This window comes from Phoenix dactylifera, chromosome 12 (genome assembly GCF_051530095.1).
Source record: "Phoenix dactylifera cultivar Ajwa chromosome 12, Ajwa_hap1_PhDact_Kaust_v1.1, whole genome shotgun sequence".
NCBI classification, from domain to species: Eukaryota; Viridiplantae; Streptophyta; class Magnoliopsida; order Arecales; family Arecaceae; genus Phoenix; species Phoenix dactylifera.
The window spans coordinates 10,592,387-10,664,475 of record NC_143201.1 but is presented as its reverse complement, the minus strand read 5'-3'; the positions used below and the strand labels follow the sequence as shown (position 1 = coordinate 10,664,475).

Sequence of the window (72,089 nt, the reverse complement as noted above, 5' to 3'; positions counted from 1 at the left end):
ATAAGGAGGTTCATCAAAATCAATCCATAAAATTCAAAGTATGCATCAAAATAAAGTGTCTTTGGGATAGGATACTGAATATCTAAAGCTCCCCCTCAAAAGATGCATTCTTCTTTAATCATTTTAAATTGTTGAATTTCAGATTTTAGTAATAAACGTGAATAACACTGAAATTCTGTAATATCGAGAATGTAGAGTGATCTAGAATTATTCAGAATTTATAGTAATCACTCTTTCTAATCCTTTAAGAACAAATTATGCTTTCTCCTAATCTTAGAGAAAATGTATAAAAGTATTAATCATAAAATGATTCAATTGAAGCTCAGTTTCTTTCAAACGCATTTACATTTTCTTTCTTTTAGAGTTATTTGAGTGAGGTGAAATGTTTCTAGCTTTAAGATCATTCACTCTATTGATGGAAGTCTTCAATAATGTAGAAGAGAAAAATATATAGATGATCATTGAGGTATATATATTTATAGAACTCAATTTCTTAATCATAGTTTTTCAGCAATGTATACATGAAGCACAATAAATATATTTTTTTTTTATATCAAAATAGAATCATATATTTAGAAATTTTTGTTTGCAATCAAGATCATCGAAAGACACATCATTTGAACCAATATTAGTATACTTTGAAGATAAGAAATGATATGTTTCGGATGCGTATCGGAGCAATCATCAAAGGCATCAAAATTAATTCTGTTTTTCTTAAAGTAAGACTTTATTTTAAAAATCACATTTAGTTTAAGCTTTTATACAAATCAGATTCGGAATTACATAGGATTTTCAATCATACTTTGAGATATGTATCTTCCACATTATAGCTCATCTTAAATGATTACGATTGAAAATACATATTTCAAACATATAAGAGCATATTCAGAATCTTTGTATTAAATGTTGAGTTTTGGTACGAATTTGAACATTATATACCAAATTTAGGCAAGTTGAAGGATAAAACAAAATCAATTTATTTTTCCTAAATAGAGATGTTCTTCTCTTCTCCTTTCTACAATTTTATTTAGCTTTCAGATTTTAACAATGATTGTGAATGACAAATCTGAAATTTCTTTTCAATAAAACTAGACAAAAGATGTTATGTAGCAATTCAAACATTCAATCAAATTGTCCAAGTATGAAACATTACAAAATATTGAGAATCCATAAATCAAGACATCATACCATATGCAAAATATACCATGTGTTAAGTCATGCATTAAAATACTAAGTACAAGAATGTCAAGGATCAAAATCAATTCTTTTCAAATAAACTCCCCCTATTTAAATATAATCTTGCAATGATTTCATCCTTAAAGTGTGTTTTCAAGTGATTAAAAATTTGACTTAATTCTACTTTCATTTACTTTGTTTTTCATTTATAACTTTCTTATGCTCTATACTCTATTTGCTCCCTATCCGGTGGAGTTGGGAAGGGGCACGAGGTACTACCACTAGCCTCCCTCTTGTGCCGTCCCTAATATGCCCTACACCGAATAGTTGGGTCAAATAGTGCCGGGTACTACCACTAGCCTCTCCATTGGCACCATCCCTATGATGAGCAATATAGAAAGGTTAAAATGTTTACTTCAAAACCTCCCTGTTTAAGTGTAATTAATTATGGATTTTATCCCTTCCAAAAGAATGCTCACACAAGTCTCACAAATGTGTCGAATATATTAAGTTTGTTTTGCTTTTCCTTAAGGTTGAAGTGTTTGCCTCTACTTGGATTTTACTTCTCTTGAATAATATCCATTTTCTTTTCTTTATCTCTCTCTCTTTTTGTTATTCTCAAGTAATTTTCATGAGAGAGCAGAATAGAGAATTAATCTTACGTATCATATATATGTATATCATGCAAACAATATTTTCATTATGCTCAAGGTTTCATAACTTCTCACAAGTTATTTTACATCAACATTTTAAGCATATACTTGTGTATTTCATGGTTATGACATAGGCAAAGATATATTTTAGTTTGGGCAAACCATGAAATAATTTCTAAAGTATAAGTCAGTCAATACACATATAGACATGATATCAAAAATTAATAATTAAAGAATTTAATCATGCCATAATAAGATTTAAGTTACTGACTTTGCTCAACTAATTTGTGAGAAAGGTATCTAAATTACCTATTCATTATATGTTCTTCAAGCCAAACTAGATTTCTTATGTGTGAACTTTTGGCTGAAGAAGATCCTCTCTCTTATTTGCATGTGAATGTTTAGTGTATCTTACATGAAGATATCCTTCAAGTTGAAATCTCTCATTTTTCTTTCTTGAAGGAAGGTCATTAGTTTCTTTAAGATACAAAGCATTCATCCAACATATATATTTTTTAACTAGATGACTCAATATAAGATATGACAATAGTTGCATGTTGAGTCACTTTACTCAAGAGATTGCCTAAATATAAGCAAGCACATATCATTTGAACTAAAGAGATAGATTCATTAACCAAGATAGTTTAAGTCAATTTAGTTTAGATTCTATTTGCTTAAGATAATTATCAATAAGATATGTTAACTATGTTTTAATCAATTTATCTTAAACATTTGTTTCTATCAAAATTCAGATTATGATTTATTTGTTATCAATAAAATATGATTAATTAAAGTTAGATTGAAGTCTTGCACAAGGTCACATAATGAGCATACAATCTGGTCTACTAGCTGTAAAATAATTATTCTATCATGCTTCAATACAGCTTTAACACAATAGATCTACTTTGCTCATCCTTTTCAAATTTTACAAGATGGGGTCATAGATATACCTTCTTCATGCCAATCTTCTATAAGAGTTTTCTTGTGGACTAACGTTGGTCAATGAAGATCCCCTTTTCTGTTTGTCTTAATTTGGAGTTTGAGAGAAGATGTTAATTCATTCATCATATTTCAAACTCACTTTGCAATATAACTCTTCATTAGTAGAACCAAAAATGATGTCATCAATGCATACTTTGAGCAAATAAGATATCACAAATTCATCTTTTTGATGCATAGATTTATCACTATTACTTTCTATCAAAAAGGTTGCTTAAGCTTTTATATATCATGCTTTTGATGCTTGTTCTAAATCACATATTGCTTTATCATATATGCAATGTGTATTTTTAAATATGGTGGTTATTTTTCATAGATCTCCTTTTTAATGAAGTAACCACATAGGAGTGACTTCTACACATTCATTTGACAGAATATAAAGCTCATGAAGCAAGCACATGATAATGATGATCTTTACTTCTAATCATGCAAGAATCTTTATCAAGATCTATTTCCTCTTTTCTTGATTTAGTCTTTTAGTAGTCATCAATTTTTCTTCATTAAGTGCATATGTAAAAGATTAACCATATAATTTGATTTTAGTATTTTGATAATAAATCATTAGTCTCATAAAGAATAAAATGAATTGATACTTCTACAACTAGAATTTTTCATGAATGTTCTATATGCATTGCTTGATGAATGATATCCAAGGATAGAAGTATCTTTATCAGATTTGGCATTATTTTCATAATAACATGTACAACTGAAAAATATGAAAGATATGCAATGGTTCATTTTCCATTTTTCAGAAGATCAAAATTTTCATCAAAAATAGAAATCATATGTATGACAAGCAGTGATGATAGTCTTTTAAAAATTTATTTAAGTAGATGACTATGATACATAATTGTCTTTTTCATTTCTTCAAGAATTCTATTAATCCTATTTTGCTTATGGTGTCCTTGGTGCTGAAATCATTGGATTTAATATTATTTTCTGTATAACCTTTATCAGGATTTTGGTTTTCAACACTGTGCCATGATACTCTTTATCTTCACAGTTTGGAAACCTTTATCATTTGAACCACTTTTACAAGATTTAGTAAATACAGAAAAATACTTCAGTTTTATTTTTCAAGAATAAATCCAATGTAAGCTTTTGAAAAACTTGGAGATGGAAACAACATCTTAAGATTTAGAAATGATTTTTGTTTGTTTCCTTAGTTAGCATGCATAGCAAAACTTTGACCTTTAAGTAGATAATCTAAGTAGGCCTATGGCAAGGTCTTTTGAGATTAAGTACATACTAGCATGAGTTGATTTTATATGCCAAGGATGGTTTCTTGGTATTCATAGTGCATATATTCAAAAGCATACCAAGTACACATTATCATATCTATGATCAATAAACAATAATGCCATGGATAATAACTCTCAATCAAGCATATAGAGAATTCATAGAGTTATTCTTAATAAATTGATTAATCATTTAGCAACTTATCCAATAGTGAGTAAAGTATACTAAAAAATGAAGAGATTTGATTATATTTCCAAAAGTATTTTCTATATCACAAAATTGATCACTACTAGCAAATCATATCAAATACTAAAGCACAAATAATGATGAGATGCAAGAATTACTGATTTCATTATTTTTTTTGTTAATAACTTTTTAAGTTTCTTTATGTTCCATAGGTACCTTGGTACACCTATGTGTACATCCTCATTTTCTCATTTTGGGTACCCAAGCTTGCTTGAGTCCTTGAGAGTTAGGACATATGGTTCCTTTTGGAACCCATATCTGTTTAATAATAATAACTTTACCATTTGATTTAATTATACTAGAACGATAGGTAAAGTTGTTATTCCCATCCTTTTCATTTTTGAAATAAGTTATCTTATTTAATGGTTTGCTTGGTAAATTGATAACCTTTTTCTCTAGAGATTTATGGCTAAGTGAAGGAGTCAAGCTAAATTTTGATTTATCAAAATCAGCATATTGGCTTTCAAACATCATTTTTAATCTTTCTGAACTTACAGTGAATTTGTTAATAAAACATTTTAATTGGTTAATTTCTTTACTTAAGTTTTGATTTTCTTTAATTAAGCTATGATTTTTCTGAATCAATTCTTCTGAAAATGACCTTAAGCTTTCATTTTCAGAATTTAGTTTCTTAAGATTTTTATTCTTTACAGATAATTTTCTACAATCACTATACAACTCATGAAAAGCATTTAAAAGTTCATCATAAGAAAATTCTTCATGAGATTCGTTTGGTTTAAAATTAGATTCAGATTTTACTTTTTCTTCTAATGCCATAAAACATAAATTAGTTACCTTTTGTAGTTCACTGTTGCTCCTAACTTTCAATTCCTTGTCTGAATTTCTCTTGGTCAAGGCTTTCTTGCGTTTTACCTCTTTCTTCCTTTCTTCTTGCTTCCTCTTCTTCTTTGTCTTTAGGAAGCTGATTTGCCTTGGAGTCGACTCGGACCTTATTGGAGTCGACTCGGTTAACTTGAGGGTCGACTCTGAAATACTTGGGGTCGACTCGACTGAGATGGAAGTTTCAACACCTTTTTCTGCAGTCTCATTGTTAGTATGCAATTGAAGTACATGTGAGCTACTCTGAGATTTCTCATAAATATTTTCTAAAGTATCCCAGATCTCCTTTGCAGATAAGCATGCAGAAATTTCATTAAACATTGTTTCTTGAATCGCACAATATAATATGTTCATAGCTTTAGCATTTAATTGTGCTAAGTCCTTTTCATTAAAAGTTTGAGAGAGTGTGTGAGGGTCATTTATTATGATTTTCCAATAGTAATAGTTTTGTGATTGAATAAAGATGCGCATGCGTATTTTCCAATGTGCATAGTTTATGCCATTAAATAGGGGAGGTGTGTCAATTGCTTGTCCTTCTCCTAGAAAACTATCTATTTGAGTTGTCATGATCTTTGGCTCTAGTCGGTTAAGACTACAAATAATATTTGAGCACCTGCTCTGATACCACATGTTGCCCAGTAGATACAACCCAAGAGGGGGGGGTGAATTGGGTCTTTTAAAACTTTTATGCTACTTCTAAAACTTTATGATTAACTATGCTAAGTTGTATAGATGCACAGTGAAAGTTAAACTTAGCAAGGGTTTGATGTATAGACTTCGACTTGATTAAATATGCTTGCAACTAAAGGATGTGCGGATAAGAATTAAGCAACCAATTTATCTAAGTAAGTAAGTGTGTTAGTTAGACAATAACTAGAGGCATTACAAACACAAAGGACATATAGTGGTTCGGTGCACCCCAGCACCTACATCCACTCCCCAAGACCTCTTGGGAATTTCACTATAATCCTACCGATTACAGCCGGTTGTTTTACAAGCTCACAACCCAACTTGTTGTTTTTACGAGCGCACAACGAACTCGGTCGGTTTTCCCAGGCTCACCGACTAGAACCAACCCCGATTGTTTTCTCGGGCTCACAATCAAACCCTTACACGTTGGTTTTACCCTCGGCTCACCAACAAACCTATCTCCGTTGGTTTTCCCCTTTGGCTCACCAACAAACCTATCTCCGTTGGTTTTCCCTTTGGCTCACCAACAAACCTTACACCGTTGGTTTTCCCTTTGGCTCACCAACAAACCTTTAACCCCTTGATTCAATCCCTTGATTGAATCAAGTTACAAGATATTAAAACAAAGAATAAAAACAAATCAAAGCTTCTTAAACAAGCAGATATGACAATATAAACAAATAGAGTAAAGAGAAGCCCTCAAACGAGTTTTGAAGATGGAGGAGCTCGGCTTCTTCTTTACTTGATCCTCCTCTGATTTGGCATGAAGTAGAGGATCCCCGAGGCAGCACGCGGATGGAGAGGAAGCTTTCGGATTCACTTGGATGCTCTTCTTCTCTCTATTTCGTTTTGGATGGCCCTTTTGTGCTTGTGGGAGATTTCCTTTGTAATCTCTTTGAGATCTCTTTCCTAGATGATCTCTCCCACTTCCATGCCTTCTCCCCTAGCTCTCCTCTTGTTTTTTATAGCTTTAGATGGCGTGGAAACAAGAATCTAGCCGTTAGAGACAAAAATAGAGCCGTTGGACACAGTCTGCACTTCCTGACAATATTACCGTTGGGATCGGAGTCGACTCGCACGATCAGGAGTCGACTCGCCTGTTGCAGGAGTCGACTCGTGCTTTACTGGAGACGACTCGGCCACTGTTCCAAATTTGAATTATGGTGCATCCTTGACTGGGAGTCGACTCGTCTTAACCCGGAGTCGACTCGCCAACTTCTGGAGCTAACTTGGCAATTTCGGAGTCGGCTCATCCACTGAAGTCCGTGGATCCAATTTTGAATTTTGTCCTCTCGAGTCGACTCGACTGTCCTGGGAGTCGACTCGAATCTCAGAGCCCGAACTCCCGATCCTCTGTCTTTTGGCTCGTCCAGTCTTGGAGTCGACTCGAACTTCCTTGGAGTCGACTCGGCTCTCAGTTTGCGAAACACAACCTTCTGCCATCTTGGTGTAGCGCTGCCTTGGAGTCGACTCGAGCTGTCTGGGAGTCGACTCGAATCTCAGAGGCAGTAACTTGGTTTTCTGTCTGTTGATGGTCGCGGAGTCTCGGAGTCGACTCGTGCAATGCGGGAGTCGACTCGAATCTCAGAGTCCCAAAAATGCTCTCTGACTTTTTCCTTGTGTTCCGCTGAGAGTCGACTCTTGCTTTCTTTGGAGTCGACCTACCAACCATCGGAGTCGACTCGCGTTCCACTGGAGTCGACTCGAATCTCAGACCCGAAAACTGCTCTCTAACTTTTCTGCCTGTGACTCCTAGGAGTCGACTCATACTTCTCCGGAGTCGACTCATACTTCTCTGGAGTCGACTCGAATTCCACTGGAGTCGACTCGAAGACTGTTCTTTTGAATTTTTCTTTTGATTTTACTCCTCCAATTTGAATCCTTTGAACTTTAAGCTTGGGCCAATAAATTGTAGCTTTCTTCCAACTTGAGAGCTTTGGAGGCCTTCTTGTGTTCTTCCAACTTGCTATGTTCCTTGCAAAATAAATATCTTTCTCCTTGCAACATAAACATTAGTATCTATACTTCAAGGTTTTGTGATCATCAAAATCAATCTATGAATCAATCTTTGGGTCATCAGCCTGGCATCCGAGGGCCGAGCCTCGAGGAATTCCGCTCGTTGGTCGGCCAAGGCTGGCGCAAGCCGAGGCGACCGGTCGGGGCTTCAGGCTAGTCTGCTCCCGGGATGATCATCGAGTTAGCCTGGCATCCGAGGGCCGAGCCTCGGAGAATTCCGCTCGTTGGTCGGCCAAGGCTGGCGCAAGCCGAGGCGACCGGTCGGGGCTTCAGGCTAGTCTGCTCCCGGGATGATCATCGGGTTAGCCTGGCATCCGAGGGCCGAGCCTCGGAGAATTCCGCTCGTTGGTCGGCCAAGGCTGGCGCAAGCCGAGGCGACCGGTCGGGGCTTCAAGCTAGTCTGCTCCCGGAATGATCATCGGGTTAGCCTGGCATCCGAGGGCCGAGCCTCGGAGAATTCCGCTCGTTGGTCGGCCAAGGCTGGCGCAAGCCGAGGCGACCGGTCGGGGCTTCAGGCTAGTCTGCTCCCGGGATGATCATCGGGTTAGCCTGGCATCCGAGGGCCGAGCCTCGGGGAATTCCGCTCGTTGGTCGGCCAAGACTGGCGCAAGCCGAGAAGACCGGTCGGGGCTTCAGGCTAGTCTGCTCCCGGGATGATCATCGGGTTAGCCTGGCATCCGAGGGCCGAGCCTCGGGGAATTCCGCTCGTTGGTCGTGCGCCTATCACTTGCCGCTCGATGGGGTTTCTCCGTGGCCAGCTGCGATCGTGTTTCTCCTCCTCTCGAAGTGTCACCTGGGGAACACCAGAAGGCCATTAAATGCTACTTGAGGCGTTACTTGGGAAATCGGACCGGCCAGTTGCTGCTTGCGAGGAGTGCCAGTTAAGCGGCCGCGATACGCGCGTTCTTCGAGGCGGATGCGGCCTGGGCGCATGCGGGGATACGTGGGCCGCGGGATACACGCCGTCCGGAGTGTCCTGCACGAAGAATGCAATTAAGGAGAATGATGCCTAGGAGATCGTGGGGGGATAAACCTCGAGAGCCGGAACGGCTCCGGATTCGATGTGCCCGCATTTATTGGAGCCACCCGCATCGGAACGACCGGGGGGCCACAGTTTGGCTATAAATGTAAGTGCAGGTGCGGTGGAGCCTGCCAAGCCGGAGCTGTTCAGGTTGCCATGGATCGTGGACCTCCTCTCCGGCGCGTGGCTGGGAAATCCCAGCCGGAGGAACGGGAGGCGCGCCCCTCGCGACTTCCACCAACTAGCCGTTTCATCTGGGATCAACGGGAGGATTCTCCCCGGTGGAACTCCGCTCTAGGCGTTTCATCCGGGATCACGCCTCCTCGCGCTCTTCTCCCTTGTATTCCTTTCCTCCCCTTCTCCTGGGGAGGACCGGAATATCCCTTGGAGGTGGCGTTCCTCTAGAAGCAGTGTGAACCTCTTCTTCGTCCGTGTCGGCTCTTCGTCTTTTGCGTGAGGCGTCGATGGCGCCTCTGGGGGGAAGCACCCACGGCCAGTGGGATTGGAGCTGCTCCGGGCGGAGGGTTCGGGATCCCAGATCTTCAGCTCCACGGAGTCCCCACCTCTTCCTTAGTTTCTTTACTCCCCAATCCCCCTCTGGGAATTCTTTGTAATCACACGAACACGCCGTTGTAACCAGAAATTATTGAAATGAAAAGAACTATATATTTTTTTGAGCTGTCTTTCTGGCTTTGTCTTTCTACTGGTAATATACCCGCAGGTTAGCGGAATTCCAGCTCCTTGGAATTTCTCGACCATCTAGTGCCTCCAACTGGTAGGAGCCAGGTCGGTTTACCCAGCGAACCCTATACGGGCCTTCCCAATTTGGCGCCAGCTTCCCACCTTCCGCGGGCTGAGATGCTTTGGCCCGCCTTAGCACCAGATCTCCGATTCTGAAAAGTTTTGGTCGGACCTTGGAGTTATAATACCGGGCCACCCTCCGCTGATACATCGCCATCCGGACCTGCGCCATTTTCCTCGCTTCTTCCAAGAGGTCCAGGTTCCCTCGGAGCTGCTCTGAATTGGCCTCGGGTCGGTGCGCGGCCACCCGGGGCGAGGGGAGTCCGAGCTCCACGGGGACGACCGCTTCCGTGCCATAGGTTAGGCCGAAAGGCGTCTCCCCGGTAGGGGTCCGATGCGTGGTCCGATACGCCCAAAGGACGTTCTCGAGTTTTTCGACCCAAGCTTGCCTCGTCCGACCGATTCGCGCCTTAATTCCTTGGAGGATTGTCCGATTTGTCACCTCGGCCTCGCCGTTGGTTTGGGGATGCGACACAGATGTGAACCGATGCTCGATCCCGAACTCCTCGCCGAAGTCACGGAAATGCTTGTTGTCGAACTGTCGACCATTATCCGAGATGAGGACCCGGGGTACCCCAAATCGGACAATGATGTTTTTCTTCACGAACTTCCGGACTTGCGCCTCCGTGATAGTGGCCAGCGGCTCTGCCTCCACCCACTTGGTGAAGTAGTCGATTGCAACAATCAAGAATTTTCGCTGGGCGGAAGCGACGGGGAATGGTCCGAGGATATCCATTCCCCACTGTGCGAAGGGCCAGGGTGCGGTGATTGGTGCCAAGGGGACAGAAGGGACTCTCTGGACGTTGGCGTGGCGCTGGCAGGCGTCGCATTTCCGTACGTGATCCTTTGAGTCCTCCAACAAGGTAGGCCAATAATAGCCTTGCCTCATGATCTTGTGCGCCAAGGACCTAGCCCCCGAGTGCGATCCGCAGACGCCCTCGTGGACTTCGCCGAGGACGTAGGCCGCCTCCGAGGGGCGGAGGCACATTAAGAGGGGGGCGGTAAACGAGGTCCGATACAGCCTCCTTTCATAGAGTACGTAGTGGGCGGACTTCCTGACAAGTCGCCGAGCTTGATCTTCGTCTTCAGGGAGGATCCCTTCGGCGAGGTAGGCGACGAGCGGGTCCATCCAAGACGGCTCCGGATCAATCGCCATCACCGCTCCAGCCTCGCCGATGCTTGGGGCATCCAGGGTCTCCAGGTAGATTGCCCTCGACAAGTTGTGCGCCTCTGCGCCCACCAAGCGGGACAACCTGTCGGCCCTGGCATTTTCGCTTCTGGGGACCTGCTGGAGGTCGACGCTGCCGAGGTCGGGAATGAGTGCTTGCACCTTCCGGATGTAGTTCCGCATGGTCGGGCTCCGGGTCTCTAACTCCCCACGGACCTGCCCGACCACCAGCTGGGAGTCGGTGAAGACCTTCAAACGCCGGATGCTGAGCTCCCCGGCGAGTTTGAGTCCCGCGACTAGGGCCTCGTACTCCGCCTCGTTGTTGGTCACTGGAAACCCAAACCTCAAGGCATACTCGGCTATCACTCCATCAGGATTGGTAAGGACCAGCCCGGCCCCTCCACCCTCGGGGTTCGACGACCCATCGATGTGAAGCGTCCAGGTCGGGAGGTCGAGGCTGGGCGTTTCCGGCGGTCTAGGTTCCGCCACCTGCACCGTGCACTTAGCGAGGAAGTCCGCAAGCACCTGGGCCTTGATGGCGGGCCGAGGCTGGTAGCGGATGTCGAACTCACCGAGTTCTATTGCCCACTTCACCAGCCGTCCCGCATTCTCGGGGTTGCTGAGGATCTGTCGTAGTGGTTGATCAGTTAAGAGGGTGACAGAATGGGCCTGGAAATAGGGGCGGAGCCTCCTGGTCGCGGTCAGCAGCGCGAAGGCGATCTTTTCAGCCTTCGTATACCGTGCCTCGGCATCCCGTAGGACCCGGCTGATGTAGTACACGGGCTTCTGGAGCTTTGCCTCTTCCCGAACCAGCACCGCACTGACCGCGGTTGGGGAGACCGCCAGATAGAGGTAGAGCATCTCCCCTTCTTGCGGCTTGGACAGCAGGGGAGGAGACGCCAGGTATTCCTTGAGCTGGTCGAATGCTGCCTGACATTCGGCCGTCCAGAGGAAGTCTTTCGGGCGTTTTAACACCTTGAAGAATGGTTGGCAGCGTTCGGCCGATTTTGCCACAATCGTCCGAGCGCGGCGACCCTTCCAGCGAGCTCCTGAACCTCCTTCACTTTGGTCGGAGGGGACATACCTTGGATGGCCTTGATTTTGTCCGGGTTAGCTTCGATACCCCGCTGGTTGACAATGAAACCGAGGAACCTCCCTGCCGAAGCGCCAAAGGCGCACTTCGCTGGGTTCAGCTTCATGCGAAACTTCCGCAAGGTGGTGAAAGTCTCCTCCAGATCCACGATGTGCTGGTCTGCCTGGCGGCTCTTCACCAGCATATCGTCCACTACACCTCCATATTCCGGCCGATTTGCTCTTTGAAGATTTTGTTGACGAGGCGCTGGTAAGTGGCGCCAGCATTCTTCAGACCGAAGGGCATTACCTTGTAGCAGTACAGCCCCCGGTCTGTTATAAAGGCAGTTTTCTCCTCGTCCTGTGGGGCCATCTTTATCTGGTTGTAACCGGAGAAGGCGTCCATGAAAGACAGCAGCTGATATCCGGAAGTCGCGTCGACCAGTTGGTCTATCCGCGGAAGCGGAAAGCTATCCTTAGGGCATGCCTTGTTCAGGTCGGTATAGTCGACGCACATCCTCCACTTCCCGCTCGCCTTCCGGACAAGTACGACATTTGCCAGCCACTCGGGATAACTCACCTGCCTTATGAATCCTGCCTCCAAGAGCTTGTCTACCTCCTGGTCGACCACCCGGATCCGATCCGGGGCACAGTGTCTCTTCTTCTGCTTCACTGGCCGGTGGGTCGGGTCGACGTTGAGGGCGTGAGAAATGACCTCCGGGTCGATCCCAGGTACATCGGCCGCCGACCAGGCAAATACATCGGCATTGGCTCGGAGGAATTCCACCAACCGGGCCCGAGCTCCCGGGTCGAGATTGGCGCCGACCCGGACCGCCCGGTCCCGGCGGCCTTCCTCGAGGGGAACTTCGATCACTCCCTCGGCCGGCTCCCCCTGCCGCAAGGCCACCTCGTCTCTGGCATCAAGGGACTCGACGCTTAGGGCTTCTGCGGGCTTCTTCCCTTTGAGGGTCGCTAGGAAACATTGCCGTGCGGTCGGTTGGTCACCTCGGACCTCCCCGATCCCGACCGTCGTGGGGAACCGCATGAGCAAGTGGTACGTGGAGACCACCGCGCGAAGGGCGTTCAGCCCGGGTCGTCCGAGGATAGCGTTGTAGGCCGAGGGAACACGGACGACCAAGAACCCGAGTCGCACCGTGGCTTCTGCGGGTGCGACGCCCGCAATCACAGGCAGCTCAACGACACCTTCCACCGGGACAGCGTCGCCGGTGAATCCTATGAGGGGGGTGGATATTTTGCGCAACGATTGTCTGGACAAGCCCAGCTTTTGGAAGGCCTCGTAAAACAAGATATCAGCTGAGCTTCCACTATCCACAAGAATACGCCTTATATCATAGTTTGCCATAGTGAGGGAGATTACCATGGCGTCATCGTGGGGGGTCTGAACCCCCTTTACGTCCTCATCACAAAAGGTGATTACATTGCCGACCCTCTGCCTCTTTGCGACGGCCACACCTGACGCCTCCGTCGAGCCCCCTGCGTTCCTCACGGGCCGGGGGCAGCCCCCAGTGATAGTGTGGATCACACCCGCGACGGGTCGATTCTGCTCCCGAGGCTCCGGAGGAGCCGGGTCGGCCGGACGCGGGTCTGCGGGGGGACGTCGGTCGCTCACATATCGACCGAGACGCCCCCGGCGGATGAGAGCCTCGATCTCGTCCCGAAGCTGGAAGCAGTCTTCTGTGTCGTGGCCGTGGTCTCGGTGGTACTCACAGTACGCCCGGAAGGGCCTCTTCCCAGGGATCTTCCGCATCTGTCTAGGGGCCGGGAGGTCCTCCCGCCCCTTGATCTCCATAAGGATCTGGGCCCGAGGAGTCAGGAGAGGGGTGTACCGGTTGAAACGTCGGGGCGGAGAACGAGGGCGTGGGGCGCCGTGGTTCTTCGCCGGCGACGGGCTTCTGCGCCGACGCTAGGGCGTCGGGCTCCTCCTCTGGCGTGCCTCTTTCCGCCTTTTCTTCCCAAGCTTTGGAGGGATCTCGGCGGCCTCCTTGCTCCGGTGGGCGGCCGCCTCCTCGGCGTCCGCATACTGGTTCGCCCGGGACAACAGCTCTGGAAAGCTCCGCGGCAGGCGTTTGTCCAGGGAGAAGGTGAGTCTGCCCTTCCGGAAGCCACGCTTCAGGGCTGAAAGAGCTATTTCCTGACTCAGGTTCCGGACCTCCAGCGTAGCCCTGTTGAAGCGGGTAAGATAATCCCGCAGGCTTTCTCCCTCGTTTTGCCGGACATCAAAGAGGGAGTCGGAGACCAGTCGCCGCCGGCTACTGACGGCGAAATGAGTGACGAAGAGGCGAGTGAACTGGTCGAAGGACCGGATTGAGTCAGCCTCCAGCCCGGCGAACCACGCCCTCGCCAGGCCACGGAGGGTTGCCGGGAAAGCCTTGCAGAGAAGGGGATCTGATGCTCCGTGGAGGAGCATAAGGGTCCTGAAACTCTCGACGTGATCCCGCGGGTTCGCCGCCCCGTCATAGGGTTCGATCGCCGGCATTTTGAACCCCGGCGGATTCGGGGTCCGCAGGATCCTCGAGGCAAGCACCGGCTGGGAGGAGATCTCTAAGTCGGCGAAGGGATCTTTGGAATGGCCCTTCAGGACCTGGAGTTGTCGGTGGAGATCGTCCACCCGCCGGTCCAGGGAGCGCGACCGGTGGGTGGGAGACAAGGGGCGGCGAGAGGGGGACCGACTGGAGCGCGGGTTCCTCGAGGACTGGGGGGTCTGGGAACGCGCCCGGGCCCGCCTCTCGGACCCCGCGCAGCTCCGGCGGGAAGGTCCCGGCAGAATGGAGCTGCTCGAGAATCCTCCTCGCGCCGGCGCTCTTCCCCATGAGAGAGGAAGGAGCGCGGGTTGAGGAGGATAGGCGAACGCTCAGGCAGCGGCGGCTCCTGAACCCGCTGCGGAGCCCGGGACATCGCACCCTGCAGATTCTGCACCGCCTCCGCGAGGGTGCGAACCTGCTGGGTTAGCTGGTCGAACTGGGCGGCTTCGACCGTCTGAACGGGCGGTGGGGAGGTGGAGTGTTGCTGAGAGTGTGTTGGAGATGCAGCGGCCCTCCGGCCAGAGGCGCGAGAGGCCCCGCGACCGGAAGCATTGGAAGCTCCACGACCACCTCGCCGTGCCATTACGATCGCTCTGAGATCCGGTCCCTTCCTCTAGCGCCAACTGTTGCTGGGGGTTCAAACCGAGAACGATTGGCACAGCGGTGTGAACGGGGTTCCCTTGGAATTGCTTCGGTTGCGCTCTACTTTCCGCCGGAAAACCTGCAAGCAAGCCTCGCACCACCACCGGGGTAGTGGGGGCCCTCCGACGATCAAGTTAGGGAAGATCGAAGGAGAAGGAGAGGTAGCAGGTAAGATGATACTCTGGAAAATCTTGCTTACCCTCCCCCTTCCCCCCCAGCCGCATATATATCAGGCTGGAGGGTTTTTCCGGGGATTGGTCATCGTGTGGCGCGATGGGGTTGCCTCTGACATGGTCGTTACAGGGCGTCGTGGGGCAGCGCTGGGTACCGCTATGGCAGGGCGTAGTGGAGCTCCGCTTTGTACGGCTGTTACAGGGGATCGTGGGACAGCGCCGGATACGGCCGTTGCAGGGAGTAGTGGAGTAGGGGGCCGCGGCGTGCCTCAGGAGAACAGTCTGTTGTTGTCAAGAGTTTGCCGACTCGGGGTCGGATCGCTGGATCAAGGAGCAGCCATAGTCTTTCTGGGCGCGCGTGCCGGTCACGTGGGGCATGGTGGCTAAGTTCCCCCGTAACACTACCCATGGAACAAATGAAACTTTCATACAAATGGGTGCGTTGACACATAATTAAAAATAAGTCTCAATTTATTCATTAAATCTAGTATAAGGTTTAACATTCTACATCGTGTATCAAAATTATCTTTTTATGAAATTACGATACTCTCTGCATCAAAGTTCTTAAATGCCTCATATGTTGAATTTTTATCTCAACGATCTTAGCATAAAATTTTTCTAGTGCTTGCATGATAATAAGAAAACAATGAATGAATATGTATAACCTTCTCCTTTAAGTTTTTCAAAATCTAAATTTCTTCTCTAATATAAATGGTTGATGCTGATTTCATGCTAAAACTTTATTGAGCATAATACTTATGAAATCTTAGGTTATCCTTCGTGAAGGTATGAATGTAATTCATCATGTTATTATACCATTCATTCCTTATATGATTATCTGAAATGTATTATGATTTGCTTTATAAGTCTCATATATGCATCATAGGTTAAATCATAATCATTTCAAATTGGTTCAATCATAAATGATTAATGTGTTATGATCATAATAAGAAACTTACTTAAAAGTTTCTATAATAACAAATCGTCTTCCCTCTTACAAGTAATGCTCAAGACTATTCTAAAATTCAAAATCAATAAATCTGATCATTAAAATATTTCATTGAGCATAATCATTGTATCCATGATAAATATCTTTTCCTAAAATGATCTCAAATTCCACTGATTAATTTTAACTCATCATATTTAATCTGAGCATAAAAATCTGTTAAAGCATGAATATTAATTTTCTTGAGCTATCTCTCATAAATCAAAAATATTTCTTATTTTTTTCTAAAAGAAGATTGCTTGTCTTCCTGAAACAAGAGTATCTGTGTTGAAAGCTAAATCATAATCAGAATTTTGATAGAAACAACTACTTAAGATAATCTGATTAAAATTCAACTTGTATATTTTATTGATAATTATCTTATGCAAATTGAATCTAAGTTAAATTGATTCTGAAAACAAAAAAATTGATTTAACTTTAATGAATCTTTCTATTGCCTCACATGCTTGTCCTTGAACCATTTTACTTAATGAAGTTATCTCTTTAGTTCAAGTGACTTGTGCTTGCTTATATTTAGGCAATCTCTTGAGTAAAGTGACTCAAATTCAATTATTGTCATGTCTCATGTTGAGTCATCTTGTTAAGAAATATGTTGTATGAATGTTTTTGTATCCTAGAGAACCTAATGAATTGCCTTCAAGAAAAGAAAAAGATTTTGCTAATGATACAGGATTTATGAGCAAGAAATTTCAACTTGAAGGACACCTCGATGAAAGATACAATAAACATTCCCTTGCAAACAAAAAAAAGAGAGATTTTCTTCAGCCAAGGGTGTAAAGAATCTAAAAGGTATTTGGCTTGAAGAATGCTAAATGCACTGGTAATCTAAACTCTTCTCTTGTGAGTTAGTTGAGCAAAATCAATAGTCTGAAATTATATGGTAGCATGATTAAACCTTTAATTGCTGATCATCTTGATATCATGCTTCATTCTCATGCTAGTGATAATTGTTTCATGGTGTGATTAAATTGAAGTTCACTTTTTCCTATATAATGCATAACCATGAAATACACAAGTTTATGCCTCAAATCTCTAATTCAAAATAACTTGTGATAAGCTATGAATCATTGGGCATAATGAAAATGCTGTTTGCATGATATACATTTATATGCAGCATATTAGATTAATTTTTTTTTATTCTGCTCTTTCATGTAATTACTTGAGAATAACAAAAAGAGAGAGAGATAAAGAAAAGAAAATAGATCTTATTCAAGAGAAGTAAAATCTAAGTAAAGGCAAAAACTTCAATCTTAAGGAAAAGAAAAACAAGCATAATACATTCGGCATATTTGTGAGACTTGTGAAAGGGATAAAATCCGTAATTAATTACACTTAAACAGGGAGAGTTTGAAGTGAACATTTTAACATTTCTATTTTGCTCATCATAGGGATGGTGCCAATGGGGAGGCTAGTGGTAGTACCTCGTGCCCCTTCCAACTCCACCGGATAGGGAGCAAATAGAGTATAGAGCATAAGAAGGTAAAAATGAAAGACAAAGTAAATGAAAGTATATAAGAAGAATCAAGTCAAATTTTTTAATCACTTGAAAACACACTTTAAGGATGAAATCAGTACAAGATTATATTTAAATAGGGGGAGTTTATTTGAAAAGAATTGATTTTGATCCTTGACATGCTTGTTCTTAATATTTTAATGCATAACATATTTTGTATGTCACATGATGTTTTGAATTATATGTTTTCAATATTCAAATAACAAAGATCTTTCCTAAATATAAATTGTAATGCTTCATGCCTATAAAATTTGATTGAAACATGTTATTACCAACAACAACATCATTTTGTTTTAATGAATATATTTTGAAAAATAAAAGAAAAGAATAATTTGAATTTGCAAATTAGGCAAAATGAATTGATTCCGATTTATCTTTTATCTTGCCTAACATTAGTACATAATGTCCTCCAATTTGTACCAAAATTCAATATGAATTACAAAGATTCTGGATGTGCTCTAATGTTCTTGAAATATGTGTTTTCAATCTTAATAATTTAAGATAAGCTACAATGTAGAAGATGCATATCTCAAATTATAATCCTGAAAGCCTCCTTGAAAATTTTTATGAAATTCAGAATCTGATTTTGTATAAAAGCTTAAACTTAATTTAAAAATGCTTCTATCATTGCATTTTTGTAACTTTCATTATATGCTTCAATGATTACATCATTTTGGAAAATAACTCAATATGATTTCTAGATAAAAACTACGGTTTAAGAAAAATAGAATTACTTTTGATGCCTTGATTGTTTGCTCCGATACGCATCTGAAACATATCATTTTCTATCTTATAAGTGTTGGGAATTGTGTCCCAAAGCCAATTTTTTAATTGTAAGAAATTGAATTATGTATATGTTTTATTAAAATAAATAAAAATTTATTCTGGCAATTTTCTATTCATCACAAGTGTTGCATCTTCAAATTGAACTCCTGTGTATTGTGATGAAGTCCTTAGGACTAATTTAGTGGATAAAAGAGGTTTTATCATTTAGTCCTTAAACCAGTTCGCGACCAAATGACGAGCTGTCAATTGGACGATAGCTATGTCAAGTATAGGTCGTTGTGTGCCATTTAGTTGGTTGTCCTCTTAAACCAAGGAATGTGGAGACACTGTATGGCATACAGGTGAGATGTAGGAGTACATCGTCACTGAATAGTGAATCACCTGCGCAGCACTCCACTGTCGGGAGTTAGCTCGTAAAACGTATGGGCATAAGTACCCCTTAGACCTGAGACTGTCACGGTGACTTGCAAGCAACTCACTGTACTTAAGCACTGGATGACCTGAATTTCTAATTCAGGGATCGGAAGGATGCTGGGTGCAGTCAAGTACTCGCGAAGTCTGTGTATGAGTCAAGATGGGATTGACCGCTCCAGATTTTAGGAGTTGATGTCTCACTGTATTTCAATTCAGTAAAACCTTGGCCAGGGTAAACCAAGTGATAGGTCACTTGATTTGATTATTTGAAATACACTATGGATGACCGGACCCAGAGGTCGACAGTCCACTCTGAGGTCATCTTGAGCATCGAAGGTCATAGGGATGAATTATGCAACAACCATACGTCTAGGTTCTTGAATGTTGCTTTGCATATTCGACCTATCCGGACGTCGGGTATCATTGCTAGATGGTCACCTCGATTAGTGTATGGAGTAGTTCATGTACTACCGGCTTAGTGTTCGAACCTATCGGAGTCACGCACATAAGTCAAGTTAAGTAGGAAGGACTTGATCCAATTTAATTGAGAATTAAATTGTGGATCATTTGAGATTTGATTTTGTCTATGTTCAGCTAGCACTGAACATGAGGTACATACTGAATTTCATGGATGTGTATTTAATTATGTCTGTATTCTGGCTTAATCAAGTTTCAATTAATGTAATTGAAATTGATTTGGACTCATTTGTTGAGTTTGTTTTTGAATTGGATTCAAATGAATGTAATTGGGCTTCATGATGATTTTATTAGAATTTATTCCATATTTATTCTAGTCCAAGTGTGACTTGGATTGATCCGAAAATTGAACTAATTGGAGTTCACATGAATCAGATTCATGTGGAATTTTTCCGGATCCAAAATCTTTCAAATTGGTCTTCAATTTGGTTTAGAACCAATAATGGACCCAAGCCCATTTGATTCAGCCCATTTGAATTAACCCATTTAAATCAAGTCTGGAAATTTACGTTTTTGCCCCTCAAATTGAATGACACGGTTTGTTCTGGTTTCTTCCTCGGTCCATGGACCGATTTCTCTGCAAAACATCTCCCGTGGACCGCGTTTTTCCTTCTTCTTCCGAGCACATCGGAGGGCGCTTGATCTTCCCTCTTTCGGCTACCATTTGAAGATCCGAAGAGACGTGTCTCTTCGGTTTTGAAACCTCTTTAACATAGGACTGATTTAATTGAAATCAAACGGTTCAAAAAAATTCAATAAAATCATGAAACGTTTGGCGTTCACTCTTCCCTTTTGCCGTTTTCTCTTCCCTGGTTCAGCCTTGTCTTTGCCTATAAATAGGCTAGCTTTCTCTTCATTCTGAGCGAGAAATTTGATGTGGGGAGAGGGGAGATTCATGTTCTTTTGAGTAGCCTTAAAAAGGGAAAAAGGAAACGGGAAGAAAGAGGAAAAGAAAAGAAAAGAAGAAAAAAAAAAGGAAGAAAGAATTTTTGAAATTCTTTTCTTCCAGGGGCTTATTTGCAAAAGGGTTTTTGCACTATACAGACATCATCCTACCTTCCTGCATTTCTTGGCGTGCGTGTGAAGTAGAGGTCCGTACATCTGGGCCTTGCATAGCACCAGATCCATCAGTACCAGATCCGGCACCAGATCCAGTTCCAGATCCAGTTTCCGATCCAGTACCAGATCTAGCATCTGATCCAGTATCTGATCCAGCACTTGGCCCTGTACCAGATTCTGTTCCTGAGTACCTTGACCATCTTCCGCTGCGGGATCGAGGTATGGTAAACATAATATAGTTATGTTATTTATTTATACCTGTTATAAATAAATAGATAAAATTTTAAAACTGATTTTCTGACCTGGCATCCGATTTTATCGGATTTTGCGGGATATTTTCCCTTCAACTGGTATCAGAGCCAGGTTGGCCGATGGAATTGGCCTATAATATCTAGAATTATGCATGATTTAATTTTTAAATTTTGATTAGATCTAGATTTATTGATAAAATATCAATCTTGTGCTGAATTATAAGGTTGTCCTGCTATAAGGTTAACCCCTTATAGTGAAAAGGTTGTCCTAGCACAAAATTGAGATTAATTTGTATCATAAAATAAATAGTTTATTTTTGTGAAATTATGCATAATTGATGTTTATGAATTTTCAGTTTTAAATTTATTATGACCACAAAGTTTAAATATAAATTGTTTATATTTGGAATAAATTGACACCTTGAATCCATGATCATAATACATTTAATAAAGAATTAAATGTTGAATTTAAAATTTAAAATTTGAATTTCAAATAAAGATTTAAAATTCAAAATTTGAAATTTGAATTAAAATTTAAATTTGAACATGGGATTTGGGGATGGGTTAGCACAATCAGATTAGTTGACTAGGTTAGACCTAATCATGAAATCAAATTGAAATGGACTAACTTAAGAAACATGATTTAATCTAATCAATAGTTGAACTAGACTAAATCAAGGTTTATAAAATGATCAAACTCAATAGTTGTAGTTTATCATATCCAAACATTTCAATTGGATCTGATTGTGGCTTAGTGGTCGAGCCCGAGTTCCCAAGGATAACCTAAATCAACTTGATAAACCAATTGGTGTCTAAGGTAAGTCGGCATTTGATCATGGTTTTTAATTGGGGCTACCTCTTTTCTGGCCAACTCTGTTGGTGTCTAGGAAAGACGGTTAATGGCGGAACCCTCCCGTGATCTCTCTTACCTGGCCAATGTGGTCATTCAAGCTTTGATTTAGATATCTTGAGACTTGGTACTCACCCATGTCAATAAGGAAATCAGTATGACTGATTTAGATGTCCATAGACCAATGAAATTCTATGTCCTCTATATGACTCAGTGCAGTCAGTGGGAGGATATAGAATTATCGGTCTCTCTAAAATCCTCTAAATTATTAGGTCCTTAAAATGATATAGTTATATAGATAACTAGGTCATAGCCTCCCATTAAAATGGATGATAATTGGTCCAGTATTTCAGTTGGACATGCAGGACGCTTCCGTCTGGTGTTCATCTGAATATTGAAATTATCCTTCATTATATGATAGCTCTTTGAGCTATCTGATTGTGATTAGGTTGGCCGAGCTTTCCTCGGGCCTGATCATACATTAGGTAGTGTCATCGAGTTAGTTCATTAATGGTTGGATCTGACCAGGATTTTCAGTGGAGGCCTCCGCCTACTGATTACCACCTGGGGCAAAATAAAATACTAGAAATTATTTAGAGAAATAATTGGTAATGTACCTACCCTTAGATGCATATGGGTTGGCCGAGCTTTCCTCGGGCCTGTATACAGTCCATGTGGATTCTAGTACCCGCTAAGGAATTAAAGTAATTCCTCGAATTAAAGGTAGAGGCTATTAATTCGATTAAAATAGTGGGAGAAAACTTTAGACTAAAGTCCAAGTCTTTAGGATTAAATAAATCATATACTGATTAGTTGGGTTTTTCCTTTATTTTTCAGATATGGCTAACTCATTGTCCCTCCGAACACTATTAGACAATGATAAGCTTAATGGACCTAACTTCGATAGCTGGTATCGAAATATGAAAATAGTATTGGAGCATGAGCGGATCCTGTATGTGATATCGGATCCTGCACCTGAGGAACCTGCAGCCAATGCACCACGTGCAATCAGAGACGCTTATCAGAAGTGGCTCAACGATCGCACTACAGTGCGTTGCATCATGAGGGCCTCGATGAATGATGAGTTTAGTCATAAATTCGAGGAAGCGCAGCCAGTGGAAATCCTTCAAATGTTGAAGGAGTCTTTCGGTACACCTGATGATGTTGAACGACATAAGACCTCCTGCGCTATATTCAATGCCCGCATGAGGGAAGGGGCATCGGTCACCGATCATGTATTGTACATGGTCGAACAAATTGATCGCCTAAGTAAACTTGGCTTTCCTTTGCATGAGCAATTGGGCAAGGATGCCATTTTGAATTCACTTCCTAAGTCCTACCTGACCTTCCTTAGTCATTATAGAATGACTAAACCTGAAGTATCCTATCATGGTTTGCTAGGATTACTGCAGACCTATGAGAAGGATCACCAACTCAAAAAGGAGTCGGTGAATGTGGTAGGTGGGACTTCTGCAGGACTTTCTTCCTTTAAGAAAGGAAAGAAGAAGAAGGTGCAGAAAGCTCGTGCTGGGGTCTCTAAGCCCAGCCAGACTAAGAAGCGTAAAGCCGATAAGAGCAATGCAGAGTGCTTCTTCTGTAAGAAGATGGGTCATTGGAAGCGGAACTGTCCGGCTTACATAGCGTCCCTTGATCCAAACAGGCCTAAGAAGAAAAAGCAGCAAACAGTTGCTACACAAGATAATTATATGATAACACCTTGTAATTTTTCAATTTATGATTCTACCACTTGGGTATTGGATACCGGAAGTCCAATTAATATTTGCAATTCGTTGCAGGGACTTCAAGTTAGTAGAAGATTCAAGAATGACGAGAGATTCCTGAACGTTGGAGATGGAAGATCAGTTCCAGTCCTAGCTTTAGGAGTCATTCAGCTTGTTTTTGAATCTAGAGTAGTCATATTAGATGATTGTCATTATTGTCCAACATTTTTAATGAATGTCATCTCTGTAGGCCTTTTGGCCAAAAATGGTTATTGTTTATCAATAAAAGAAAATTTTTGTGATATCATTTTGAATGGTATTAAAATTTTTCGTGGACAATTGAAATATGGCATTTATACTCTATCACTGCCTGTGAATGTAATGTACGCCTCTAATAAACGCCCTAAGTTAGATAATGTCAATGAAGCCTATTTATGGCATTGCCGGTTAGGTCACATAAATAAAAACAGGATAAACAGGTTAGCCCAACAGGGCATTTTAGAAATCAATGATTGTGAATCATTGCCAACTTGTGAATCCTGTCTTCTGGGTAAAATGACCAAGTCACCTTTTTCTGGAAAGGGTGAACGAGCCAGCGATGTTCTTGGCCTCATACATACTGATGTATGTGGACCTATGAACGTAAGTGCCAAAGGTGATTATGCCTACTTCATAACCTTCACAGATGACCTATCCAGGTATGGGTATGTCTATCTGATGAAGCATAAGTCGGAATCATTTGAAATGTTCAAACGATTTCGTAATGAAGTAGAAAAACAGACTGGAAAGAGTATTAAGATCCTTCGGTCAGACCGAGGAGGAGAATACCTTTCCGGTGATTTCTTGACTTATCTAGAGGAGAATGGGATTCTCTCACAATGGACCCCTCCAGGAACACCTCAGCATAATGGTGTATCCGAAAGGAGGAATCGAACTTTGTTAGACATGGTTCGATCCATGATGGGGTTTACTAGTCTACCTCTATCTTTTTGGGGTTATGCTTTAGAGTCTGCGTGTATAATACTAAATAAGGTTCCAAGTAACTCTGTTGAGAAGACTCCATATGAGATATGGACTGGGCGTAAGCCGACACTTTCATACCTTAGGGTTTGGGGATGTCCGGCTTATGTTAAACGTTCTCAAACTGACAAACTTGGTCCTAGGTCCGATAAGTGTTATTTTGTAGGGTACCCCAAGCAAACTAGGGGTTATTACTTTTACCTTCCTAATGAACAAAAGGTGTTCGTAGGACTTAAGGCAACATTTTTGGAAAAGGAATTCCTTGGTGAAGGAATTGTTGCCTCTAAGGTTGAACTTAGTGAAGTTCAGCAGGTGGAAGATTTAACACAATCTACTGAACCCACAGAATCGGTTTTGATTAGATCAAACCCGGAGCCCAATGCAGAAGCACCATTAAGGCGATCCGGTAGAGTGCCGCGTCAAGTGGATAGATACTACGGTTTCTTGGTCCATGACACGGATCCTATTGAGCTCGATGAGAACAATGAGGATCCGATCACCTATATGGATGCTATGCAGAGGTCTGACTCCGAGTTGTGGCTTAATGCCATGAAATCCGAAATGGAGTCCATGGAAATCAATAGTGTATGGACACTAGTTGATCCACCCAAAGGGATAAAACCCATAGGGTGCAAATGGATCTTCAAAAGAAAGAGAGGCGCAGACGGAAAGGTGGAGACCTATAAAGCCCGTCTGGTTGCCAAGGGGTATCGTCAACGTTATGGTATCGATTATGACGAGACTTTTTCCCCTGTGGCAATGCTAAAATCTATTCGGATCATGCTAGCTATAGCAGCATATATGGATTATGAAATCTGGCAAATGGATGTGAAAACAGCTTTTCTAAATGGAGAGCTAGAAGAAGAGGTGTATATGATACAACCTGAGGGTTTCATATCCACAGACGAGTCCAAAGTATGCAAGCTACAAAAGTCCATTTATGGACTTAAGCAAGCTTCTCGAAGTTGGAACATACGTTTCGATAAAACTATCAAAACGTATGGCTTCGTTAAGAACGAAGAAGAACCTTGTGTTTACAAGTGGGTTAATGGTTCAGTGATCACATTCCTTGTCTTATATGTGGATGACATTCTCTTAATTGGGAATGACATTCCTGCATTACAAAATGTGAAACTCTGGCTGTCATCACAGTTCTCCATGAAGGATCTGGGAGAAGCATCCTACATCCTAGGGATGAAAATCTATAGAGATAGATCTAAGAGGTTGCTTGGATTATCCCAATCCACGTACATCGACACTATGTTGAAGCGGTTCAACATGGAGAATTCCAAGAAGGGCTATCTTCCGATAGGCCAAGGAATTTCTCTCTCTAAGAAAGATTGTCCGACAACTTCCGAAGAGAGAGAGCGTATGAGTAGAATCCCATATGCTTCTGCAGTAGGTTCTATTATGTATGCCATGACATGTACAAGACCGGATGTTGCTTACTCACTAGCAGTAGCAAGTAGGTATCAGTCTGATCCGGGTGAGAACCATTGGAAGGTGGTGAAAACCATCCTTAAGTATTTAAGAAATACTAAGGACCAATGGTTAATCTATGGAGAATCTGACTTAAAACTTGTGGGATTTACAGACTCTAGTTTTCAGTCAGACCATGATGACAGTAAGAGTATGTCAGGATTTGTGTTTACCCTGAATGGAGGAGCAGTCTGCTGGAAAAGTTCCAAGCAGCATTCAGTAGCCGATTCCGTATGCGAAGCAGAGTATGTTGCTGCATCAGATGCGGCAAAGGAAGCTGTTTGGATCAAGAAGTTTGTAAATCAACTTGGTGTTGCTCCCTCAATCAATGGTCCAGTTCTTTTGTATTGTGACAATACTGGAGCCATTGCACAAGCAAAGGAGCCAAAGTCCCACCATAGAACCAAGCACATTCTGCGTCGCTACCACCTTGTACGAGAGATCGTGGAACGAGGTGACGTCAATCTTCAAAAGATCGATGCAAAGGAGAACCTAGCTGACCCATTCACTAAAGCCCTTTCTGTAAAGGAGTTCGATTATCACAAATCGAAGATGGGTATTAGATACTGTACAAATTGGCTTTAGTTCAAGTGGGAGTTGTTGGGAATTGTGTCCCAAAGCCAATTTTTTAATTGTAAGAAATTGAATTATGTATATGTTTTATTAAAATGAATAAAAATTTATTCTGGCAATTTTCTATTCATCACAAGTGTTGCATCTTCAAATTGAACTCCTGTGTATTGTGATGAAGTCCTTTGGACTAATTTAGTGGATAAAAGAGGTTTTATCATTTAGTCCTTAAACCAGTTCGCGACCAAATGACGAGCTGTCAATTGGACGATAGCTATGTCAAGTATAGGTCGTTGTGTGCCATTTAGTTGGTTGTCCTCTTAAACCAAGGAATGTGGAGACACTGTATGGCATACAGGTGAGATGTAGGAGTACATCGTCACTGAATAGTGACTCACCTGTGCAGCACTCCACTGTCGGGAGTTAGCTCGTAAAACGTATGGGCATAAGTACCCCTTAGACCTGAGACTGTCACAGTGACTTGCAAGCAACTCACTGTACTTAAGCACTGGATGACCTGAATTTCTAATTCAGGGATCGGAAGGATGCTGGGTGCAGTCAAGTACTCGCGAAGTCTGTGTATGAGTCAAGATGGGATTGACCGCTCCAGATTTTAGGAGTTGATGTCTCACTGTATTTCAATTCAGTAAAACCTTGGCCAGGGTAAACCAAGTGATAGGTCACTTGATTTGATTATTTGAAATACACTATGGATGACCGGACCCAGAGGTCGACAGTCCACTCTGAGGTCATCTTGAGCATCGAAGGTCATAGGGATGAATTATGCAACAACTATACGTCTAGGTTCTTGAATGTTGCTTTGCATATTCGACCTATCCGGACGTCGGGTATCATTGCTAGATGGTCACCTCGATTAGTGTATGGAGTAGTCCATGTACTACCGGCTTAGTGTTCGAACCTATCGGAGTCACGCACATAAGTCAAGTTAAGTAGGAAGGACTTGATCCAATTTAATTGAGAATTAAATTGTGGATCATTTGAGATTTGATTTTGTCTATGTTCAGCTAGCACTGAACATGAGGTACATACTGAATTTCATGGATGTGTATTTAATTATGTCTGTATTCTGGCTTAATCAAGTTTCAATTAATGTAATTGAAATTGATTTGGACTCATTTGTTGAGTTTGTTTTTGAATTGGATTCAAATGAATGTAATTGGGCTTCATGATGATTTTATTAGAATTTATTCCATATTTATTCTAGTCCAAGTGTGACTTGGATTGATCCGAAAATTGAACTAATTGGAGTTCACATGAATCAGATTCATGTGGAATTTTTCCGGATCCAAAATCTTTCAAATTGGTCTTCAATTTGGTTTAGAACCAATAATGGACCCAAGCCCATTTGATTCAGCCCATTTGAATTAACCCATTTAAGTCAAGTCTGGAAATTTACGTTTTTGCCCCTCAAATTGAATGACACGGTTTGTTCTGGTTTCTTCCTCGGTCCATGGACCGATTTCTCTGCAAAACATCTCCCGTGGACCGCGTTTTTCCTTCTTCTTCCGAGCACATCGGAGGGCGCTTGATCTTCCCTCTTTCGGCTACCATTTGAAGATCCGAAGAGACGTGTCTCTTCGGTTTTGAAACCTCTTTAACATAGGACTGATTTAATTGAAATCAAACGGTTCAAAAAAATTCAATAAAATCATGAAACGTTTGGCGTTCACTCTTCCCTTTTGCCGTTTTCTCTTCCCTGGTTCAGCCTTGTCTTTGCCTATAAATAGGCTAGCTTTCTCTTCATTCTGAGCGAGAAATTTGATGTGGGGAGAGGGGAGATTCATGTTCTTTTGAGTAGCCTTAAAAAGGGAAAAAGGAAACGGGAAGAAAGAGGAAAAGAAAAGAAAAGAAGGAAAAAAAAAGGAAGAAAGAATTTTTGAAATTCTTTTCTTCCAGGGGCTTATTTGCAAAAGGGTTTTTGCACTATACAGACATCATCCTACCTTCCTGCATTTCTTGGCGTGCGTGTGAAGTAGAGGGTCCGTACATCTGGGCCTTGCATAGCACCAGATCCATCAGTACCAGATCCGGCACCAGATCCAGTTCCAGATCCAGTTTCCGATCCAGTACCAAATCTAGCATCTGATCCAGTATCTGATCCAGCACTTGGCCCTGTACCAGATTCTGTTCCTGAGTACCTTGACCATCTTCCGCTGCGGGATCGAGGTATGGTAAACATAATATAGTTATGTTATTTATTTATACCTGTTATAAATAAATAGATAAAATTTTAAAACTGATTTTCTGACCTGGCATCCGATTTTATCGGATTTTGCGGGATATTTTCCCTTCAATAAGTTTATTAAAATTAGTCTAAATGATGCGTTTTTCAATGATCTTGATTGCAAACAAATGGTTCTAAACATATGATGTTATTTTGATATTAAAAAGATTTATTGTGCTTCATGTATACATTGCTGAGAAACTATGACTAAGAAATTGAAATTTATAAATATACACCTTGAATGTTTTATATTTGATTCATGATCATTCTTGTTAATTTCTGAATTTAACTGTTTTACTTACAAAGCATGAATTGATATCAAGAGCCTTGCATACAAGAAAGAGACATGACTTAAAGCTAAATCATTAAAGATTACTCTATGTAAATTTGGCAAAGGACTTTTAGCATGCTTTTAATGTCAAATTGGTTTCAAACTGATATCAATTTAAGCATATTTTGGTGTTCGACTTTGTGCTTCATTGAATATCTTTTGAAAGTTGGATTTTCATGTGTACTTAATTGGTAAATCACTTGTTTTGAAAACTAAGTGAAAAGAATTCCATTTGTCTTAGTTTCGAAAATTTATCTTGGAATCTACTTATGAGTTCTTATTGGCTTGCACTTTAGTGTTTCAATCCTGAGCCAATTCATTTTAATTGATTTTGATGCTATGATCTTTAAAGGAGTAAAAAAAAGTCTTTAAGAGAGCTCTAAAAGAACTTTCAAAGCCTTGAATTTTATGTATCCTATACTGCATAAATTCATGTTTTGGTATCTATGCCCCAATACTTTTATATCATGAAAGAACTTTGAAGTCATTAAGAATTAAGGATTCAACATAATCTTATGTTTTTCGAGTATATAAGGTTTGATCTTTATTTGCTCTTATACTATACTCTGAAAATTAATTAGATTGCTCTCATCTTGCTATATACTTAATATATATATATATATAAAGGTGTTGAATTTTCATTCGTGCCTTCTTTGAATATTATTCTTGATACTTCTTGAAATAACTTGAAAAAGATTCCATCTACACTTGATTTGAAAAATATCTTTGGAATCTACAGTTAGAGATCTCTTTTGGCTTACATCCTAAATATCTCATTCCTAAAGCCAAACACATAGAAATAAGATATCATTTTATTAGGGATCATGTGCAAAATGGAAACATATGTATTGAGCATATATGCACTGAAAAATAATTAGCCGACATATTCACAAAACCCTTGAGTGAAGATAGATTCTGCACGCTAAGGAGGGTATTAGGCATATGTGATCCTTTTTATTGAAGAGATATAAAAGGGAGCAAGCAGTCTCATGATACATTCCTCCCATTTCTAAAAACCTATGAAACATGAGTCAAACTTGTAATCTATAGATTTCTTACTCATGTATCATTGTCCCAGAAAGAATTTGTAAGGATTGGAAGCAAGAAAAATTTTTAGAAGCGAAAAGGAAGAGAAAGAAAAAATTTCTGAACTTGAGTCGACCCAACCCAGAATAGGGTCGACCCAACGTTGAGTCGACCCAAGAAAATTTTTGAGTCGACCCAACGTCGGGACCCCACTGTTAAAAGGGGGACCCGTGAGCTATCTAGGGCACTGTTTACCCTTTGTCCTCTTCCGAAAACCCTATTTTCCACTCTCAAATCTTCTCCAATCATCTCCAAACAGTAGATTACTTCAATATCTTGGAGAAATGGGACCCAAGAGAGCCGTAGCCAAGCGATCCGGGAGAGTCTCACGATCTTGTTTAGAGCCTAGGATATGTATCTAGTTCTCATATGTATTTTGTGTTGATCATGTATTTTGAACCTTGATTGAGGAACATTGTATTTGTTTTTATTTTTGGACATGAATGTACTCAAATGTTCCTATTTTGATCAATGAAGTTTGAATGGTTGTTATTTATTGCATCTTTTCCCATGTACCTATTTGATGATAACAAAAAGGGGGAGAAGTAAAGAAAGAGTAAATAGGAGAGAAGTAAAAATAAAAGTAAATAGAGTAACAAAAAGGGGGAGAAGTAAAGAAAGAGTAATAAGGGGAGAAGTAAAGAAAGAAAGTAAAATAATTTATAAAACAAATTGAAAATCATATAGGAAAGCATATACATCCAAGGGGGAGCAATTTGCAACAATGAAAATGTTCAACTCAACAATTTATATCAAATTTCAGAATTTGGCACACATAAATTTAGAATTTGGCACGCACCTTTCACACCTCGATACATAACCTGAAACTCATGTTTTATCTCAAATTTTTGGAGTTTCATCTTTAATGAATTATAAATGAAAGGGGGAGTAACACAAAAAGTCAAATTGGCAACATTTAAATGATATAGGGGGAGACTTCACTCTTATATATGAAAAGCTGAAATTCAGCAAGTTAAACCCTTTCAAAAACTGAATTTAAGATAAGTATCAATAGGCTCATACTCTTTATTTTGTAATCATCAAAAAGGGGGAGATTGAGGATGATAGTGTTATTTTGATGATTAACAAGCAATTATCTAGAGTATGTTATAAGTTAAATCGATACTTCATTTATAAGTTTATTACTCTCAGTATATTTTGTATTAATTGATATAGATACATTTCATTGTTCATTTGAATGAATCTAACCTTGAGATGCAGCAAAGTGTGGATTGAGTCGACCCAAAGGATAAATTGGGTCGACCCCGGCACATCAAGAAAATATTTGGCACACCTCTGCAAATATGGCACAAATGAACAGTGAGTTGGGTCGACCCAAGGAAAGCATGAGTCGACCCAAACATCAAGATCCTCAAACAGAAGACAGAAAATGGTTCTCTGGATTTACTGAGAGGGTCGACCAAAGATATAGTTGAGTCGACCCAAGCTTGAGTCGACCCAAACCCTGAGAGGGTCGACCCAAAGGCAAGACAGAACAGAAGACAGAAAAGGTTCTCTGGAAACCCTGTTAGGGTCGACCCAAGAAGAAGTTGAGTCGACCCAACTGAACCTTGAGTCGACCCAAAGAAAGGTTGGGTCGATCCAAGTGAAGGAAAGCTGAATTTCAAGTTTCTGTGGACTCTGAGAGGGTCGACCCAAGGAATGTTTGAGTCGACCCAAGTGAAAGTTGGGTCGACCCAAGGACAGGTTGAGCCGACCCAAGCACGGGCAGAAGCATAACGGCTAGTTGTGCAGAAGTGCTTTTTGGACTTCCAACGGCTATAAACGGCTAGTTTCTTCAATCCAACGGTCAGGAAGGACTATTTGGAGGTTGGAGAAGTATTTAAAAGGGAGTATTCATCAGAGGAAGCAAGCTTTGGAAAATACATCAAGTGCATTCAAGAGAGAACCCTAGCAAGGCAAGCTTCATCCAAGTACTTCATTCAAGAATCAAAAGAAAGTGGTTGAGCAGATTCAAAGAGTCATCAAGAGCTCCATCCACCCATGAAGAGTGAAGCATCCTTGACAAAGAAGAGAGAAGTCACATCAAGCGATAACTATTCTCTAAACTCTTCTTTGTAGATTATATTGTTATATTTGCTCATCTAGGAGTTTAAATCTTCTTTCTTTGTTTATTAAACTACTTGTAAAGGTTGGTTGGTTAGCCCGCAAAACCAACGGAATAGGTTGATTGGTGAACCCGGAAAACCAATTGCAAAGGTTCGTTGGTGAGCCCGTAAAACCAACATAGGTTGTTGGTAATCCCGTAAAACCAACGTAGGTTGTTGGTCAACCCGTAAAACCAACGTAGGTTGTTGGTGAACCCGTAAAACCAATTGTATAGGTTCGTTGGTGAGCCCGTAAAACCAATATAGGTTTTTGGTGAACCCGGAAAACCAAAGTGTAAAGGTTTTTTGGATTGTGAGCCCGGAAAACAATCCAACTGTAATCCGCGGGATTATAGTGAATTCCCAAGGGGTCGCTTGGGGAGTGGACGTAGGTGCTAAGGAGAGCACCGAACCACTATACTTCTTGTTGTTTGTATTGTGATTTGTTTAAGTTCACTAACTCATCATTTAACACAAGTAAGATAGTTAAAATTAAAAGAAACCAATTCACCCCCCCTCTTGGCTTGTCACCTTGGGCAACAATTTCTTGTGGGTACTGCAGTCCCACCGATTTACATGCCACCTCACCTAACAGTTATTGGCGATACATAAATGGATGAGTGTACAACTCTTGTACAATTCTTCTCAAGCAAATTGCAGTGCTACTTGGTCTCTAAGTCATGAAGACCTCACCTAACAGTTATTGGCCCCATTTCTTAGTTAAGTCAGACCCACCGTATAACCGTAGAAATAAAGTCGTCATTGGGTCCTCATCTAATAATTATTGGTACCCAACCCCACCTTTATCCCTACAACATCTCATGTCTATAGAGAGGTCCAGTCCCCTGATGCAACTTGCCCACTGTGTCCAGCGTAGACAAATCAACACCAGAAAGACCTTAGCAACTCTACTATAGTGGAAGACCTATGGATTTAATATTGAGTAATCTAGTCTTGGTGATTGCAACCCTGAGCTCTTCATAGGAGGTAATCGATCAATTAGCCAGGTAAGCAGATGAGAGGCTCTCCTTATTCGGAGAGTAAGGTCCTAATTAAGTAACCACCTTTAATACTTTCCTAGACACCTCTTAGATTGATATTAATCAAATATGGCTAGCTCAATGTCTGGTTCACTCTTGTCTGATTGAGAAGGTTTTAATTTAGGTCTCTTTCATTTGACTATCCACATCTTATGCAAATAATTATCTACCCACTATGCATAAACATAAGCATAAACATAAACATAAACATAAGCATAAGGCATAATCACAAAATAACCGGTGATGATCATGGATCCAGGATGGGGTCATAGTACAAGCATATGCACGTCAATTGGTTAGATCGTCTTTAACTCTTGACTCGATCTTAAACACCCTTGGTCCAATTGTGATCAACTCCTTGATCCATCTTCGATCAACCCTTGATCTCGATCCGCGCAAGTCATGCTTGTAGAGGCATGCACCAATCAACTATCGACGTGCAAACACATCACAAATTACATCCCACATAACTTTAAAAATAAAATAATAATTACAACCCTTTTTTATGAGACACACAGGTCTCTAATACATCAATTTAAGATGCACGCAGGCATCTGAAAATCTGATTTACATGCCATCACATAACATCACAGACATCACAGAATATTTCAGCACATTCAAAAAAGGTTCATCCATGATCATCACCATACGCATCTCATGCATTAAATATTATTTACAGATCTATAATTTAACTGATTATGTCACTCATGAGTTGTTGATCATGCAAGGTATGATTCTACATATTTGTAATCACATTAACAAAAGAATAGAATCATTAATCTAAGCGCATAAAAAATCAATATTCTGAAAAAATAGCCACCAGAAAATTCTACATGCAGAAAAATTCAGCAAACATAATCTTTTAAATTTTCAGATCTAATATGCCTTTAATGATTAATCCTAATCTTAATCTACATAACCATTGCTCTGATACCACTGTTGCGATCCCACACACGCTGTAGAAAAATTCTGAATGCAACGGAAGGGCATGCGCGAGATCTCGTTCATCGCATGAACGTATTTTAAAACGTCATTCGTAGATAGATTAGGATTAAAAACTTTTTACGTGATTAGGAAGATCAAATCTTCACCTTGTGCGGGTAGGTGATCACGACAAACTGATGATCGTGGTATTTGTTGAAGCTTCGCTTGAAGCCGCACACGCATTCGGCCTCTACGGGTATCCACACCAGACAGAGGATCGATCAAAACTTTCTTATCTCCCCAGGGTGCTAGCTCCCTTGCAAAGATGTCTTTTGATGGCTGAAAACCTCTCCTTGTATCAACTCTTGATTGTCCTTGGGAGGAGGAAGAAGAAGGATGGTTCAAAGGAAGAAGAACAATGCCCCTTGCAGCCTTTTCCTTTGCTTAGCATTGGAACCCAAGAGGAGAAGGAAGGAGGGCCGCCAAGGCTTTCTTTTCTTCTTCTTTGCTTGCGGCTGAAACAAGAGAGGAGAGAGGAGGGCTCTCTTTTGATGGCTGGAAGAGAGGAGAACCAATGCCCTAGGTGCCACCCCCTTCATCTCCTTTTAAAGGTATGTGGAGCTTCTAAAAAATAGGAGCTCGATCCTTATCTCCACAAGGGGCGCCAGCCCCTCTTAGCATGCCGCACCAAAAAAACTTAAGAAAGGAGGGGCGTACGCCCCTCCTCCTTAGCTAACCTAATCCTCCTCTAAGGAGGATTAGATGGCCCCTTATGGTCAAGTCCTAATCTAATTAGGCTTCCACCAAGATATGAACCAATTTGGGTTTTTCATGCAAGTCCTAAACCAATTAGGACCTAATTGAATTATGACTCAGTTGAACTCTTCAATCCTAATCCAATTAGGAGTCATCTCAATTTATTAGATTAAATTAATTAGGACTTAAGAAATCCTAATTCCATTAGGACTTACACAATTTTAGTCCTAATCTAATTAGGACTTTAGAAATCCTACTTCAAGTAGGATTTTAATTAAATTTGAACAAGTCCAATTAATTAAATCCAATTGATTCAATTAAATTGCAATCCAATTGCAATTATTCCTTCTTCAACTCACTAACTCTTAATAGGTTTCACCAATTATCAATCAAATTGATAAATACAAATTATTTATGATTCATAATTACGATTCAACCATCGGATCGGTCAATACCTCTAATGTGTGTGACCCCATAGGTTCTATTCTGTATGGTAGTAAGATATATTGCGATCTCTATCACAATATCATTGAGAACTCCTTTCAATGGGTTGGAACAATTCCAACTCACCAAGGATCATCGATCATCAAGATGGTCCATGTGAGTCTCACCATCCACTAGTGACACCTAGCAGCATGTAGTGGCAACCCAACAGAATAGAATGATAAACCTCTAGGTGCAGTTATCGTATGATTCAGTCCTTCTATCATGGATCCCGACAGTACGGAGGTTATGGATAACTCGTCAAATCCTATCGTATGTCATATGTCTAAATTTATTCGACTTAAGTTCGAGAGTGGAAAACTCTTTCTCCACTGTACGTACTATCGCGGTCGAGGTCTTACGAAAATAATGCTTTTGTATGCTGTATGGGTGATAGAACTTTGAAGCATCAAGCTTCCACCTGAAAGTAAAACAACAGCTAGATTTAATTAAATTAAAAATTTTGAGGAGCCAAAATAAAAGTTTCGGAAATGGTAGGGCTTCACCACACAATCTACTCTAAAAATTCATGTAATTTCCATCTTTCTATGTTTCATTTTATTTTCAAAGTTGGCACTTTGAAGGACATGCTAGACAAGGACAATACCTCCCAAGTCCAAACTAGTCCTGATTGACTACAGTTTTGTTTGTTCCTATCAAGTTTAATTCAAAGTCCTCAAGCTAGTCTGGTCTTGGGAAAACAAAAAATGGAGACAATGTTAAGCTGGTCATAGTCAAGACGGAATGCAATTAATTAAGTCCAGCTATCAAATTTTCTACAAGCCCACTCCATTCCGACCCCTATTCCCATGATAGCCCTTTTTTGACATTGTAGCCTAGTGTAGTGGACACAACTATGTGGACTGCAAGTGCCTGGAAACCTCCTTTACTCTCTCTTTCCACCCTTGCTGCTTTCCTTCGTTTTTCCCTCTATCCATTTCGGTTGACCTTTGCTGGAGCAGGACAAACAAAAATAAATATCACAGTATCATTTATGTCATCAGATGCTATAGAGTGGATCATCAGATGCTATACAGTATCGTTTATGTCATCTATTCTTTGCAGCAGTTACAATAGTCCTTAGACTGTAGTCATGTACAGTCTAGAAGTGACTTTTCAGAGGCATCTAAGCATCAGCTGGAATAATCACCTTCAGCATAACGTGTGAGGGATTTAACATCAGTACAGTCTAGGGATCAATCCATAAGCAGGGAAGGCTCCCAATCTTCTTAAGCTGGATGAAGATCCTAGTATGGAATTATAGGGGAGCGGCTAAGGCTCCCTCTGTGAATTATCTTAGGTCTATGGTTCATCAACATAGTTCTGATATCTGTTGTTTTCTTGAAAAAGGCACTTTGAAGGGTCCTTGACTCATGTTCAAAGAATGATGGGTTCACAATGGGAGGTTTATGTGGTGCCTGCTTTAGGGTTTTTGATGCGAACCCACAAGGATTAGATCCTTAGAACCCACCAATAAGATGGTATTCTAACCCCAAGAAAGCTAAAACCAGATTTGCATGATCCACTAGAACCCTTGAATATGAAAAAACAAGGACCCAAAGTGCTGAAACGCTATAAGGTTGATCAATCCTTGATAAGTTTAGACAGTTCAATGAAGAACATAAGAGAAAGCTTCTCTCAAATCTAAAATTCAGAACAAACTCATTATTTTTTTTTCTCTACATGACCTCAAATATAAATACTAGTCTTGGAACACCCCTCCAAGCATGGGAAACACAAGCATTAATTAACTACTTTGGAACACCCCTCCAAGCATGGGAAACACAAAGTATTAATTAACTACCTTGGGACATCCCTCCAAGCATGGAAAACACAAAGCATTAATTAACTATCTTGGAACATCCCTCCAAGCATGGAAAACACAAAGCAACTAATGAGAAGTTTCAAATGATGAAAAGTCTTCATAAATTCGTGCAACCCATTAAATGAAGATAAAAACACCATGTTGAGCTCAAATTAATGAAGTCTAGGTTCAAATGAATCAGCCCATGTATGATATTCAGCAAGACTTCTTCATTTATGATAGATTTGGCCTAAGTGTCATCAACAGCTCCCATCTTCTATTTGAATGACATTGATGACTTCTTGTGAATCTTCTTGTGATTTGCTCAAGCCCAACTTTATAGCTGTAGATCCACTCGAAGCTTGCCTAGCCCATATGTTTAGAACAAGCCCAATTAGAGCTTCTCTAAGTCTTTTAGCTTGGGACCTTGTAATAGGCCCACTTGGAATGTGCAAAGGATCACTTGATATACTTGAGTCAGTTTGTTCCTTTTGATGAGTCGCATCATTCTCCCTTCCCTCAAAAGGATTCGTCCTCGAATCATCACCTACATCAAAGGGAGAAAGATCAAAAACATTGAATGTAGCACTAATGTTATACTCACCTGGAAGATCTATCTTGTACGCATTGTCATTGATCTTCTTAAGAACTTGAAATGGACTATCCCCTCTAGGATTCAGTTTGCACTTCCTTTGTACTGGAAACCTCTCCTTTCTCATATGCACCCGCACCCAATCACCTGGCTCAAAAACAACCTGCTTTCGTCCTTTGTTAGCCTTAGATGCATATTGATCATTTCTCTTCTCAATGTGTTGTTTAACACATTCATGAAGTTGCTTCACTATTTCAGCTTTCTTCTTCCCATCAAGGCTAACTCTTGCATCAATAGGCAAAGGTAGCAAATCCAAAGGAGTTAGTGGATTAAAACCTAAACTATCTCAAAAGGTGAATATGCAGTAGATGAATGCACAGTTCTATTATATGCAAACTCAATGAAAGGCAAGCAATCTTCCCAACTCTTCAAATTCTTTTGAATAATAGTTTGAAGCAATTGAGTTGAAGTTCGATTAATGACCTCAGTTTGACCGTCAGCCTGTGGATGATAAGCTGTAGAAAATAACAACTTAGTACCAAGCTTTTCCCACAAGACCTTCCAAAAGTAACTAAGAAACTTTACATCCCTATCAGAAACAATACTTTTAGGGATGCCGTGAAGTCTCACAATTTCCTTGAAGAACAAATCAGCAATATGGGTGGCATTATCAGTTTTATGGCAAGAAACAAAATGAGCCATTTTAGAAAACCTATCAATTACCACAAATATTGAATCCTTACCTTTCTTTGATCTAGACAGCCCCAGAATAAAGTCCATTGAGATGTCTACCCACGGTTCACTAAGTATAGGCAAAGGTGTATAAAGCCCATGTGGTAAGGCCCTGGATTTAGCCTTCTTACAAGTTATACATCTATCACAGATTCGTTTTACATCACGTCGCATCCTAGGCCAAAAAAAATGTTCAAGCAAGACTGCTAAGGTCTTTTTGACACCAAAGTGCCCCATTAACCCTCCCCCATGTGATTCTTTAACAAGCAATTCACGTATAGAGCACTGAGGCCCACAACTTATTTTCCTTAAACAAATACCATCAAATTTATAAAATTTACCAATTGCTCCCTTTTCACAAGCAGCAAAGTCATGATCATTGGCATACAATTTATTGACATACTCAAAACCAAGCAACCTTGCATTTAGAGAAGTAAGAAGAACATACCTTCGGGATAAGGAATTAAACACTAATATGCAACTTCCGTTGGTCTCCTCTACTTTAGATGCTGAGCAAAATGATATGCTTTTTTTTGGTACCGCAGATGCTCACACCCGTGAGAACACCTAGCAAAATCAAGGGAGAGAAGATGGCAAAGAGATGGAGGAGCGACTACAAGATATGTCCAGAGGACCTCTTCCAAGTGTTGAGCAGCAAAGAAGGTGACCCAATCTGGGACCCTATTCGCCTTCCGGTACAAATGCATGGCCTAAAAGGTGCTACAATCTCTCACCATCCAACGGATGTTGCAGAGCAGTGGATTTCTATCCCTCCTTTGCCCTCATTCAAGGAGGATACACTCAGCCCCCAACACCCGTCTCGCATAAGTGATACCCTCCCATATCGTCCTCAGCTCCACCCTTATGACTGTCATATCAAAGATGCATCATCCTCTAGCAGTAATCAGCCTGGAGACATGACCCATGATCACAAAGTCCATGCCTGCTTTGTCTCTATCACCAGACATGCTACTGTCGAATTTCACCTTAAGATGACTAGGGGGTGGGGGTACCCAAGCAATAAAGGTGGTCCTAGGCACTCTGTACTTGTTAGAAGTATGGCCTAAAAGCAAATTTGGTAGACACATTGTATTTGTTCTGGGTCATAAAATTTGTACTTGATCTTTTTATTAATTAATAAAATTGGGCATTTTGTTCATTCATGTTATTATGTGTCTATGAATCATCCTAGGAATTAATAAAATAATAACACATATTCTCAAGAGTTGAGAATTTAAGACATGTGTCATTAGGCAGTTAATTCCTGAATTGCTCTTGATCGATGGATCATCACGAAGGACGATGATCGATCCGATAAGATTAGTGCACAGATCACTTTCATTGATGGACGAGTCTTAAGTCCACAGTATGGGGACACTGGAGTGATTGTGCAAGTGCTTGTTAGAGAATAAGGTACTGAGTGTGACCAAAATAAGAAGTCACTTGGATGTCTATCCACTCGTCAGTGACTTACTTGATGCTATAGTTTGACGAGCATATAAACATGGGTCCTAAGGGTCCTTATGGTGCAGATTGGCTGCAGTAGGTTTACTGTCGTATTAGGGTTGCATCTAAATAGGATCTATTGATCTTGATAGATTAGGAGTGATCCTATGTGATTTATGAGACTAAATTCGAAAGACCTTGGCCAGGGCAGTTCTGGAAAAAGAGTTTCCAATTTTGAACTTAAGTCAAATAAATTTGACATAAGACAGACGATGGGGTTTGATGAGTTATCCATAACCTCCGTCATATCGGAATCTACGATAGAGGTATTGTATCATACGCTAACTGCACCTAAAGGTTCATCCATTACATTCTGCTGGGTTACTACTACATACTGCTAGATATCACTAGTGGATTGTGAGACTCAAAAGCATTCACTTGGTGATCATTAAATCCTAAGAGAAGAGTTGAAATTATTTCAACCCATTGAAAGGAGTTTCAATGATATTATGATAGAGATCATGATATATCTAACTACCAGATAGAATAGAACCTACGGGATCACACATATTAGAGGTTTTGATCGTTCCGATGGTTGGATTGCGATTTAGAATGGTAATTGATCTTGATTGTCAATTTGATTAACAATTAGTTTAACCCACTAAGAGTTAGTGAGTTAAAAAAGAAGGATTTGCAACTGGATTGCAATTTAATTGATTCAATTGGATCTAATTAAATTTGGCTGAACCTTATTGGATAAGGATAGAAAGGCCTAATTAATTAAGAACTCCTTATTAGATAAGGAACTTAATTCATGAAGTCCAATTTGGATCCTAATTGGATTAGAATTCACATGAATCAAATTGGAGGACATATTGGGTTCTAATTGGATTAGAATTCAATTGATCAAGAGGGACTAAATATTTCCTAATTTAGATTAGAAAATTTGAGCATGAAAGGATGGGATTGTCCCATCCTTCATGCGGGCCACATAGGGGGGAAAAGGAGGGGCGTCCACCCCTCCTCCTTGTCGCACGCTTAGGGAAAGGAAGGGGGCGTCCCCCTCCTTTCTTACTTTGGTCCTGCATGCCACATGGAGGGCATCCGCTCCTTCTTCTCCTCTTTCACGCGGATTGCCACATGACATAAGCTAAGACTTTAGATTCTCTCCAATCCCTTTTAAGTAAGGTGTGCAATAGAATTAAGTAAGAGGTGTGGTAGAATTTGGAGGGATCATCAAGGAGTGATTTATCATTGAGATTATTCCTTATTTGAATGGGCATGAGATGCCTATAAAAGGGGGCCAGGTGTGAGGCATTAGAGGCATTGAAAATTCTCTAGAATCAGCCGCCCACTCCCTTCCTCCTTTTTCTTCCAGGCGTGAGCAAGAAAGAAGAGCTGCACCCTCTTCTTCTTCCTCTCAAAGCAGTCAAAGGGTTGATTGAAGAGAGAGAAAATCAGCCATCAAAGGTGATCTCTGCAAGGGAGCTAGCACTCCGGTGAGATCTTGGAGCAATCTGTACCTCGTGTAGATACTTGTAGAGGCCGGACGCTTGTCCGGCTTCAAGCGAACCAAAATCCTACGATCATCAGATAGCGATGAAGTTCTACCCACTCAAAGGTAAATATTAGATCTTTATAAATCCTTTACAATTAGAAATTGTAGTAGATCTGAAAATTAATCTAGTTTTTAGTTTTAATCTTTTCTTTAGATTTTATAAATTTGAGTTAGAGAACTCTAGAAATTTTTGAAACCTACGTTTCCTAAGACGTTCATGAGATGAACAAACCCCACGCGTGTCTTTCCACTGCGATTGTCGCAAAGCTTGCGGGGGTGACCCGACAATGGTATCAGAGCCGTATTTAAGGGATTAAGATTAAAATTAATAGGCTTGATTAGGATTAAATTAGATCTAAATTTAAAACATGGATTTCAGCATGCAGATTTTTATTTTCTTTTCTGATCTTGCATGTTGTTTTTAATTAACAATGAGATTGCAATAATTAAAAACATGTCTTGCATGATCAAAATTTCAATAGATAGCATGCTTTAATTGGAACTTTCAGATCTGAAATTATATGCATAAGATGCATGTGATAAGATTCAATCAAAGATTCATGATCATAAAAAGATAATTTTCTATTTATGCCTATGTTTAAAAGGATATTGATATATGCATGAGATGCATAAGATATGATCAAATCATGGATTCATGTTCATTAAAGGATAATTTTGTTTAGGATTATGCTTAAAAAGGAAATTAATATATGCATGAGATGTATATATATGTTAAGCAATCTTTACATAAGATGTAAACCTAAACTAATATGTCATTTACATAAGACGTAAACACATAACATATAAAAGAGTTTCATATTTGCATAGGGTGTAAACCTAAACAAATATATCATTTACATAAGATATAAACGCATAACATATGAAAGGAGTTTCATATTTACATAAGATGTAAACCCTAATCGAGACCTAAAACCTACTCAATCAGTCGAGAGTGAACGATACATTTGAAAGGAACCCATGTGGGTAGCAAGCATGCGATTTTAAAAAAAAATTAAAAATCAGCGAAACAAATTTAAAATTAAACGCTTTAACTTTAAATGCATGCATGAGATCTAATCTTTACCATAAAAATAAAAACAGGATTTAAATATTTATATAAAATATGAAACTATGATTGTATGTCTAACATATAATTCTAAAATTTCAGCAACCATGAAATTTCTGCAATCAAGTTAAGATCTAATCTTAATACCTAAGGAGATCAAATCTCATACCTGATTTGCTGGAAACCTTTGATGACTCCTTGATCATGCTTCGTAGCTGTATATGCGTCTGGCCTCTATGAATCGTCCACGCGAAGCTCCAGAAAGATCAACGTCTACGGGAGTGCTAGCTCACAAGGATATGCTGCGATGGCTGAATTCTTCTCGTGGCAATCAACACTTTGATTGCTTGCTGAAGAAGAAGATGATGGAGGAGGAGAAGAAGGAGAAGAGATGGTGGCCGTCTTTTGATTTTTCAGAACTTAGAAAGACCCTCTTGAGCCCTAGGCGTGGAGGCCTTTTTATAGGCCAAGGAGTCCAACTCCCTGCCTAAATTGATCCCCATGCCACCCCTTGATTTGAGCCAACCAGTTGACTGATTTAATCCCTTAAAAATTATGGTGCACACGGTTGGAAGAGAGAAAGGAAAAGACTCTCTTTTGGCTGGAAAAATCCCACGCCATGAGTCCCTACAAATAGGGATTCATGGCGCCATGATAATAGGTGCCGCAATCCAACTCCTTGCGCCCAATTCAACTCCCTATTTTTTAAGGAAGTCACATGCCATCTTTTAAGGATGTTTGAGGCACCATAAAAATAGGAAATCTAGCCCCACGCCTCCTCTCTTTCTCATGCCAACTATTGGCCAAAAATAAAGAGGAGAGGTGCCTTGAAAATAGGGATTAATATGAGGTGTCAACTCCTTCTCTAAGAAGGAAAGTTAGATTCCTAAAATTTAGGAATTCTTCTCCTCATCTAATTCTGAATTTTGGACTCATAATCCTTATCAAATAACGACTTTTAATTGACTTGGGTCAAGCCCAATCCAATTGGGTCAAGTCCCATAAATTGGGACAAGCCCAATCTACTTGGTTCGAACCCAATCCAATTAGGTCAACCCAAACGTAGCCCAAATTGAATCCAATTCAATTTGGCTCAACCTAAGCCCAATCATTCAATCAAATTGAGTTCATTAGCAATCTAATTACCAATTAATCCTCCAATAATTCAATAATTATTTTACTGCAACCTTTGCTTAGGGTAATTTGTCAATCAAATTGACCGATGTACCCCTGGACGATTCTTAATCGTCAATCAGCCATTGAATCAACCTAGAAACCTCTATGCGTGTGACCCCATTGGTTCGAACCTAAGTCGGTAGCATAAGAGCAACTTTCTGTACTAATCGAAATGACCATCTAGCAATGGTACCCGACGTTCGGATGGGCCGAATGATTGCAAAGCAACATTCAAGATTCCTTGGACTATGGTTACTATATAATTCTATGACTCCGAATGCATAGGATGTCTTCAAAGTTCACTGTCAACTCTTTTAATTCATCCAAAATGCATTTCAACTTTACAAATCCTGTGACTCCTCACAAGGATTACCCTGGTTTCGCAAGTACTTGATTGTACCCAAAAAACTTTCGTCACTAAATTAGAAATTTAGATAGTCCAATACCAAAGTACAGTGAGTTGCTTGCTAGTCACCGTGGCGATCTCAAATCGGAGGGATACGTATACCCATATCTACTCGGAACATCTCCTAACAGCAGAGTGTTCTAGATCAGATCATGTTCAGTGAAATGTACTCCTACACTTCACCTGTGTGGCATACCAGTATCTCCACACTGTTTGGTTAAGAGGACAACCAACAAATATGGCACGCAACGACTTACACTTGATAATGTTAATGTCCCAGTAATAGCATATCATTTGGTCGTGAACAGGTTTAAGGACTTATACACAAATCCTCCTTTGTCATTTAAAAGAGTCCTAAGGACTTCAGCACATTATATGAGTTCATGAAGTTGTATAAAATATGTGATGAAAAAATGATAAATAACTTTTATTATTTATTAATTCATATACATCTCAATCATCAACAAGATGACAATTGATCTTTAGGACATATTTTCCAACAACTTCCACTTGGACTAAAGCCAATCAGTATAGTATTGTATACCCATCTTCGACTTATGATAATTGAACTCCTTCATGCCAAGAACTTTAGTAAATGGGTCGGCCAGATTTTTCTTTTCTTCGATCTTCTGAAGATCTATGTCACCTTGTTCTACTATCTCACGAACAAGGCGATACCGTTGCAAAATGTGCTTGGTCCGCTGATGTGCCTTTTGGTTCCTTTGCTTGAGCGATGGCTCCAGTGTTATCACAAAAAAGTGGAACTGGATCATCAATGGATGGTGCCACTTCAAGCTCGGTGATAAACTTTCACAACCATACAACTTTCTTAGCGGCATCAGATGTAGCTATGTACTCTGCCTCGCACACTGAATCAGCCACAATATGCTGCTTGAAACTTTTTCAGCAGACAGCACCACCTTTCAGGGTAAAAACATAACCTAAGACACTTTTACTATCATCTTGATCTGACTGAGTTGTTAGGATCAAGCGCTGAATATTATACCAAAAGCGACAGCTGATAGTGAAGGCGGTACTTTATTTTCTTAAACCGCATCCAGCCAGCGCCTCGAGTCGGCTACTGGGCGACACCAAGCCATAGGTTCAGGGACCCCACCTGGGATATGCTGACCCAAAGATTGATTTTGATGATCACAAAACCCTGAAGTATAATTACTAATGTTTGTGTTGCAAGAAGAAAGATAATTTGTTTTGCAAGAAACATAACAAATTGGAAAAATACAAGAAGGCCTCAAAAGCTCTCAAAAAAAGTTGGAAGAAAGCTACACTTCATTGGCCCAAGGTTCAAGTTCAAAGGACTCAAATTGAAAGAGCAAACTCCAACAAAAATTCAAAAGAACAGTCCTCGAGTTGACTCTTGGAAGTTCAGAATCGACTCTAGCACTTTGGAGTTTCAAGGAATAGTGCTCAAGTCGGCTCCTACTGTTCACGAGCCGACTCCCGCAGAAAAAGACAGAAAGTTGATTTCAGCGCTACAGTGCTCGAGTCGACTCCTACTATTCACGAGCCGACTCCAGCTACAGTGTCGAGTCGACTCCTACTTCATTCGAGCCGTCTCTCTCAGTCAGGATAGAAAGTAGTTTTTAGCGCTACAGTTCTCAAGTCGACTCCAGCTACAATCGAGTCGACTCCCAGCTACAGTGCCGGATAGACCCCTATTCACGAGTCGACTCCTGCTTCAACCGAGTCGACTTGAGCACGTTGGGAGGCATAACGGCTAGTTTTTTTCTCAACTCCAATGGCTCTATTTTTGTCTCTAATGGCTAGATCTTTGTTTCCACGCCATCCAAAGCTATAAAATCAAGGGAAGAGCTAGGAAAGAAGTTAAGAAAGTGGGAGAGAACACATAGGGAAGAGATTTCAAAGAGATTTCAAGAGAAACCTTTCAAAAGCATAAAAGGGCCATTCAAAGCAAAAGAGAGAGAAGAAGAGCATCCGAGTGAATCCCAAAGCTTCCTCTCCAACTGTGTGCTGTCTCAGTAATCCTCTATCTCGTGTGCAATCAGAAGAGGGTCAAGTAAAGAAGAAGCCGAGTTCCTTCATCTACAAAACTTGTTTGACGGCTTCTTCTCTTTACTCTATTTGTTTATATTTGTTATATCTGCTTGTTTGAGAAGCTTGTATTTATTTTAAACTCCTATTCTGACATCTTGTAACTTGATTCAATCAAGGGATTGAATCAAGGGGTTAAGGATTGTTAGTGAGCCAGTGAAAATCAACGTTGTAGGTTGTAGTTGGTAATCCGGAAAAAACCAACTGGGTTGGATTGTGAGCCTGTGAAAATAATCGGATTGATTCTAGTCGGTGAGCCTGTAAAAATAATCGGATTGATTCTAGTCGGTGAGCCTGTGAAAACCGACCGAGTTCGTTGTGATCTCGTGAAAACAATAAGTTAGGTTGTGAGCTTGTAAAACAACCGGCTGTAATCTGAGGGATTATAGTAAAATTTTCAAGAAGTCTTGGAGAGTGGATGTAGGTGCTGGGGTGCACCGAACCACTATACATCTTTGTGTTTGTGATGCCTTATCTTTTGTGTTTCATACCTTACATTCATACTTGATTGTGTAATATCTCTAGCTTTGTTTCCTATTGATTTATAAGTGATTGTTTAGAACTTGCTTAGCTTCCACTCCATTCTTATCATTCACATAGATTAAAATTGATTATACAACTATAAGTTAATTTTAGATCAATTGCACCCTAAAGCCATAGTATAATTGCTCTAGCTTAAATTTCCACTGCATTACTTGTAATTGCCTAGAGCTTAAGTAAATGGTCCACACACAAACACTAATTATGATAAGAAAATAGCTCAGCAAAATTCAAAAGCCATGAATATACTATATTGTGCATTAGATGGTAGTGAACTTAATAGCATATCTTTTTGCATAACTGCTAAGGAAATCTGGAATATGCTTGAAGTTAAATATGAATGCACTAACATTTTTAGTGAATCTGAAACTAGCTCTGAAGAAGAAGAACAGCAAACTGAAATTGAAAATCTTTGATTTGTGGGACATGAAGATGAGGTATGTACTAGAACACAAAGTGATTTCTCATTCAAAGATGAAGTACATGCCGAAACTCAATCTGATTTTACATTTGATGAACTTCATGATGCCTTTTCTGATTTGTATTTAGAATATAAGAAACTTATTTGTAAGAACAAGAACTTGAAGAATGAGAATCAAATCCTAATAGATGAAAAACTGAAACTAACTAATAAAACTGAAATATTAATTAAGAAAAACAAAGAACTAAATCAGAAAAGCCAACTTCTCACTGAAAGCCATGATAAACTTAAGAAAAACAATGAATTTCTTTCAGAAGATAACAGAAGATTAACTAAAGAAGTTGACAAATTAAAATCTGTTGTTGAAAGATTTACTTTGAGCTCTGAAAAGTTGAACCTAATGATAAATAATCGAAGAGCTGAATTTGATAAAGTTGGATTGGGATATTAACCTTGGTACACCCAAAAATCTTTCAAGAATATGTTTGTTAAAACAGTTTCTAATTATTTTAAAACAGCTTCTTATAATACTGATAAACAGGAACAAAAGTTAAGTAAAATCTCTTCTGTTGTTCCTAAATCTGTACATTACAAATTTGATGAACCTAAAAGGCAAAAATAGAAAACTAAAAGTTTATCCACTACTCATGTTAAATCTATGTTTGTTAAATTCAACAAGAGGATGCAGAAATACATTCCTAGTAATCCTAAATTCTGCAAACTTATGGACAAAATAGCTATTAAGAAAATATGGGTTCCAAAAGAAACAATTATAGCTAACCTACAAGGACCCAAAAGAGCTTGGATTCCTAGGTTGAAAATCTGAATATTTTTTGTAGGAGTGTCTAGCACTCAAGGCTCCAACAAAAGATATTAATTTGGACATTAGATGCTCTAGATACATATTAGAGAATGAAACTTAAAATATACTTAAGAAAAGTAATTAAAAAATAATAATAATGAAATCAGTAATCCTTGCATCTCATCATTCTTTTTGCTTTAGTATTTGATTAAAACATAAATTGCAGGTATTAATCAATTTTGTGATATAGGAAATATTTTTGGAAATATATTCAAATCACTTTATTTTATAGTATGCTTTACTTACTGTTGGATAAGTTGCTAAATGATTAATCAATTTTATAAAAATAACTCTATGAATTCTTTATATGCTTGATTGAGAATTTTTATATCCATGGCATTATCTTTTATTGATCTTAGACATAAGAATGTGTACTTAGTATATTTTTCGATATATGCATTATGAATACCAAGATTAAAGAAATTAGTTTTGGCATATAAAATCAACTCATACTAGTATGGACTTAATCTCAAAAGATCTTGTCATTGGTTTACTTAGATTAATTTCTGCAAGGTCAAAATTTTCTATGCAAGTCATCTAGGAAAACAAACTAGAATGATTTCTAAATCAGAAAATATTGTTTCTACCTCATAGTCCTTGAAAATTCTCCACAAGAACTTATTTGGATCTCTAGAATTGTGAACCTAGAAGATAAGTTTCTTGATTTTGTAATTGTGGATGATTTGTCAAAGCTAACATTGATTTTGTTGGGAATTGTATCCTAAGAGTTAATCGTCAGTGCGCTGATGATTAAATTTTGTAAATGAATTAACAAATTAATAAAATATTATTTGGCATTGTTCATCATTTTATTGTACATCTTCAAATGAACTCTTATATGATGAAGTCCATAGGACTTGTTTTATGATAAAGGAGGATTTATCTTCAAGTCCTTAAACATGCTCGCGACCAAATGATTTGCTGTTAATAGGACGATAGCATTGTCGAGATTAGATCGTTGTGAGATATATACGTTGGTTGTTCTCTTAACCAAGGAGTGTGGAGATACTGATATGTCGCACAGGTGAAATGTAGGAGTACATTTCACTGAACGTGACCAATTCCGAAACACTCTACTGTCGAGAGATGTTCCGAATGGATATTTGTATAAGTATCCCTCAGACCTGAGATCACCACAGTGATTAGCAAGCAACTCACTATACTTTGGTACCGGACTAGCAGAATTTCTAATTCTGGGATGGAAGGTTACTGGGTGCAGTCAAGTACTTGTGAAATCAGTGCATGAGTCAAGATGGAATTGACCCCTCCTGAAAACAGGAGATAATACTTTGTGTTCAATTTAGCAAAACCTTGGCTAAGATAATTCTTGTGAGGAGTCACAGGATTTCTAAAGTTGATCACATGAGGATGTACTTATTACAGAGTTGACAGAACTCTGAAGTCATTATGGCATTAGAAGTCAAAGGGATGAATTATAGAGTAACTATAGTTCAGAGTTCCAGAATATTTGCTTCGCATATATTCGGCCTATTCGGACGTCGAGTACCATTGCTAGATGGTCATTTCGATTAGTACAAGAAGTTGTTCTTATGCTACCGCCTTACGTTCGAACCTATGGGGTCACACGCATAGATGTTTGTAGGTTGATCAAATGGCTGATTGATGATTAAGAATCATTTAGGGTAATTTGGTCAATTCGATTGACAAATTATTCTAAACAAAAGTTGCATTAAAATAATTATTGAATTATTGGAGGGTTAATTAGTAATTAGATTACTAATAAATTCAATTTGATTGAATTATTGGACTTTAATTAAGTCAAAATTGAATTATATTAAATATGGGCTAAATTTGGGTTTGACCTAATTCGACCGGGTTTGATCCAAGCCGATTGGGCATAACCTAATTGATCGAACTTGACCCAATTGGAATGGGCTTGACTCAAGTCAATTAAGAGTTCTTATTTGATGAGGATTAAGAGTCCAAATAATTAGAAATTATTATGAAGAAGAATTCCTAAAATTTAGGAACCTAGCTTTCCCTCTTGGAGAAGAAATGATACCTCACCATTATCCCCTAAATTCATAGTGCCTCTCCAATATTTTTTGGCAAATAGTTGGCGTGAATAATGCTGGGAGGCATGGCATCTGATGGCTAATTCTTTCTTTTTATTTGGGCATTAAATCCCTAAGAAGTAGGGAGCTCTTGCGCCAAGTTGTTGGCACAAGAGATAAGCATGCAGTGTAACAAATCAAAGCGCCATGAGTCCTTATTTTTTGGGATTCATGGCATGGGATTTGTAGGCACTAAAAGGGAGAGTTTTAAGCCATGGAAACTCCCTTAAATTTAGGGAATTAATTCGTGTAAGAATCCTTCTTTGAGAAGGACTCTTGAATGCAAGATCAAAGGGGGCGTGTATGGATGTTTTCTTGGGCGCAAGACTCCCTAATTTGTAGGGAGTCAAGGTGCTGATAAAATCTCCAAATCTCTCAGATATTCCACGTGATGAAGCCCTATTTTTTAGGGGATTTCATTGCCAATAGTTGGCGCCATCACGAGATAATTAAGAGTCCTTCTTTGGGCGCAAACATGGGCGGCAGCCTTTGTTTTTGGGAGGTGCTTGAATCCCTTTTTATTAGGGATTCAAGGTGCATAAAAGATGCAATCTTTCCTCCTCTTGGCTGCCGTAATAACCCCTATTTTGTAAGGATTTTAATTGCCAAATCAGTTGGCAAAAAGTGGGCGCCTATAGTGGGAAGATGGCGTGGGGACCTTGGCTATATAAGGCCCTCCACGCCAAGGGTTTATTAGATTAATTTTTGAAGAACTTAGAGTTCTAAAAATTCAAAAAAAAAGAGAGGATCACATCATCTCTTCTCCTCTTCTCTTTCTTCATCTTCCTCCTTCCTCTCATAAGATCAATCAAAGGTTGATTGATTTTAGAAAGAACAAAATCAGCCATAGCAGGGTTCCCCACAAGCTAGCACTTCCGCGGGATTAGATCAACCCGGAGCTTCGCGTGGATCATCCGTAGAGGCCAGACACGTATGTGGCTGCGAGGCTCGACTTTCAGATCTTCAGATCCATCTTCTTTATCATAAGGTATGAGATTTATTTTATCTTAGTTAGGTTTAGAACTTAACTAGGGTTGCTAATTTTTTAATTTCATGATTAATCATGCTTATAGTTATTTTTACATAAATAGTTTAAACGTTCCTGTAATTTATTTTTGAGATATGGTCTCCCTTGCATGCTTGGAATTAAAGAGTTTAATTCTATCTTTCCGCGGCATTTTTTGAAAATTTTTAAATTACATGCATGCAAAAACCGACTTTTCCCTTCAATTGGTATCAGAGCCAGGTTGAATGTTTAAACAATTTATGCTTAAAATAATTGAATTAATCTGAGTGGTTTAGTAATCTAATTGGGTTAATCACCAGGCTGTCCGGTCATAAAAGAAAGAAAGGCCCATCACCCTCGTTTTCCATTCGATGGAATCTTCTATGGCGTGTAGGGGTGCCACTGTGATTTATCCTTGAAGATGAACAACGAAAGGTAGATTAAAATCTGTTTTAATCTTTGTAATTAAATTTGAGATTTATAAATATGTTTAGTGATCTAAAGAAGATTTATGAATGATTTAATTACTGTTTTTGCATGATTAACTAGATCTAAAATTTGGATGCATGTGATGCATGTTTTATTATTAATATATATGATATATTGAACATGTAAAATTTGAAATCATAAACTTATTTAGATTAGATCTAAATGCAATTTATGATCCTTTAATCTCTGATTTTGTAAGACATATAAGATCTGAAAATAAATGCATATGATGCATATTATTTAAGTTAATTCATGTTAGTTTATATATGTGATATATGAACATAAATCGTTAATAATTTAAACATGAATTAAATCTGAAATCGAAATGTTTAATTCACAAATTTAGATCTCATTTTAAGAATTAAAAAATTTGTAATTAACATCTCATTTAAGACTTATACAATGTTCTAAAATTTTTTCATAAAACTACACTTAATTGAGAATTAAGTGATCTAAAATTGTGAATTGAATTTCAATGACAAATTGCAAAGTCTTGGGGGTTTGGGTAAGCTCAAGTCAAGTTCTCTAATTGGGTTAGACCTAAGGTTAGAATCAAATCATGGAATGATTGAGTTAATTGATTAAATCTAACTAAGTAGTAATTAGATCAAATCAAGATAACTCAATTCAATTTACAATAGTTCTAGATTGATCGGTTCCATGTCTTTGATCAGACCAAGATGGAACTTGATTTAGGCTCCGTGGTTGAGCCCGAGTCATTAGGATAGTCAAAATCAAAATTCATTAACCAGTCCGTGTCTAAAGTAAGTTTGGCAGACTCGACCGATGGTTTTTAATTGGGAGCTACTCGCACTGATGCGTCTTTGTCGAGTTAATGGCATATCCCTTCCACCGATCTCACTTACCTGGCCGATTTGGTCAATCATTTTTGATTGGATCATTTAATGATTCAAGTTAACCCATACCTATAAGAAAAACCAGTTTGACTGATTTAGGTGCCTCCTTAACCAGTTTGAATCTAATTTTTTATAATCTAACTTAGTGAAATCAATTGGAGAAATTAGACTAATCGGATCTTCTCATCTATCCTAATTACGAAATTCTCTAAAATTATTAGGTCCTTAAAATGAAATGGTTATGGGTATAACTAGATCATAGCCTCCCATTAAGTTGGATGAAAATGGGTCCAATGTTCTGATAATTATTGGAGGCGCGACATGCCTGGTACTTATCAAACATTGAAATTATCATTCAATATATGATAAGTTGAGTGTATCTTCAATAGGCGGTCAGGTGAGCCGAGCCACACTCGGGCTTGGTTGTCTATTAGTTGATTAGACTGAATTCTATCATTTAATGGTTGGACCTAACTAGGGCATTCGGTGGAGGCACCACACGCCTGCCGAAGAACGTAGGGCAAAATCATCACTAGAAGTTGTTTGGTGAAACAATTGGTTAAGAGCCTACCAATAGGTGCATATGGGTTGGCCGAGCCACATTCGGGCCTATATGTGATCTATTGGGTTCTAGTGCCCACTAAAGAATTAAGAGTAATTTTTCGAATTTGAGGTAGAGGCTACAAATTTGTATAAAATAGTGGGAGTACTTTTAGACTAAAGTCCAAATCTAATCTGTTTAGTCAATTCATATACTAACAGTCAAATTTTTTTTTACGTAGAAATGGCCACAAGTCTGTCACTTCGTGCATTATTGGATAATGACAAGTTGATTAGTCTCAACTTCAATAATTGGCTTAGAAAACTTAAGATTGTGCTAGAGCATGAACAGATCCTTTATGTGATAACGGATCCAGCACCTGAGCAGCTTGCTGCTAATGCACGGGGTGCGGTCAGAGAAACTTATCAGAAGTGGCTCAGTGACCGTATCACTATCCGATGCATTATGCTTGCTGCAATGAGTGATGAGTTCAGTCGCCGATTTGAGAATGCCCAGCCCGAAGAAATTGTTCAAGTGTTGAACGAATCTTTTGGCACTCCTGACGACGTTGAAAGGCACAAGACTAGTTATGCTATTTTCAGTGCACGGATGAAAGATGGGGCATCGGTGACTGATCACGTATTGTACATGATTGAGTTGATCGACCGCTTAAGCACACTCGATTTTTTCCTTCATGATCAATTTGGAAAAAGATGCTATACTGAACTCTCTTCCTACTTCGTACCGCCCTTTTCTCACCAACTATCGTATGATGAAACCGGTAGTAAATTATCACCAATTGTTGGGTTTACTACAAACTTTTGAGAAGGATCATCAACTCCTAAAAGGGTCGGTGAATTTAGTGGGAGTTTCGTCCAAGGGTCGTCGTCCCTTTAAAAAAGGAAAGAAGAAAAACAAAAATCAAAAGAAAAAGGTGCATCGTGCTGAGCAAAGTCAGACTAAGAAGAAGAAGGCTAATCAGAGTAAGGCAGAGTGCTTCTACTGTAAGAAGCAAGAGCATTGGAAAAGGAACTATCCTCAGTACATTGCCTCTCTTGACCCGAATAGGCCAGAGAAAAAGATGCAATCAGTTGCAGATCAAGGTACTTATATGATAACACCTTGTAATTTCTCAATATGTGATAATTCGACCTGGGTATTGGACACCGGAAGTCCTTTTAATATTTGTAATTCGTTGCAGGGACTACAGGTCAGTGAGAGATTTGAAGAAAGCGAAAGGTTCCTAAATGTTGGAGATGGAAGATCAGTTTCAGTTCTAGCTTTAGGGATTCTGAAACTTGTATTCAATTCTCAAATAATAAATAGTCTTAAGTGACTGTCACTTTTGTCCTTCTTTCCTATTAAATGTAATTTCTGTAGGCCTTTTGGCCATGAACGGTTATGAAATTTCAATAAAAAGAAATTACTGTGATATCGTTATGAATTGTGTTACTGTAATGCATGGACAATTGAGTAATGGGATTTACATATTATCACAACCTGTTAATGTAATGTACAAGTCAAGTAAGCGCCCTAGAATAGATAATGTTACGGATGTCTATCTTTGGCATCATAGGCTAGGTCATATTAACATGAACAGAATGAACATGTTAAGTAAAGAGGAAATCCTCAATGTTAATGATTATGAATCATTGACAACCTGTGAGTCATGTCTTCTTGGTAAGATGACCAAATCACCTTTTACCGAAAAAGGTGAATGAGCAAGTGACTTATTGACCCTTATACATTCTGATGTATGTGGGCCAATGAGCACATATGCTAGATGTGGGTATTCATTTTTTATTACGTTTACAGACGATCTTTCGAGGTATGGTTATGTCTATTTAATGAGACATAAATTTGAAGCATTTGAAATGTTCAAATTGTATCGTAATGAAGTAGAAAAATAAACTGAAAAGAGTATTAAAACGCTTCGATCAGATCGAGGGGATGAATACCTTTCCAATGAGTTTTTGACATATCTGGGAGAGAATGTGATTCTTTCTCAATGGACTCCTTCTGGTACACCGCAGCATAACGGCGTATCAGAAAGAAGAAATCAAACTCTGTTAGACATAGTTCGATCCATGATGGGGTTTGCGAGTCTGCCCATATCTTTTTGGGGATATGCATTTGAGTCAGCCTGCTACATTCTAAATAAGGTTCCAAGTAAGTCGATAAATAAAATACCACATGAGATGTGGACTGGACGTAAGCCAATGCTCTCTCATCTTAGGGTTTGGGGGTGTTCGGCGTACGTCAAACGTTTAAAAATAAACAAACTTGAACCCAAGTTTGACAAATGTTTCTTTGTCGGTTACCCTAAAGAGACTAAAGGATATTATTTCTACCTTGCTGAAGAACAAAAGTTGTTCGTAAGCAATAGAGCTATATTCTTAGAGAAGGAATTCCTTGGAGAAGGAAGTAGAAGCTCTAATGTTGAGCTTAAGGAAGTTCAATATGTAGAAGACCCGACACCATCCACTGAACCAGTTGAGTCTGAATTGATTAGATCAAATCCAGAACCTATTTTAGATGTACCATTAAGGCGATCAGGTAGAGTACCACGTCAGCCGGACTGATACTACAGTTTTTTAGTCCGGAATGGGGATCCTGTCGAACTTGATGAAAACAATGAGGATCCGATCATCTATATGGATGCAATGCAAAGGTATGACTCTGATAAATGGCTTGGAGCCATGCAATCCGAAATGAAATACATAAAGGTCAATGATATATGGACATTAGTTGACCCACCCGAAAGGATTAAACCCATAGGGTGTAAGTGGATTTTCAAACGAAAACGGAGAGCAGACGGTCAGGTTGAGACCTATAAAGCCCGTCTGGTTGCCAAGAGATATCATCAACGTCATGGTATTGACGATGACAAGACGTTTTCTTCCGTGGCAATGCTCAAGCCCATTCGGATTGTGCTTGCGATAGCAACCCATTTAGATTATGAAATCTGGCAAATGGATGTAAAGACCGCTTTTCTAAATGAAGATTTAGAAGAGGAGGTGTATATGATGCAACCTGAGGGTTTTATATCTACAGATGAGTCTAAAGTGTGAAAGCTTCAAAAATCCATTTATGGATTAAAGCAAGCTTCACGGAGTTGCAACATACGATTTGATAAGGTGATCAAATCGTATGGCTTCATTAAGAATGAAGAAGAACCTTGCATTTATAAATGGACAAATGGTTCAGTTATTATATTTCTTGTTCTGTATGTGGATGACATCTTTTTATCGAGAATGACATTCTTGCACTACAAGGAATAAAGGTTTGGCTATCATCTCAATTTGCAATGAAGGATTTGGGAGAAGCATCTTACATTCTAGGGATGAAGATTTTATAGAGATAGATCTAGAAGATTACTTGGATTATCCCAATCCACATACATTGATACTATACTGAAGAGGTTCAGTATGATTAATTCCAAGAAAGGTAATCTTCCGATGGGCCATGAAATTAACCTCTCTAAGAGGGATTGTCCGACAACTCCTCAAGAAAGAGAAAGTATGGATAGAATTCCATATGCTTCGGCAGTGGGATCTATAATGTATGCCATGATATGTACCAGACCAGATGTTGCATACTCACTAGGAGTAGTGAACAGATACCAGTCTGATCCAGGTAGCAACCATTGGAAGATTGTAAAAATCATCCTTAAGTATTTGAGATATACTAAAGACCAGTGACTTGTCTACGGTGATTCTGACTTAAAACTTGAGGGATATACCGATTCAAGCTTTCAGTCAGATCAAGATGATAGCAAGAGTGTGTCGAGATATATCTTTACCCTTAAGGGTGGAGCCATCTGCTGGAAGCGTTCCAAGCAGCATATAGTGGCAGATTCTACATGTGAAGCAGAATACATCGCAGCATCTGATGCCGCCAAGAAAGCTGTATGGTTGCGGAAGTTCATCACCGAGCTTGGAGTGACACCCTCCATTGATGGTCCAGTGCCTGTATTTTGTGACAACATTAGAACCATAGCTCAAGCAAGAGAACCCAAAGCACATCAGCGGACCAAGCATATTCTACGTCGCTACCACCTGGTTCGAGAGATCGTCAAACGAGGTGATATTGATCTTCAGAAGATTGATACAAAAGAAAAATTTGGCTGACCCATTTACCAAAGTCCTCGGCATCAAAGAGTTCAACGAACACAAGTCGAAGATGGGTATTAGATACTATGCCGATTAGCTTTAGGCTAAGTGGGAGTTGTTGGGAATTGTATCCTAAGAGTCAATCGTCAGTACACTGATGATTAAATTTTGTAAATGAATTGACAAATTAATAAAATGTTATTTGGCATTGTTCATCATTTCATTGTACATCTTCAAATAAACTCTTATATGATGAAGTCCATAGGAACCTATTATTCTGGCTTTCCAAAGTGGCGAGCAGCATTCATTCAACCCGTGGTTCTGTAAGACCTGGCTTGCTCCGTCTGACTACACTCGCTGGTTGCTGTTCCTACTTGTATTGTATGCCAAATACTCTTCTTCTGATTACTTTCGTACCGAACCCGCGTCCTTGCCTGAGCCAAAAGAGTATGAAACAGTAGACTATAGACTATGGGCCATAAGGACGAATAGCCACTGACTTCCACTTTCTTAGTTGGAATCCAATCCTTACTGCACTTTAGACTTAACGAGCCTACTACCCTTTCCAATCAAGAAGAATAGTTCGCCTTTCCACACTATTGCTTTCTTGAAAGATGTCTTGTTCCGGTGTAGATTGGTTTTTTGCTTGGTTGTTTCAAATTCTGATTCCTACTTCTACTGACTCTTATGACGATCCTGACAAGCCAACAAAGAGACCAGTTCTTATTCTTTTCAATAGACGAGTGAGGTTCCTGCCTAAGATTGCTTTTGTGGCTCGCTCTTTCCGCTCGCACCGTTCAAGTGGATAAAGAAATCTTCCCTTGCTCTTGCTTTCGGTAAGCGAGTAGGCGTAAAGGCTGTATTTGCTGTAGCGGTTACGGGCGTACGGTAGATTTAGAGTTTTTCTCTTGGGAAGCAAGTCCAGTGAAAGCACCGCAGAGAGAATCTTTCTGCTGCTTCGGGTGGCAAGCTGACCCGTGTTCCTTTCTGTCTTTCGGGCTTGGTCGGTACTCAAAAAGGCAAATAACTGAAAGCCTTGTTCAAGCAAGCCCTTTCGCGTCAATTGTGCTTTCTGCAAGCAGGAAAACGACCTTTTTGACGATCCACAGGTTGTAGCTTGACCCCCGGATTCGTCAGACGTGGAGATGGATTTTTTAGGGGTGACTCTGAATCACTCGCGCTCGATCCACCTTGTGTGGAGTAAAAAAAGGGACCCTAAAAACCAATTCGGATGGAAGGAGCCAACATGTATGAACCCAGTGACCCTCCCATCCACCCGTTCTCGCGCGAAAGGCAATCCACGTCTGTGATATCGTACCCATCTTCATCGAATCAAGCAGTTGGGTTGCTCATTCTGCAGATCATCCAATCCTTCTTCTTAAGCCTTTTAAAAACTATCTCTTTAGTTCAAGTGACATGTGCTTGCTTATATTTAGGCAATCCCTTGAGTAAAGCGACTCAATATTCAATTATTGTCATATCTTATGTTGAGTCATCTAAATAAGAAATATGTTGTATGAATGTTTTGTATCTTGAAGAAACTAATGACTTTCCTTCAAGAAAGAAAAAGATTTTGTTAATAATGCAGGATCCTTAAACAAGAAAATGAGAGATTTCAACTTGAAGGACACCTCCACGTAAGATATAATAAACATTCACATGCAAACAAGAAAGGGGACCTTCTTCAGCCAAAAGTTTACACATAAGAAATCTAGTAGGTATTTGACTTGAAGAATTCAGAATGAATCGGTAATTTTAGATATCTCTCTCATAAATTAGCTGAGCAAAGTCAATAACTTAAATCTTATTGTGGCATGATTAAAGTCTTTAATTATTAATTTCTTGATATCATGTCTATATATGTATTGATTGACTTATACTTTTAGAAATTATTTCATGGTTTGCCCAAACTAAAATATATCCTTGCCTATGTCATAATCATGAAATACACAAGTTTATGCTTAAAATTTTGATTTAAAATAACTTGTGAGACAAAACTTGTTTGAGGGCTCCTCCTCTTTACTCTATTTGTTTATATTTGTTATATCTGCTTGTTTGAGAAGCTTGTATTTGTTTTAAACTTCTATTCTGACATCTTGTAATTTGATTCAATCAAGGAATTGAATCAAGGGGTTAAGGGTTGTTGGTGAGCCAGTAAAAACCAACGTTGTAGGTTGTAGTTGGTAATCCCGAAAAAATCAACTGGGTTGGATTGTGAGCCCGTAAAAACAATCGGATTGGTTCTAGTCGGTGAGCCTATGAAAACCGACCGAGTTCGTTGTGATCTCGTAAAAACAACAAGTTAGGTTGTGAACTTATAAAACAACCGGCTGTAATATGAGGGATTATAGTAAAATTTCCAAGAGGTCTTGGGGAGTGGATGTAGGTACTGGGGTGCACCGAACTACTATACATCTTTGTGTTTGTGATGCCTTATCTCTTGTGTTTCATGCCTTATATTTATACTTGATTGTGTAATATCTCTAGCTTTATTTTCTATTGATTTATAAGTGATTGTTTAGAACTTGCTTAGCTTCCACTCCATTCTTACCATTCACATAGATTAAAATTGATCATACAACTATAAGTTAATTTTAGATCAATTGCACCCTAAAGCTATAGTATAATTGCTCTAGCTTAATTTTCCACTGCTTTACTTGTAATTGCCTAGAGCTTAAGTAAATAACATCTTATCATTCCGCTGCATTCAATTCAAAGTTAATTAGGGAACATAATTTTTAGAAAACCCAATTCACCCCAACTCTTGGGTTGTAAAATTTAAATGCTTAGTGAATGATAGCTTTTCTTTTATCTTGCATTGGATCTTAACCTAGATTTCACTCAACTCAGACCATTTTTTTATTCTTTGAGGAAGGGAGGGCACAGAAACTCACCCAATTCTATTAAACCCAACTCACACTCAAACATGTTGGATCTTACTAAGACAGAAATTGGACCGGATCCATTTCGGATACTAGCATATCTATATTCATATTTGTTTTGTTTGACGAATAAGATACGAATACATATATTAGTCGGATGCAAAAATTCATATCCATATTTGTTTTAAACGAATACGGATACAAATCGAATATTAAAAGTATGATATAAATACGGATATAAATTTAATAATTAAACTTTATGACCACAGAATCAAAGATATTACTAACTAAATGATAAATCAAATTAATAGCATGCTAATGTAGTCATTTATTTTTTTAAAAGTTCATGAGCGCCATATAAAATTAAATAAGTATATAAATGAATTTAGATATTCGGATATGGATCGGATAGTTGTTTATTCATATTCATATCTTTTTTTTTATGGATACGGATATTAGTTGGATGCTCAAACTTCAATTTATATTCGGATATGAAAACGGATCTTGATGGATATTATCCAATCCATTTTTATACTTAAATCTTACTGATTCTAAATGACTTAATGGATGCTTTTTTTTTTTTTTTTGATGAACCCAATCTAACCCAATCTGGCTGGCTAGATGAGTGGGTTCGGGTCCAGAATCATGATCTCCTGGGGAAGTTAAACCTGCTCGGATGCGAACAATTGGGGCTCGTTTGGTTCGCGGGAAGTATTTTCCCTTCTAGGAATATGATTCCTGGGAATCAGATTCCTAGGAAGAGGATACCTAGGAAAGCACTTTTGGCATGTTTGGTTAACCATGGGAAAGTGACAAATTTCCAAAGTGCTTATGTTTGGTTGACCATCCACTTTCCTAGGAAAGTTATGTATAATTCCTATTATGCCCTTAATAAAAATTAGGTCTTTAATGCCTCTTTAATGCTTCTTTAATGCTGAAGGGTCTTTTTGGGAAAAAATAAAAAAGGAGTGATTCCCACCTCATGGGAAAGTAACTTTCCCATGTTTCTCATGGGAAAGACTTTCCCATGAAATGTGGGAATCATATTTCCATGGGAATACAACTTTCCCATCTCTCTCCTTTGAAAACTCCAACCAAACAAGAGGCATTTCATTACTTTCCCGTTGACCACACTTTCCCCCCTCCCTTTCCTGCGAACCAAACGAGCCCTTGGAGGCTTATCCAAACCATTCGAGGCCCAGCGGGGGTGCTAAACACGTGCGAGGGATGTGGGTTGCTTGCGACCGGGCGGCGCCACGATTGCCAGCCATTTCCGCGCCAGATAAGTCAAAATGCATTTCCTTTTCTTGCCCTCCGAGAAGCCGAAACCCTAGCGGCCCTAAAACCCCTTTGTTTCCTGTTTGCCTTTACCTTCCCTCTTCTTCTCGCCGCGGTCTATTAAGGTAAGATCCCTTCCTTCCCTTCCCTTTCCTCCGATAGCCTCCCGTGCTAAGTCTTTTCGGCTTCATGTAATGGCTTATAATTCCAAATCTATAGCTTGAGATGAAATGGTTGGTTGGATTCGAGACTCTCGACTTTATGCTATTATTTCTCCTTTAATTTCTTCTCTTCTTTCATCTATTTACTTCAATAAGTAGATCTGTGGATTGAGACTTAAACTAACTATAGATCTTAGAAATAGTTTTCTTCTAGATTTTAAGCGAGACAATCGAAGAATTAGACGGCTTCAAATATATGAGAGATTTCTCCTAGTGTGATGAGTAAATTACTGCTGCTTTTTTGTGCGGATATGGGATCTAGAGATTGTTTTGGATTTTAAGTTTGGGTAGTGGTCTGGTGAGATATCACGTAAAGATGTGCCTTTCATGCTTGTTTTATTAAATCTAAGTTTAATGGGGGTGCTGGTTTTAGTACACCCCGCATCATGCTGGGGTGGAGGTTTTGCACAGTTAGAGCTGAGATTGCTATGGGATGTTTTTGCGTCCATTCACAGTGCTCATTGACATTCGTAAGAGAATGGATAACCTTTGTGCCCTTGTACTGTAGCCCTGTGGAGAAGGAGCATGAGGGCTGTAAAATGTTTTTGGCTGTGGAAGGGCCTGTTGGTGGTTTCAGCTGCCTGTTTGTTTTGTGACATCTGCTATTGAATTTCACTAAGTTTAGTGTGGTTCTAATGCATCTAGGTGAAGGGATGGTTTGCTGGGAAGATTATTAAAAGACCTTTCTGTACCCTCTGACATTATCTTCCAAACAGGACTTTGTGATGTGGCATGCTTGACAGAAATAATAAGAGAAATTAAAAGAAGATGTGCCTTTCATCGATATAAAACTACCTTTCTATAGTACCTTAGGGCGCTTCTTGTTAAGTAGAATAATTACGTGCCTTAATTTTCATATTTGTTGAGCTTGCAATACTCTCTATATATGTCTACACTGAATGCTGATGTAGTTCTGGTTATTTAAAATATGTACATATTCAAGGCCTCTGTACCCTTTAACGATCTCTTCCAAACAGGACTTTGTTATCTGTCATGCTTGATAGAAACAATAAAGAAATTAGATGAAGATATGCCTCTTATAGATTCTAAATTGGCCTTTCTTCAGTACCTTATGCTGCCCTTTGTTATTTAAAATGATTATAGTGCCTTAATTCTTGTATTTATTGAACTTGCATTACTCTATTGATCTTTATCTTACTGAATTTTGATGTACTTCTTATTTAAAATAAATCTATTAAAGTGTCTATTGTTCTTGACAAATTTTTGGGTTATTATGCAATCAATAAGAAAACATAACACTTGAGAGAAAGCTGTAGGCTCTTTGATTACATACTCTTTTGGATTTAAGCTGTTGTTTTGAGTAATTCTGTGGAGTGTGCTTTGGCTCTCTCATGCAGTGCTATAATTCATGGTGGACTTTGAGATTCATGTGGGGTTTCGAGGTTATTAAAACAATTGCTGTCTTGTCTCTTCCCTGAATGTTAAGGTTCCCTCTAAAGTGCAAGCAGACCAGCAATGGAAGCAAATAAGGGAGCAGCAGTGACATCAATGACTTCTACAACTTGCAAAGTTCTTTTGATGTAAATAAGGGACAAGTCAAATTGATTTTTGGAACAAATCCTATCCTTTGTGGAATTGAAGTAACAATACATAAGATCTCAGCAAGTTATAGAAATTCCATTCGCTAGTATTGCTATCAATATTTATCAAAGGAAAACTACAATATTCCTGGGAAGTCCTTGATATGACATGATTAGTTTATTGAATTGAATGTGATGGAATATTAGAATATATATTGGACTGCAAAGTCATTTGGTAATGATCAAATTCTAATTATGTGGATGCCACCATGATATTAAACTGTTGTGTTAAGTAATTGGTCTCATTAGGATTCCATCTCTTTATTATTGGGGCCCTTGTGCTATTTTCGGGAACTCTATCATTCATTTTCTTTTCAATCAGTCACTATATGTCTTTCTAATCTTAAATTTTATTATCTAATAACATTTGATTTTTTTCGGATAATAACTTAGGGTATTGACAGGCATTTGTACCAACCTATGGAATCCCACTTATATGTACTAATCCGGGGTTCTAAAAGACTCGTGAAAAAAAGAAAAAAAATTAGCATTTATAGTAAGCATGCATCTGTTGATAATCTCAACATTGTTTGCTTGTCAAATTGCCAACAAGATGTGTGAGGATTGTTCAGAATAGTTAAAAAATAAAAATAACATTCCTCTAGAGTGGATATGATGAGTATGACATAAAGAATTACTATGTGTGCCTCTTCAAGTTGTTAAAAAGAAGATTTGGAAATCATATAGCACTGCTCAATAGATATAGTATGGCTGGTTTTTCTATGATGGAGGCATATATTATTGAATAATTTTGAATGTTAATCATCAAAGAAAGTTTTGGATATTTTTAGTAATATTTGGCAGGAACTTGGTCTATTGCGCCAGAAGCCAACCTAAAGAAGGAAGATGGACTCTAAAGAAGTTGTTATAGATGGGTTCTTCTAACTTGCCTTCTTTGATCTAGAAAGTTTTTTAATTAGACCTTATCTTGCCTATGGGAATTGCATCGTGGATGGAGCTCAAATCTATTTGGAAGCAATGTTTTCATGATAAGCATTGAGTTGTAGACTACAAAAAGGGAGACATGTTCAGGGAACTACTTGCAAATCTTAAGATTCTACTTGATTTGTCCAAAAAAATAGATACTTTCTAGGATCTTTCAAAAATTTTATAAAAATTTTTGGAAACATGGGTCAATCAAAAATTAGTTGAATTGATGAAATGACAACATAATAAGTATTATCTCCACCACAAGCTGCTTATGTTTTAACTTGTCTAATGATATAAGCATAATATTCAGCTATTTAATATATCTACATAGAATGATGTAACTTATAAGCTCAGATTTTATTCTAATTCGACCAATAAAACACATGAAGGCATTGGCCCTTGAGCAATATTTCCACTAGAACCACTCCTAAAGATATTGCTGCATATTTGATCGGGGATTGTTGGTGACAAATAAGTCATTTTAGAAACATGTCGTCTAATGAACCATAAAAAACCGAATTTCGTTACATGGTTTAGGATGTACATAATATTATCATGTTGAATTTTATGGTCTTTAGTCTATTAGAATTTTATAATATTCTCTGACCATAATTTGGCTCAGAACCAGACTGTGAAAGCCCCATCATTGATTGTAAGATCATGAGAACAATTGAAAGTATACGAATTAGCTGAAGTTGCTTAAATTGACCACTAGATATTTCAGCATAGTTTTTCATCAAATTGTGGATAGTCAGCTCTCTTTACTGACAACGTATAATCTGGAACTCCTGACAAGTCTGTTTGACCAAGAAGTGCATAATTCTAGTTATTGCATTCTCTAGGGTAATTTGTAATTATTTGCATATTTCATATTTTAAAGCAACCTTAAAACATAATATGGCCACATTGACAACAAGCAGTCATTGCTTATTCATCTCTCAGCCTTTTGTACCCTATTCTATAACTATTGCCTGGTATTATTGGTTTTATCTTGTGTCAAGTTTTTCTTTCTGCATTTCATGTCCTTTATGAATTGTGCTGCTTGTTCCTATAATAGTAACTATTGTTCGAAACATCATAGCTACCCTGCATTGCTGACACTTATTATTTTACCTCAAGCAAATGGACAGGGATAAGCTTATGAGGATGGCTGGTGCTGTTCGCACTGGTGGAAAGGGCAGCATGCGCAGGTTTTAAATGTTTTCTTCTGTTTTTTGTTTATATCATGCTCTGAACTTTGATATAATGTGAAGGTGTGGATATTTTCCTGACATGCTTGCAGCAGTGCTTAGAAGCTTGCGAGAGGTCAAATATTTAAAAACTCCAGATTAGGATATTGAGATAGGGTGATGAACTTTATTGGAGTCTTGGTTGGGATTTGCTCTTCAGGAGAAAATAATTACGTTACAAACAACATCATATAGGCTTTCGAATAATTGTTTGGATTTAAAGAATCTTAATAAGAGTTGAGGAAGTTTCTCTTGTAAATTTTTTGTAGATATAACATTTAAATGATAAATTCTATTAAGAAGCCAAGAAATCAGCAACCTTGTTGTGAGCAAGGTACGTCATACCATTCTGAATCAGGAGGTATGGGGTGTACCGTACCTTACCGATATCGAACCGATATGCAGTATGGGGGCGTACCAACATTCGGTACGCCAAATCGGCTCCCATACTGGGCATGCCGACATAATAACAGGGCTGCATCGGTACGGGGTATGTATTGAGATGGTGTACCTTGGTTGTGAACATAATAAAACCTGTGTTATGCAACATTTTTTCTCATGTTTATGTATGATAGTTGGTTCATATCAACTTTGGTTTTTTAAAATTCAGTAAGGCCCTGTTTGGGGGAGCTTTTGGAGGGCTCCAAAAGCACTTTTAGATAAAATAGAAGTGTTTGGTAAAAATTTTGAGAAGTTGTTTTAGCTTTTTAAGAAAGTTAAAAACAACTTTTTAGAAGAAGCTCCATTTTGGAGCTTTGCGGAAAACCACTTTTAGGCTCGGTCGGAAAGCTGTTTTTTTACCAAAATATCTGTGATAAAATATAACAATTACACAAAACGTCCCTTTAATAATTATTTAACCAATTTTATCACCTAGCTAGAAAATTTGTTATATGATGAAAAATTAATTTACGCTAATAATTATAATATTTTATATTTTTATTATTGTATTATATTATAAATATTATATTATATTATATTATATCATAATACATTGATATGTTATGTTAAATAATTTAGTATTATATTAGATTATTATGCTATAGTATACAATATTATATTACTATATTTTAATAATATTATATTAAATTACAGTAATATTATACTATATTATATATTTATGTATTAATAAATATTATATTTTATTATATTCTGTTGTATAATACTATGCAATGTCCTTTATGGCCACTTTGTCATACCAAAAGTATTTTCTTAGTTTGTTTAGCAAATACATGTTAAAGTGGCACAGCACTTTAGAAATTTAGTTACCAAACAGCAAACAATTTTTTATAAAAGCTCTACTTCAGAAAGCTTTATTTCATAAGCTCTACTTTCAAAAGTTCTACTGCCAACAGCTCTTCCAAACGGGGCCTAAGCCTTTTGTTAAGGATCCTGATTTATTTTATCTGTCTTTGAATATATTTGTTTATGTTTCATCTTGTACTTTTACTAGGAAGAAGAAGGCGGTTCACAAAACAACAACAACAGATGACAAAAGGCTTCAGAGTACTTTGAAGAGAATAGGGGTGAATGCTATTCCTGCTATAGAAGAAGTCAATATTTTCAAGGAAGATCTTGTTATCCAGTTTTTGAACCCCAAAGGTAGAAAAAGCATCATGTAAGCAGAGAGAGAAATCGTATGGCAAGAAATCAGTTCAAAGCTTTTGATGTGCTAATTCCTTCTGTTTATCTTACAGTTCAAGCTTCAATTGCTGCCAATACATGGGTGGTCAGCGGTTCTCCACAGACAAGAAGTACTCTCATTTCTTATATATCAGTAATATTAAATCAATAAAAAATTTTAGAAGCTTGATGGAATTAAATGTTTCACTCTTTAATACTTTCTTTAATTTGTCTTTATTTGCAAATTCTTCTCCTGATTCCATGTCTTTAATATGAAATTGTCTATGCAGAACTTCAGGATCTTCTTCCAGGGATCATCAACCAACTTGGTATGTTCATCTGTTTAAGGTTTTGCTTTATGAATTCATTTGCAGTAAATTTTCCTCTTATTTGACATATAGAGTGTGACGCAGTCAGGGATAGGTGTTGTTGGATTTTTTTTTTTTGGGTGGATGATGGCTGAAGCTCTCTCTTTTTTTCTCTCTTCCTATCAATGGTGGCTAGGGTTTGTGGATGGAGAAGGGAGGAAGAAGGAGATGGGAAGGTGGCTAAATGATTTTTATTGGGTCTATGGTTGGCGGCTGAATTTTGGAAATTGTATTGGCTTGGGCTAGGGCGGATGGCGTTGGCTTGGGACCCAAATTAGTTTGGGTTTGGAACGTGAGGGGGCTTGGACGTAGATGGTGTCTTAGAGTCCTAAAGGAAGAAGGATTCTAAGGAGGGCTAAGCATGGATTTAAGGGAAGAGTCTCACCTCCACTTAAATACCCACAAACTAGGCAAAAGAGGAGTCGCACCTTCTTCCTTCACCTCTTCTTGGCGTCGCATCAAGGAGAAGAGGCTCTCTTCTTATGTGAAGGGCTCTCAAAGCTCTCAAAAAACTCAAGAAAATTTTACTCAAATTAATTCCGAATTTTATTCTTCAACCTCTCCTTTATATATAGAGGAGGTTGGAAAAATAAGGACTCTTACAACCAGAAATTTTAGAGACTCCTTTAAACAAGAACTACTAAACATGGACTTTTTTAATTTAAATCAAACATTTGACGAAATCAACTAAACTAACTAAGACTCCCAAACAATTAGGACTCTTTAACAACATGTGCACTAAGAGTCCAAATCAACTAGGACTCTTTCTCAAACGCCATATGGACCAAATAGACAACTCCTAATCATTCAAAGACTCCTCAACAAAGTAGGACTTTGACTAGTCAATTCCATAAACATCTCCATGCCTAAGACTCTTCACGCCATGAAATCCTAATGAGAATAGGACTTCTCCTATGCGGATGGACACCTCATCACGTCCTCAATTGGGTCCACACAAAGTGACTTGGGTTGACTCAATTACAACTCAGTTATATGGACTCAATCCAGTATAAATCAGCAAATTACAAACCTAAATTAAGGATCCAATTTAACTAGGTGCTGAAAATACTGGATCCATTCTATTTCGAGCATACCCAAGCGACGATCCAAATACGACACACATATAGGATGACTCGGGCTCCTGCTTTTGCATTAATTCTTTCCGGCTGAGAAGAACTCAGCTCCGTCGAGTTGGGGCTGAAGAGCTCGTGCAAATCTGAATTCTGGCGCGAGATCTCCTCTATTTTCGGGCACGAATAATCTGAAAGGGGTCGGTTCTTTCACTTCACCAAGAATTTTTGATATCCTTCTTCGCATGCCGTAATCCGCTGATCGCCTTGATCTGAATTTATGAATTCTAGAAAGGGATCTTGAAAATCAGTAAAGAAATACCTTTTAGACTTACATAAAACTCCTTCGATTGAAGAACGTGAACATCTTGTTGAAGGTGTTGCTTGTGCTTTTCTTGGCTTTGACTAAAAATCAGATTATTCACCTCACAATCTGATGGCATCTCTTATGAAATTTCAGAACCAACTGATGCGAACATGATTCCATCTTCATGGCCGATTTCTGCTGAATTTTCTGAACTGTCTTCCTTAGGCAATTCTCCTAGAGTTTATCAGAAAAATCATCTAAAAAAAAATTCAAATTCAGATGAGATCATCTCTGAAATTTTATCTTCCACATTGGGTTTCTCCTTGTCCTCAATCTCAGTGGGTCTAGGGGAACTTCAAGAGAAGGGGAAGAGATCTCAGTGGCAGAGACATCACCAGATGGTGCTGCTGAATTTTCAAAATCAGCATCAAGATCTTCGAATATCTGGTGATCTTTAGTGGAACAAATATCAGAAAGATGCCCTCGGCCACCGCACTTGGAGCAATCGGGTTTGCATCGTCTTTGCGCATGGGACTTATTGTTTTTTTGCTAGATTTTGTTATTCCTTGTTTCAAATATGTACCCCTATTTGCAGAAATTTCAGATTTTATGGATGAAAAAATACCTCGAGGAGTGCCTTTGTTGCTGCTGAACATCGTTGCCCAACTTGTGGTTTGATACGGCTACGACGTCGTAGTGCTGCCTCCACAACATCCATCTTTCATGCTAGGGCAGCCATTTGATTTTGAACTTCATCCATCAGATCATCTAGTTGTCGTTCAATATTGTAGGAATAGTAATGATCGTCATAGTAGGGATCATAATAGTAGGGACGACTTCTTCTTGTACTTATGTGGATCGATTTGCTCTGATACTACTGGACGCAGTCGGATATGGGTGTCACCGGATTTTTTTTGTTTTTGTGGATGATGCTAAAGCTCTCTTTTTTTTTCTTTGTATCAATGGTGGCTAGGGTTTGTGGATGGAGAAGGGAGGAAGAAGGAGATGGGAAGGTGGCTAAATGATTTTAATTGGGTCCATGGTTGGTGGTTGAATTTTGGAAATTATATTGGCTTGGGCTAGGGCGGATGAAGTTGGCTTGGGACCCAAATTAGTTTGGTTTTGGAACGTTAGGGGGCTTGGACGTGGATGAAGTCTTAGAGTCTTAATGGAAGAAAGATTCTACGGAGGGATAAGTATGGGTTTAAGAGAAGAGTCTCACCTTCACATAAATACCTACAAACTAGGTGGAAGAGAAGGAGTTGCACCTTCTTTCCTCATCTCTTCTTGGCGTCACACCAAGGAAGGAGAAGAGACTCTCTTCTCACGTGAAGGGCTCTCAAAGCTCTCAAAAAACTCAAAAAAAATTTACTCAAATTTATTCTGAATTTTATTCTTCAACCTCTCCTTTATATAGAGAAGGAGGTTGGAAAAATAGGGACTCTTACAACCAGAAATATGGACTCCTACTAAACATGGACTCTTTTAATTTAAATAAACATTTGACGAAATCAACTAACGAAATTCACTAAACCAACTAAGACTCCCAAATAACTAGGGCTATTTAAAGACACATGCATTAAGAGTCCAAATCAGCTAGGACTCTTCCTCAAACGCCACATGGACCAAATAAACAACTCCTAATCACTTAAGTAGTCCTCAACAAAATAGGACTTTGACTGGTCAATCCCATAAACATCTCCACGTCTAAGACTCTTTACACCATGAAATCCTAATGAGAATAGGATTTCTCCTATGCGGATGGACACCTCATCACGTCCTCAATTAGGTCCATGCAAAGTGACTTGGGTTGACTCAAGTCAATTACATGGACTCAATCGAGCACAAATCAGCAAATTATGGACCCAATATAAATAGGTGCTGAAAATACTGGACCCATTGTGTTTCAGGCACACCCAAGCGACGATCGAAATACGGCGCACATCTAGGATGACTCGGGCTCCTGCTTCTGCATCAGAGTGACAGTTATTTTTATTGTCCTTGAAATCATGTCTTCTAGTTTTGTAGCCTATTTTCATTTGTGATCAACCTGTACATACATTTACTCTTTAGATAAATCTAATTAAAAATACCCCCCTCCCACCCCTGCAGCTAAAATAAATCTTTGCTAATTACCTATACTTCAGTCTCTCAATGTCTCATTTGCTTGTCCTGTTATTTGGTGTGCTATGTTTCATGTGTTACTTTATTCTCTGCATGGGACTAAAGCCTAAAAATGAAATAGAGGGGGGCATGTATGAGTTAATTGCCTAGGTAGCTTACTGCCATTGTTCAAAAACATAAAAACATAAATATGTTTCTTTTGCCCTGTTGTAAAAGTGGTTAAACATTGATATTCGATATGGTCTCTTCTTTAAGTGATTGTTACTGAACTTTCAAGCCACTGTTTAGGTCCTGATAACTTGGACAATCTGAGGCGGCTTGCTGAGCAGTTCCAGAAGCAGGCACAACCTGCTGCTGGTGCCAACACTCAGGACGATGACGATGATGTTCCTGAACTTGTGGCAGGAGAGACATTTGAAGCAGCTGCTGAGGAAACCAAAGCTAATGAGACCCCAGATTCATAAAGGTTACAAAGTCTAGAACTTCCCCCTTGTCTTTTTCAGCTATCATTACTTTTTCTCCTATTCATTTTGTGACTTGTTGAGAAAGGCAGCCTTTTTGCTGTTTTGATGGAAGGACCCCAGTTCTTCTGGCCATGCTGATAGGAGATTCACCTGTTTCCTACAATGAGTTGATGAAGGATCTTCTTGCTTTCCACTTTTATTTTATGGAATTGTACCATTGCTTGTTATTTGTAGTGCTATTTTGTTTGGATATTTTTCTGAATTTACCAGCCTGCAAGCTCAACCTGTCTGATTATTGGCAGAGATCAAATCAGCAATTAGCCCCTCTTCCAAAGTGCGAAATTTCTACCTCATGTACTCATCCTTTTCATTAATTTAAGAGGTTTGTGAGAAGCTAGTGATTGTTTAGAGATGCAAAACTCTTTCCAGTCAATTGAATGTGCCAGGTGAATATTGTTGAGAATCATAGCAAACAATTCGGTCTGGATGTTGGTATTCTTTCTGGAACAATATGTTTGCTCTCCGCAGGCCTAAATAAATTGGGAGTAGTTTTTGTCAGTGTTTGGAACCTGGTGATCTGGCTTGAACTGATTTAGCGGCTTAGTCATGGTTGGGCTATTGGTTGTTTTATGGCCTGCCTGTAAGCTATCCTTTTAGCCCAGAATAACTTTTTTCAAACTCGACACCCAGGAAAGCGTTCTAGATCTCTCCAATCATGCTGCTGCCACAACTTGATAAGGTTGTCTGGCAGGCACCCTGTGAACCAGCTTTTGTTCGTCCTGAATTTGCCTTGCTAAGGCAGTGCCAGGATTGGCTTGTTTGACTTCGCCGCGGTTAAG

At 39.3% G+C, this 72,089-nt stretch overlaps 1 protein-coding gene across 5 annotated transcripts; it reads left to right on the top strand.

Annotated features, from left to right (window-relative positions):
- Positions 1-61,299: 61,299 nt before the first annotated feature.
- LOC103721473 (nascent polypeptide-associated complex subunit beta-like) lies at positions 61,300-71,808 on the top strand. 5 transcript variants are annotated; one of them, XM_088708340.1, is made up of 7 exons: positions 61,300-61,438; positions 65,185-65,255; positions 66,748-66,896; positions 66,992-67,048; positions 67,208-67,246; positions 71,075-71,252; positions 71,340-71,713. In XM_088708340.1, exons 2-6 carry the CDS (start codon positions 65,188-65,190, stop codon positions 71,248-71,250), a joined length of 489 nt encoding a protein of 162 aa, XP_088564466.1. In that variant the 5' UTR covers positions 61,300-61,438; positions 65,185-65,187; the 3' UTR covers positions 71,251-71,252; positions 71,340-71,713. The 5 variants fall into 5 exon arrangements, with proteins under 5 accessions (XP_088564466.1, XP_008809925.1, XP_008809926.1 ...); XM_008811704.5 differs by adding an exon at positions 62,893-63,075 and having other exon boundaries at positions 61,337-61,438; positions 71,075-71,808; XM_008811701.5 differs by having other exon boundaries at positions 61,423-61,546.
- The last annotated feature ends 281 nt before the right edge of the window (positions 71,809-72,089 follow it).

Excerpts from the sequence above, each read along its gene's own strand:
- LOC103721473 (XM_008811700.5), top strand. Across the intron at positions 66,897-66,991 it reads CCAGTTTTTGAACCCCAAAG|TTCAAGCTTCAATTGCTGCC; the intron begins GTAGAAAAAGCA and ends TTTATCTTACAG. Across the intron at positions 67,247-71,074 it reads AGGGATCATCAACCAACTTG|GTCCTGATAACTTGGACAAT; the intron begins GTATGTTCATCT and ends GCCACTGTTTAG.